At 42.0% G+C, this 72089-nt stretch overlaps 1 protein-coding gene across 1 annotated transcript; it reads left to right on the top strand.

The window, feature by feature from the left end:
- The first annotated feature begins 34666 nt into the window (after positions 1 to 34666).
- SLFN5 (schlafen family member 5) lies at positions 34667 to 59631 on the top strand. Its single transcript, XM_003281357.4, has 5 exons — positions 34667 to 34768; positions 48998 to 50049; positions 51328 to 51453; positions 54528 to 55248; positions 55417 to 59631. Exons 2-5 carry the CDS (start codon positions 49038 to 49040, stop codon positions 56231 to 56233), a joined length of 2676 nt encoding a protein of 891 aa, XP_003281405.2. The 5' UTR covers positions 34667 to 34768; positions 48998 to 49037; the 3' UTR covers positions 56234 to 59631.
- Positions 59632 to 72089: the final 12458 nt, after the last annotated feature.

Genomic DNA, 72089 nt, shown 5'->3' with positions numbered 1-72089 from the left:
TTAGAACCAATAATAGATACAAAGTCCATTTACAAAAATCAATTGTGTTTCTACATACCTATAACAGTTAGGAAATTAAGTTTTTAAAGATGGTGCCATTATAATATCATAAAACATCAATGCCTAGAGATAAATTATGAAAGATGTTTAAGAATCCCAACTACAAAATATTATTTACAAAAATAAAAGAAAACTCATATAAATAGAGAGATATTACTAAATTCCTGGATTGGATGACAACATTATAAAGCTATAAATTCTCCCCAAACTGATATATAGATTCCATGAAAGCCCAATATAACTTTGAGGCTTTTGGTGGGACAGAGATTGATAAGTTATTTGTAAAATGTTTATGAAAAGCCAAAGAGTCAAGAATAGCAATGACAATCTTGGAGGAGAATAAAGTTTGGCCAGGCATGGTGGCTTATGCCTGTAATCCCATCACTTTGGGAGGCTGAGGCAGGAGGTATTGCCTGAGGCCAGGAGTTTGAGACCAGCCTGGGAAACGTAGTGAATCTCCATTTCTACAAATTTTTTTTAATTAAAAAGAAAAGAAAACAAGAATAAGTTGGAAGACTAACAGTGAGTATCAATATAAGGTCATAGTTATTAAGATGGTGTGATGTCAGCAAAAGAATAGGAAAATAGACCAATGAAACAGAAGAGAGAATTCAGAAATAGACCCACACATATAGGTACACTTGACTTACGATGAAGATCACACTACAGAAGAGAGGGGAAGGGGTGCACTTTTCAACAAATGATATTGGGTCAACTAGCTATCCATATGGAAGAAAATTAAACTTAACCCCTCCCTCACAACACACTCAAACATCAGGTGGATTAGAGATCTAAATGTGAAAAGTAAAACTAGAAATATTCTTATGACATAGGGCTAGAGAGTTTAAAAAAATAAAAAGGAAATATTCTAGAAGATAACACTAGAGACTATCTTCATGAGTTGGGGTAGGCAGGTATTTCTTAAATGAGACATAGAAACACTAACCATAAAGGAAAATGTTGATAAATTGGACAACTTTATTAAATAGGAGCTTCAATTCATGAAAAGACACTATTAAGACTTCAATTCATCAGAAGACACTATTAAGACCGTAATAAAGTCAGCCACAGAGTGGAAAAAAGATTGCTAAACATTTAATCAATAACTTGTCCTAGCTGGGTCAACAAATCGAGACTCCATCTCTACAAAAAATAAAAAAATTAGCCAGGCATGGTGGCATGTGCCTGTGGTTCCCAGATACACAGGAGGCTGAGGCAGGAAAATTGCTTGATTTCAGGAGGTCGAGGCTGCAGTGAGCCAGATTTGCACCACTGTGCTCCAGCCTGGGCAACAAAGGGAGATCCTGTCTCAAAAAAAAAAAAAAAAAAAAAGCAAACTACTTGTACAGACACCTTATAAAAGGACCCAATAAGTATATGAAACTCAGTAGTCTTACTAGTCATCAGGGAAACGCAGAATAAAATTATGATGAGATGTCACCATAGACCTGTCAGAATGGCTAATATTAAAACCACACTGCATCCATCAACTGATGAGTGGACAAAGAAAATGTGTTGTGTATATACACATATACATATACACACATACACACACAAATACACACCATGGAATACAATGCAGCCATAAAAAGAAGAAAATAATGTATTTCGCGCAACTTGGATAGAACCAGAGGTCATTATCCTAAGCGAAGTAACTCAGGAACAGAAGATCAAATACTGCATGTTCTTACTTGTAAGTGGGAGCTAAGCTATGGGTACGCAAAGGTATGTAGATTGGTATAATGGACATTGGAGCCTCAGAAGGTGGGAAAGTTGAGAGGGGAACGTGGAATTTAAAAATCACCTACTGAGTACAATGTACACTATTCAGGTGATGGTCACACTAAAAGCCCAGGCGTTATTATCATATAATTCATCCATGTAACCAAAAACCACTTGTACCCCTATTGAATTTTTTTTTTAAAGCAAATTAAGCCAGGTGTGGTGGCTCATGCCTGTAATCCCAGCAGTTTGGGAGGCCAAGGCAAGAGGATTGCTTTAGGTCAGTAGTTTGAGACCAGGCTGGGCAACATGGCGAGACACCCGTCTCTACAAAGAGTACTTTAAAAATGTTAGCTGGGTGTGGTAGCACATGCCTGTAGTCCCAGCTGCTTGGGAGTTGGGGGGCTGAGGTGGGAGGATTGCTTGAGTCCTAGAGGTCGAGGCTGTAGTGAGCCATGATGGTGACATTGCACTCCAGCCTGGGTGACAGAGGAAGACCCTGTCTGAAAAAAAAAGCAAATTAAAAAAAAATTAAAACACTGACAAAACCAAGTGTTGGTGAGAATATGGAATAACTGGAACTCGTATACACTGCAGATGGGAATGTGAATTGCTACAAAAACTTAGGAAGATGTATTTGGCAGTATCCCCTAAAAGTGCTTGACATAAAATTGAACATATGCATAGCCAGCAACTCCAAGGTACACAGCCAACAAAAATATGTACTTGTATATGTCTGTCACAATGAGAGAGAACACTTTTCATCATGGCTCCCAAATGGAAATAACCCCAATGTCCATAGTAAACGGAAAAATTGTCTGATACGTATACAGGAGAAGATGATACACCAGTGTAAATGCCACATTACTGCTAAGTACAACAATACAGATGTGACTTACAAATATAATATTCAAGTGAAAGAAGCTGGACCTAATAGAATATACTGTATAGTGAATGATCCGTTTATACCAGTTCAAAACCAGGCAAGACTAGTAGGTGACGTTAAAAGTCAGGATGGTGGGTGGCTACTTGCAGGCAGAGCATAAGGATAGTGGTGGGGAGGGGCACCATGGCAGCTTTGAAGTTTTGGTCTGGGTGTGTTCACTTTCATCAAGCTTGAGATGTGTGCACTTTTCTGTGTAATGCTATGTTTCACTTTGTTAAAGCTTAGTTTAAAAAGTGAATAATACCTTTCTCTTAGAGTTGTTGTGAGGAATACATACAATAGCGGATCTGAAGCAACTGGTTCTTAGTTTAAGAATAGCATTGATTCTATAGTATATTGTTATTAGTATAAGACTAGTATTTATTCTATAGTATATTCTTAGTATAATAGCATAAGAATGACATTTATTCTATAGTATATTCATACCAGTATAAGAGTAGTATTTATCCTACAGTATATTCTGATTAGTATAAGAATAGCATTTATTCTATAGTATACTCTTATTAGAATAAGAATAGCATTTATGCTGTAGTATAATCTTATTAGTATAAGAATAGCATTTATTCTTGCACTAAGAAAAAGTTGCTTCAGATCTGCTATTTTATGTATTCCTCACAACAACTTTAAAAGTATTATTTACTTTTTTAAATTAAGCTTTTACAAAGTGAAACATAGCATTACACAGAAAAGTGCACACATTTCAAGCTTGATGAAAATAAACACACTCAGACCAAATTTTATTTTATTTTTTTTTGACAGGGTCTCATTCTGTCACCTAGGCTGGAGTGTAGTGGTGGTGATCACAGCTCACTGTAGCCTCCACCTCCTGGGCTCAAGCAATCCTCCCACTTCAGCCTCCTGAGTAGCTGGGACCACAGAGGCATGCCAGAATGCCCGGCTAATTTTTTTATTTTTGGTAAAGGAGGGTTTCATCATGTTGCCCAGGCTGCTCTTGAACTCCTGGGCTCAAGTGATCTTTCCACCTTGGCCTCCCAAAGTGCTGGGATTACAGGCGTGAGCCACTGCGCTCGGCCACACCTTTCTTTTCTATGCACTGTTGCCAATATACCATTCTGGCCCTGATCTTTGGGGTTCTGAGGTCTGTGGGCTGTTCACCTACTAGTATGGAAGTCCAAAACCCAATACACCTCAATAACAAGACAGTAGATTTCACTGCAGTTCATAACCATGAAAGATTTCATAGGAAACAGCCACACAATGAGCCATGTTTCTGGGTTCTGTGCAAGTAGGTGAGTATTGTATCTTGAGTGCAAACAGGTTCCTGAGATTATTTGCTAGGGGTTGCATTCCCCATGGTTGGCTGTGTATGAGCAAGTGTGTTGGAAATCTTTGTAGGGCAACAACATGGGATGGGGTTGGCTAGCCCATAGAGCCCAGCGTATCCCATCTCAAAGATAACTAGGTCTGGCGCAGTGGCTTGTGCCTGTAATCCCAGCATTTTGGAAGGTGGAGGTAGGAGGATCGTTTGAGCCTGGGAGGTTGAGGCTGCAGTGAGCCCTGATCACACCATTACACTTCAGCCTGGGTGACAGAGTGAGACCCTGTCTCAATCAATCAATCAACAATCAATAATCAATTAGACTCCTTTTGGGTACCAGTTCCCAGAGATTGAGGTCTGTGTGAAAAGAGATTTCCTTTCCCATCTATTGCTTAGGGATGTGGGAACTAGAAAGGAATCCTCTAGGGCAGGGTCTGGGGCAGGGGGCATGGAAGGTGGGCTGAGGATATTGGAAGCAGAGGGGTCTGGGAAGGGAAAGTGTTGGGACTGTTCCGGATTGGTTTTATTGTTCATATGGAGTTGCTTGGTAGCTGAAGTGCCTGGGATACAAATGCCAGGATACCTACCTGCCCACCCAACGAGTGGTAGTCTGCCTTCTTCCATTTGTACCTCTTGGAAACCCACCACCAAGCTTGGAGAATTCACCCTAACAAATTGTAAGTATTACCAGGTTTTCACGTAAGGCTTCGTGGTAGTGTGGATAGCTGTGATTGGCATGTGAGTCATAGCCAGTCACAGCTACCAATTACACTGAGGTTGGAACACCATTTTTACTTTCTGTACAACACGAGAAGCCTTGAAAATAAAATCTTAACATTAAAAAAATAGTAGGCTGGGCACAGTGGTTCACGTTTATAATCCCAGCACTTTAGAAGGCTGAGATGGGCAGATCGCTTGAACTCAGGAGTTCAAGATTAGCCTGGGCAACACAGCGAAACCCCGTTTCTATAAAAAAATACAAAAAATTAGCTGGACGTGATGGCATGCACCTGTGGTCCCAGCTACTTGGGAAGCTGAGGTGGTAGGATCTCTTGAGCCCAAGCAATTGAAGCTGCAGTGAGCTGTGAATGCACCACTGCACTCCAGCCTGGGCAACAGAAAAGACCCTGTCCAGAAAAGAAAAAAAAATGTAATAAGAGGCTGTAGGAAAGAACAGAGGAAAAACAGCTACTTGGTGGGGCTGGGGCTACCAGCAGGTGGCAGTTACTTGGTGTGTGTTGGGTGGGCCAAGGGTCTGATTTCTCATAATATCTAGGGATGGGGTGAAAATTCCTGCTGCCAGGCCAGAGGGGATGGTCAGCTCCAAGACAAGGAAGCAGTGTCCAGGTAAGAAATGTTCATTTCAATGGATCACAAACTCCTAAACTCTTAACAATTGAACAGAAGCATAGGTTTTATAATCTCCGTGCATGCGGGAAAACAGGAAAGAGCTCCTCCTCTCTCTTCTGGCTGGACAAAATAAATTCTTACGTGTATATCCCTTCCAGGAAAAAGCATTCATTTCAATGTTATCAGAACAACACATCTTAGAGTTAAACAAGCCTTCAGGATGACAGACTTGGTAGCAGTTAGTGATTACTTTCATAGGACACAATAATATTCTCTGAAGTCTAGATGTTTTATACAGTTTTCCTTTGCTAGACATAACATTTGGAAAGACAATTTCAAGAAGCGAAATCATACCTATTTTTCTGCAGCTATAAAGGGTGGGAGAGACATTGTCTACTTATCTTGCTGAGTTGGCTGTTTTCCCCACCAGATCTGTAATTGTCAGAGCTAAGCACTGAAGTTTCACTAGTTATTTTGGAGAGAACAAATGCCAGACCCCAGAGTTCAAAACTTAGAAGATGCAAGGAAGAGGTCAAGATAGGATTATTATTATGTGGACTATAGATCTTGTGTTTCAGATCCACAGGAGTGGCATGAATATGGGTCTATGAAATGCAGATTCTATCAGATAATCTGCAGGGGTTTTTTCCTCCAATTATATGGGGGAAAAAAAGCTGTGTAAGAGGAGACACATTGCCCACTACTTTCCAGATAGTTCTCAGATTTTTATAAATTTTAAAAATCTAAGTGGTACATGCATATAATACTGGAAGTGAAATAGTTCGACAGGGCTTAGTATAACATCAGCAGTCTCCTGCTCCTGCCCGCATCTTGTTCCTAGGGGCCATCACTTTGATGTTTCTTTTGGTACTTAGCTCTAAATGGTGCCATTTTGAGGTTTAACTAGATATTATCTATTTCCGGAAGATTTAGCTCAATTATACTCCCTCCCTATTTTGCTCTCCCCACATCCTGCCAAGATGATTTTATCACTATTTTGGGTTAGAACAATATTCGACGTTCACCTTGTTATGAGCCTCTCTAGTCACAGCTGTGCTAGGTGATGCACTACGGGTGCATTTTGTTTCTCATACAACTTTCTGCTTTCCTCAGGATTCATATCATCGTACTTTTTGTTTGTTTCATAACTTTTTTTTTTGGTTAATCAAGTACATGAAGTCTACCATCAACTTTGTATCCTCAGGAGAAGGTCCCCCTGGGCCTTCTGCCCTTGGATCCTGACTGGGGGCTCTCTGGGACCACCCTCAGCTGTCATCCTGGGCTCCCCTTCACATGTATCCAGAGGGCTCTTTTCCCAGTGTGGATCCTTGTTTCCTTGATGGAGCTGCTTGCAGGATATAGCATGGGAACAGGGCCAGAGCAGGGCTTGGGGGTGCCGAAGCCTCCCTGATTCACAGAAAAGTTGCATAGGGTACAGGGTTTTATAACTGTTTTGACGATTGGTGCGGGTTTCCTCTTTTCACAGACTAGATATTAGTCAGGGCTGCTTGTCACTCACAGATGTTTTTCTGATTTCAAAGACGATGTGTCCTTTGCCAATCCTGTGATTAACACAAGGGTAAGGAAACTCTAAGCTGCCTCTGCCCTTCAGTCTGGTACTTCAAACAAGTAGTCATTGAATTTTCTGCCCAGGGTCTACAAGCCACCCAACACAGACAGCCCTGTGTTCTGCTGACTGTACCCAACATCTGTAGTGGTAGGTTTTCCCTCCTGGTGTCCTTGACCTCCACTGCATGGGGCAGCCTTAGCCCTTCTTCCCACATAATGAGGGCTGAGGTTTAGGTGTCTCATTTTTTATCTTTTATTTGGGGTATTGCAAAAAAGGGAACAGAGATGTCTTTGCTGTGACATCTTAAAAGTCTCCTATTACTTCTATAATAAATGTAATGTAAAAAATGATTCAGTAAAAATAAGTGTAAAAAAAGGTCCACTATTGTTTAATTACTGCTCTGCCAAAAAAAATTCTAGGGGAAAAAAAGTCCAGATGAAACACGTCACAATGCTAACAGTCTTTGGACAATAAATAAATGTATGTCCTTCCCTGCCCCTATTTCTAAAGATTTTTTCCCAGATTTCCCAAAATGTCAAGATTGACAGTGTATGTTAACCAATGGGAGAAAATAAAACAAACTTGAAAATTGTAAGGAGCTCTGAGTTTTTAAAACCTTTCATTTTGAAGCAATTTAGACTTGCAGAAAAGTTATAAAAATAGTACAGTTCCAAACACCTAGGCTTAAGCCATCCTCCTGCCTCAGCCTCCCAGGTAGCTGGGAATACAGGTATGTACCACTGTGTCCGGCATCTCTGGACTTCCTTGATGCCACTTTTATGTCTCACAGGTGCTTGATTTTCTTTTACTCTTACCATTCTAGCCATTCACTCAGTCTTCTTTGCAGACTACTTTGCAGTGTACACTTAATTTACCTCTTCCTTGATGGGGGCATTCCTCAGCCTTTGTTCTGAATGGGATGTTTTCAGATTCTTCTACAGTCTCTCTGGGTGATCTCTTCCATCCTGTTGCTCCAAGCTGATTGTGCCTGGATTTGTATCTCCATCCTAGGCCTGTTTGTTGAACTCTAGACTTATATTATTTAAGTCTCCATGTTCCTCGTCTACCAAATCCAGTTGATCATAGTGTACTGCTCATTTTATTTCCTAAATCTCTCCCAAATTTACCCAAGCCTCTCCTTCCCCACTGCCACTGCTCTAGTCCAGACCATCTCTCAACTGCATGGCTGCAACGATCCTCTAATGGTCTCTCTGCCTTTAGTCTTCCCTCCCCACATCCTTCCTCTATCCTGAGTTAATAATACACCATCTAAAAGTGTAGACTGGACCATGTCTCTTTCTTACCTAAAAACTTTCATAAAGGCATAAACATGACCTTGGGAACCTGTTGTTCAGAAAAATAACTCGATTTAAACCAAGGAAAGAGAACTTCATCTTGAAGCAGTGAGTTGTTTTTACATTTGTGTTCTCTGGATATTGTTAGGTCTTTGAGGACAGAGTCATGCTTGGCATACAGTGGCTAGTCAATAAATTGCTGTTGAATGAATTAATGAGTGAATGAGAAAATGGTTGTTTAATATCTCCTAAGATTATTGCCATTAAGTTAATAATTATTTGCCAAATAATTATGATATACAGGGCTCTATGGTGGGTTCTTCAGGGAATACAAAGTTTCTCTTTTCATGAACCTTACAGTTCATTGAGCACCTGTTATATGCCAGATAATGTGGTAATGATGGGGATACAGTGTTATACAATATATACAGGATCCCTGACCTCATGAAGTTTTTTATTCAGTAGTGGAGACACCCACAAAAACTACATAATTAATTAGAGTTTTTATAACTGTTATTAATGAAAAGCACAGAAATCTTTAAGAACACTTTATAGTGGGGCCCTAATCTAGCATGAGGGTTGGGGATAGTGGAGATGGAGAAGGGCAGGATAGGGGTATAAGATATATACACATAAGTATAGCAAAAGAACATGCTAAGTTCCATAAGAGAACCACAGCAAAGCAATAATGAGATTTAGAGAAGGGAGAATCATGCTGAACAAATAATGTGTCCAAGACCCAAAGAAACTATTCTTTAATGATGAATCTCTGGGTATGCAGCAAAGGTATGCAGCAAAGGCACAGTGAAAGTTGATTATACAAATTGGGTAATTCTTGTCACACTCAACTAAAACAGAGTCGAGAGGCCAGGGAATAAAAGCACTCAGGGCATATAGCATTGCACCAAGGATATAATCCTCTGCTAGCTTGGCTTCTGTAATCTGAAACCCATGTTACTGAATAGCTACTGAAACAATCTGCTACGACTCTAAGAGCAGTTTTAGTTATCGCTGTCACCCACCAATCTCTGAGCTTGCTGGCTCCCCAAAACTTTACTAGTGTCAATAAACTTACTTTTGAAACAATTTGTAACATTTCTCCTTTTTATAAAACTTCTGAAGTTTTTGTTCTTCTGGCATACTGAAGACCACCTGGTCTCTCTGCATGCCCCACATTACAGTTCTTGCTTCTCAAATAAAATGGTTTTTAAAAATATATTTATACATATATATTTAAACCCACCTCCTGCACAGATTAAAATGTTTTAAATTCAGAGATTTGTCTCTCTCTCTCTCTCTCTCTCTCTCTATATATATATATATATATATATATTTTTTTTTTTTTTTTTTTTTTTTTTTGAGACAGAGTCTCGCTCTATCGCCCAGGCTGGAGTGCAGTGGCGCAATCTCGGCTCACTGCAAGCTCCGCCTCCCGGGTTCACGCCATTCTCCTGCCTCAGCCTCTCCGAGTAGCTGGGACTACAGGCGCCCGCCACCACGCCCGGCTAATTTTTTTGTATTTTTAGTAGAGACGGGGTTTCACGGTGGTCTGGATCTCCTGACCTCGTGATCCACTCGCCTCGGCCTCCCAAAGTGCTGGGTTTACAAGCGTGAGCCACCGCTCCCGGCCTTGTCTCTATATTTTATTTGACTTCAGCAGCAGTAATTTAGGTGAGGAAGGGAATGCATGTTTGCCCAGTGTCCTCTAAATTCTTCAAGCATCACTTGGGAGTTGGTTAAAAATGCAAAATCTCAGACCCAATGGCAAAACTACTGAATTATACTTGCATATTTTTTCTTTTCTTTTCTTTCTTTTTTTTTTTTTTTTTTTTTAGGCAGAGCCTCATTCTGTTGCCCAGGCTAGAGTACAGTGGCACAATCTCGGTTGACTGCAACCTCCGCCTCCCAGGTTCAAGAGATTCTCCTGCCTCAGCCTCCCAAGTAGCTGGGATTACAGGCGCACGCCAGCTAATTTTTGTATTTTTAGTAGGGATGGGGTTTGGCCATGTTCGAGACAGGCTGATCTCGAACTCCTGATCTCAGGTGATCCACCCACCTCGGCCTCCCAAAGTGCTGGGATTGCAGGCGTCAGCCACCATGCCCGGCCACTTGCATTTTTTTTTTTTTTTTTTGAGACAGAGCCTTGCTCTGTTACCCAGGCTGGAGTACAGTGGCGTGATCTCGGCTCATTGCAACCTCTACCTCTCAGGTTCAAGTAATCCTCTTGCCTCAGCCTCCTGAGTAGCTGTGACTACAAGCGCGTGCAACCACGCCGGGCCGATTTTTGTATTTTTAGTAGAGATGGGGTTTTGCCATGTTGGCCAGGCTGGTCTCGAATTCCTGACTTCAAGTGATCCACCCGCCTTGGACTCCCAAAGTGCTGGGATTACAGGCATGAGTCACCATGCCCGGCCTATACTTGCATTTTTTAACAACATCTCTGAGTGATTCATATAGACCTTGCAGATACCATAATAAATGGTGACATCATGACGTCTTTTGCAACCCCACCAACAAACGTCAGGACACTCTGTAATTGAGCGCTGTACCACTGAGGTGGTTTCTTGATCTTTAACAGATGCAGCTCACACAGGAAGTACATTGGTTAGGTAAAGTCAATTTCCTCTCCTGGAGGTAGGTTTCTCACTTTCATTACTTGTTTATTTGTTGATTTTTAAATTAACACACTTCATTTTGTAAAGCAGTTTTAAGTTTACAGCAAATTTGAACAGAACCTACAGAGGGTTTCCATATACCCACTGTCTCCACATGAGCACAACTTCCCCACTATTGATATCATGTGTCACAGCGATACATTAATTACTACAGATGGACCTATATTGACACCTTGTAGTCACCCAAAGTGCATAATTTACATTCAGGCTCAGTCTTGGTGTTGTACAGTTTACAGATTTTGACAAATGTATAATGACATGTATCCATCCTTGTAGCATCATACGGAATAATTTCACTGCTCTAAAACTCCTCTGAGCACAGTATCACCAAGGTCATTTCTTAATTTTTAATAGGTGTGGCACATGCAGGAAGTGCATTGCTTAAGTCAAGTCAGCTTCCTTTCTAGAGAGCTTTGGAAAGTTTCTTCAGTTGTTGCACGGCCTATGAGTTGTTTTTGTTTCAGAACCTCAGAATGGAAGGAAGTATAAGAATAAAAAACAAGAGGGCCAGGTAAGGGAGAGGCTATTTCTAAACCAACTTCTCGTGCCTCATAAACTTGGTTCCTTTTGTTCATAGCTCCCAACTATTGCTGTTTCAAATTCCATACTATCTTAGAATTATATTATTTTCCCTGAAGTAGTTCATAAGTTAAAGCCTCAGTCACCTTTAATCCTGCCACATCCAATTAAATTCATTTGTTTTGGCTTTATGAAACTCATTTTTAAAATGCATACTTCACTGCTAAGTGAATTTCTTCATACTTAACGTTGTACAAGTGGAATTGTCTTCTAGAGTATTTTCTACAAATGTTCGTATTATATATTTTAGCTGAGTTTCTATTTTTATCTTACTAAAAATCATTTCTTAAAGTTTAATTCTTTCTTTTTTTTTTTTTTTTTACTTTGAGACAAGGTCTTGCTCCATAGCCCAGCCTGGAGTGCAGTGGCGTGAACGCAGCTCACTGCAGCCTCAATTCCTGGGCTCAAGTGATCCTCCCACCTCGGCCTCCCGAGTAGCTGGGACTGCAGGCATGCACCACCATGCCTGGCTAATTTTTTAAAATAGTTTTTGTAGAGACAGGGTCTCATCATATTGTCCAGGCTGGTTAAAGTTTAATTAAGAATTCAAAGTATAGGAGGCACTAACGCATGAATCCTTGACATGTTCCAGTGTATTCACTGCTAACTCATTAAATCTTTACAATGACTCTGAGAGATGGGTCTGTATTGCTTACAATTGAAGAAAGTGAGGTTCAAAGAAGTCAAATAATTTACCCGAGGCTTCATAGGGCCCAAGTCAGTCCAACCCCAGAGACTATGCACTTTCACTACACTAAGCTTTTTAGTACCTACAAATCCCATTTTAAGGAGTTCCTAGATAACCCTGTAAATTATATGTTGGCTGAAGACACTTCCTGCTTTAACATGTATTCTTGCCCCTGCCTAAAGAATTATGTGGTAGACAACCGCTCAGCCTCAAAGGCTACCTATCCATTATGTCAAAAGCAACTGTGGTGATTTGTAACAAAGTACATTTAAGAGGAATAAAAATGATAAACAACTCAAGGCTTCAAAAAGGAAATGGTAGGCGGTGTGGTGGCTCATGCCTGTCATCCCAGCACTTTGGGAGGCTGAGGCAGGAGGATCACTTGAAGCCAAGAGTATGAGACCAGCCTTGTCAACATAGTGAAACCCTGTCTCTACCAAAAAATACAAAAATTAGCCGGGCATGGTGGCATGTGCCTATAGTTCCAGCTACTTGGGAGGCTGAAGTGAGAGAATCACTTGAGCCTGGGAGGTGGAGGCTGCAGTGAGTCAAGATCATGCCACTACACTCCAGCCCGTGGGAGAGCCTTTCTCAAAAAAAAAAAAAAAAAAAAAGAAACTGTAATATACATTGTTCATGTTGATTAATAATATTCTGAATTAATTTTCCACTAAAACCTCTAGTGTCAAAGACCATTCAAACTTACTAAGTTTTTACCACAGCTGAATTTAACCCAAAAGCAACTGTTCTTAAAGTTTTAACATGAAGATAAGCTCACAAAATGCCGAAAAGTCTTTAAGTTTATACGCAATACTAAGGTGCCCAAAAGTCTAGGGAGTGTTTACTTCACAACACTCCATGACAACAGTGACAGGTATTTTTTTTCTCACTAAAAAAGTCGTAATATTGATGTTGTAGTCCCAATTTGAAGTATCTTTGCACTTACATGGAAAGACACAGTGATGATAAAACATATTTTTCTACATGAGAACTGTGGTGACCAGCCACGGTGGCTCATGCCTGTAATCCCAGGGCTTTGGGAGGCTGAGGCAGACAGAATGCTTGGGCCCAATAGTTCGATGACCAGTCTGGGCAACATGGCAAGACCCTGTCTCTACAAAAAATACCAAAAAATTAGCTGTGAGCTGTGGCGTGTGCCTGTAGTCCCAGCTACTAGAAAGGCTGAGGTGGGAGGATTGCTTGAGCCCAGGAGCTCAAGGCTGCAGTGGGACAAGATCACGCCACTGCACTCCAGCCTGGATGACAGAACGAGATCTTGTCTTAAACAACAACAACAGCAAAAACCCTGATGTGTGTGTATGTGTGTGTAAATTAACTGAGATATATCACCATCTCCTTTAAAATATGTGTTTTCATGACTTTGTGGAAGGTAGGAGTTTTAAAATCCATATTTAATCTAAGAATTTGTTTTCTCAATTGCTTGGCGAATGTGAACCTACAACAAATTTAAATTTGAGAATGACTTTAAAATCTGTTAGTACAACATACTGATAAAAAATGACAAAATGAAGATGTAAAATGGTGAACCGAAATTGAAAAAAATAATAAAAATAACATGCCTCCTTAGTTTATGGGAAGTGTGTTACATTAGCTGCTTCATGCCTCCTTAGTTTATGGGAAATGTGTTACATTAGCCGCTTGTCTCTGCATTGAGGGCAAGATGTCTCAGTAATTAATAAAATAGCAACAACAATGGCAATTTTAGCAATATAGCAACAGCTATCACCTGCTGAACACCTACTTTGTGCAAGTTTCTTGGACCCATTATCTCTCTTAAACTCCACCATCACCCTGTGAAGGACACATCTATAGATGAGCTACATATGTGGCTCAGGGAGATTAGCTTGGTCATATCACAGAGCTACTAAAGTGGCCGAGCTGGGACTCTAAGTCATGTGACTCACGTGTGTATTCATAAGTACTGCTGTGTGGTCTCATGTATAGCTAGGCTTTTAAATGCTTTTTTGAAAACTTGCGAAAATAAAATCTGTATTACACAGTAGTCTGTTACATCAGCAGCTCCCAAGAGCCATGCATTCTGGTATCCATGCTTTTGCATGGTTTCCTCCTCTTAAATCTGGGCTGGATCCATGACTGGCTTTAACCAGTAGAATAAGGTGGAAGTGATACTGTGTCAGGTCTGGTCCTCAGCCTGAAAAAGTCTGGCAACTTCTACTGCTTGCTCTTGAAAATCTTGAGCTGCCAAATAACAAGTATGGGGCTGGGTGTGGTGGCTCACTCCTGTAATTCCAGCACTTTGGGAGGCCGAGCTGAGTGGATCACCTGAGGTCAGGGGTTCTAGACCAGCCTGGCCAACATGGTGAAACCCTGTCTCTACTAATAAATAAATAAATAAAAATAAATTAGCCAGGCATGGTGGTGCACTTCTGTAATCCCAGTTACTCAGGAGGCTGAGGAAGGAGAATCGCTTGAACCTGGGAGGCAGAAGTTGCAGGTTGCAGTAAGCCAAGATCGAGCCACTGCATTCCAGCCTGGATGATAAGAGGGAAACTCTGTCCAAAAAAAAAAAAAAGGAAGTATGGATCCCCACCTGCAGAGGCCACATGGAGGAGAGAAAATCCCAAACAAATCATGTCTCAGCCCAGTCCAGCCCCTGGCATCACCTCCAAAGTGCTAGCGATATGGGTGAAGCATTGTCTTGGAGGTTCCAGCCCCAGCTACCCGCTGACTGCAACTGCATGAGATACCAAGCAGAGCCAGCAGAAGAACTGTCCAGCTGAGCCCTGCCCAACCCACAGAAGTATGAGGACACAAAATGGCTTTGGTTGAATCCACTAAGTTTTGGGGTGGTTTGTTATGAAACAATAACTGAAATAAAAATGCATACCTGGAACTGGAGTGCTTATGTAACAAAAATCTAAAACATGTATCATTGGCTTTGAGACTGGCTGGGGCTCAAGGTGGTCAAATGACTTGGAGGCAGTCACAAAACCCGGAAACAGCAGAGTCAGGGTTTAAATCTAAGTCTATCTCTTCACTATACCTCACTCACTATCTTAAGCCAAAATCACCACATCTCCCCAACAGTGAGCAGTTCCAACTGTAGCCCTTGATGTTGGTGTCTTATGTAATTCACATCATCATTTACTTTTTTTTCTTTGATTGTACAATGGTACATTTTCCAAAAGGAAAATATTCCTTGAGAGCAGAAAGTGCTTCTTTGATGTCATTTGTATTTCACATAGTAGTTAGCAAATTTGAGGGCATGAAATTCCCCTACCTCCTATATATTTTGCATCAGCTACATAAGGCTATTCACCACTCCCCACATAGTTCACACACACACACACACACACACACTTACATATAACTTTTTGTTATATAAATTTTCAGATAAACACAAATGTTGAGATAATAGTATATTGAACTCCCATATACTCATAGCTTAGCTTCAACAATTACCAACACTTTTCTAATAATCTAACTTCTACCCAGCTTCTTTTCCTAGGGTATTTTTTTTTTTTTTTTTTTTGAGACAGAGTTTCGCTCATTGCACTCCAGCGAGTTTCGCTCATTGCACTCCAGCATGCCCAGGCTGGAGTGCAATGGTGCAATTCCCTAGGGTATTTTAAAGCAAATCCCAGACAACATATGACTTTACTTATAAATGTTTTAGCATATATCCCTAATAGATAAAGACTTTAAAAAATGGATAACTACGATTCATGCCATTATCAGATTTAAACAAAAGATTTTCTTTCAGAGACAGGGTCTCATTCTGTCTCTCCACCCAGGCTAGAGTGCAGTGGCACCATCATGGCTTACTATAGCCTTGAACTCCTGGACTCAAGCCATTTTCCTGCATTAGCCTCCAGGGCAGCTGGAACTACAGGCAAGTGCCACCATGCCCAGCTAGTATTTTTTTTAAATTTTTTGTAGAGATGGGGTCTCACTCTGTTGCCCAGGCTGGAGGGCAGTGGCACAATCATAGCTTACTGTAACCTCAAACTCCCTGGCTGAAGTAATCCTCCTGCCTCAGCCTCCCAAGTAGCTGGGACCACAGGTGTGCACCAGCCATGCCTGGCTAATATTTGCATTTTTTTTGTAGAAATGGGGTCTCCTTATGTTTCCTAGGCTGATGTCGAACTCCTGGGCTTAAGCAATCTTTCTGCCTCAGCCTCCCGAAGTGCTGGGATTATAGGCACGAGACAAGCCACCAAACCTGGCTCCCCAACTAATTTTTAAAAACTTTTTTTTAGAGATGGGGTCTTGCTATGTTGCCCAGGCTGGTCCTGAACTCCTGGCCTCAAGTGATCCCTCCCTCTTTGGCCTTCAAAAGCATTGAGATTACAAATATGAGCCACCACGTCCAGCCACACACTTCACAAAATTAATAATCATTTTTTATTGTAATCTAATACCAAGTCACAACTTCCTGATTGTCACAAGTTTTTTCTTCTTTCTTTCTTCCTTTCTTTTTTAAAAACATTTTGTTTGTTTAAATCAGACTCCTTCTTTCAAGGTGAATTCATTTTTTAAAAATCAGCTGCCAAAAATGGCTCACACATTGCATTTAGTTGATAGGGCATTTAAGTCTCTTTTAACTTATAACATTAGCCCTCTGCCTTTCCTCCTCAGTTATTTGTGGAAAAATTCAATTCACTTATCCCGTTGAATCTCTCACATTCATGACTCAGCTGATTACTTCTTCATGGTGCCATTTAACTTCTTCTATGTCTGTGTTTCATCTAAAGTGGAAAATTAGACCCAAGGACTGTCTATATGTAGGTTCAATTATGTGTGTAAGGGGGTAAGGGGTAAGAGAGAAGCCTTTTGCTAGAACACCTCCTAGGTAGTGCTGTGTATTAGACGTTGTGCTAATGTACACAGTGTCTGGCTGTCCCACTCATACCAGCGTTAGAATCGGTGAGTAGGTTGAAGTGTTTTCAGTCTGATCCATCTGTTATAAACTTCCCCATGCACCTTTCTTCAGTCTGATCCATCTGTTATAAACTTCCCCATGCACCTTTCATCTAGTGAGTGATCCTCAATCTTGGCTGCACACTGGAATCACCTGGGGAGCATTACAATCGCCCCAGATGTTCTGATTCACTTGGTCTGGAGTGCAGCCTGCACACTGAGGCTTGTAACAGCTCTTGGGGGCAGGTGAGGTTGAAAACCACCATCCTGGTAGTTTCAGCATCAGTTGATGATTGTTACCTAGATCCATGATTTCATTAGGTCTTGCAAAATGATGATTTTTCTAACTCCATAATTCCATCTGAATTTATTACTGGGAATGTTTCTGTGAAGGACTTTCCTCACCATCTCTTTGGTGGCCCCAAAATAGAATGCATACCAGAAAGGAGTACAAATGCTTGATTGCTTCCCTTCATCAGTTTTCAAAACAATGAGCTGATGTCCTAGCATGAATTTACGAAGGTGAACCATGAAGTTTTTAAAAACAAGTATCATTATGAACTCATGGGTTTTTATATATGAAAGTCAATTTGAAATTATAGAGGAAATGGGTATCTCCCATTTCCAATTGAATATGCCAGTTGAAAACTCAAAATTTTTATTATAGAATCAAATTATAATTTGAGACTCATATGAAGATATAAATGATCTTTACATTTGTATTCTTCAAAACAAATAATTATTAAAATGAAATTCAAACCATAAAGACCAGGTTTAGTCTCAGTTAAGCATCTTGCGCCCCTGTGACACTTGGGGAAATTTTGTTACCAGTGGAGCTACTGAGTACCCTGTGAGGGTGTGAAGCAAGGGCCTTGCCACCAGCTGGTTAGCTCAGGGTCTAAGGGGCACTCGTTCTTGGGCAGCGTGGAGTTCCATACCAATTAGGGTGCTGTGTGCCTTGTCACTTCCGCATACAGGGCATGAAATGAGCACTTAATTCCTGGGTAGGTTTCTTCATCCCCAATTAATGGGAACTTTTCAGGGAACTGTTTGAGGTTCAATTACACTGAATGAAGGAGGGGGCGGAATGAAGTTAATGTTTATTGAGCACATACTATATGCCAGGTATTTCATATATACCATGACATATACTCCTCAAAGGAGCCCTAGAAGCCTTAATATTTTAATTTTTGTTTTATAGACAAATTCATACTGAAAGTTATGAATTTATTTCCTGCATTACTTTACAAAACTTACATTGAATTTTAACCCTTTTCTCAACTCATAATTATAATTCCTTTTTACTTATTACTTGGTGAGTCATGTGATTATTTCTCTAACTGAAAACCTTGATTCTTAATACTGCTAGTGGAAGTACTTGTTTATCAGCAAATACAAAATTAGTAAAAAATTGATAAAATTGATATTAACCATAAAACATTTGGATGACAAATATAAGTAGCAAATATCATATATTTTATAATCCATTTTAACATAAGACTCTTCTGCTTCTTTCTTATATTATTTTTTGAATTTTGAAGTTATTTGAAGTTTTGAGTAGGCGTTTATTTGAAAGACTACTTTTTGTTCCTCTTTGAGTGCTAATTATTGAAATTCCAGTCTTTAGCCTGGAAACTCTAAACTCTTCTACTTCTGCTGAAAGAAAACTCAGCAAGACAAGCAAGCAAGCAAGCAAGAAACAACAGACAGTTTCCTTTTTCTTGCACCTGCAGAGAATGAGATGCTTTTCCATGTCACCAAACTGTATTTGCCATTAGCTCCTATCAAATTAGTTTGGTAAGACACTCAGATTTATGAGTTATTGTATTTTGGGAAAGTAACTTCCAAAAAAAGTTGAATTTTGCTTGATTGTTTATGTAATGATTTTTTTGCTCAGGTAATAATATTTAAATTGACATAGCCTCCTTTTTAAAATAAAGGTATAAATATTTGTGTATTTCTTTCTCTATCTTTCTTTCTTTCTTTTTTTTTGAGATGGAGTCTCGCTCTGTTGCCCAGGCTGGAGTGCAGTGGTGTGATCTCAGCTCACTGCAACTTCTGCCTCCCGGGTTCAAGCAATTCTCCTTGCATCAGCCTCCCAAGTAGCTGGGATTACAGGTGCCCACCACCACGGCTGGCTAATTTTTGTATTTTTTAGTAGAGATGAGGTTTTGCCATGTTGGTCAGGCTGGTCTTGAACTCTTGACCTCAGGTGATCCGCCCGCCTCAGCCTCCCAAAGTGCTGAGATTATAGGCGTCAGCCACTGTGCCCGGCCATGCATTTATTAACCCAGAAGATGACAGTTGATATTTCCCATTTGTTAATATGCATGGAAATAAAACCTACAAATGTGAGACCATGAAATAAATGATTCAAGAAAACTGGGAAGGATGATATTATGGTTTAAACTGTGCTCTCCCAAAAGATAAGTTGAATCCTAACACTTTAGTACCCCAGAATGTGACCTTATTTAGAAATGGGGTCATTGTAGAAGTAATTAGTTAAGATGAGGTCACACTGGAGTAGAGTGAGCTCTTAATCCAATATGACTGATGTCCTTATAAGAAGGGAGATGGTGTGAAGAGAGACACACACGGAGAAGGCCACATAGTGATGGAGGCAGAGATTGGAGTGACACAGCTGCAAGCCAAGGAACATGGAGGATTGATGACCACCACAAGGCAGAGGTAAGAGAGAATTCTACTGAGAGTCTCAGGGAGAAGGGCCCTACTGACAACTTGATTTCAAACTTCTAGCTTCCAGAATAAATAAAATAAATTTCTGTTGTTTTAAGCCACCGAATTTATGGTATGCTGTTATGGTAGGCTTAGGAAATGAATACAGGCGGTAACTCCAATTGGAGCCTAAATCTGAATAAGTAAAAATAGCGGTGCTGGGGTGGGGAGGTAGGAGGGTTACCTGTGACTGCTGTCTAGTGCTGGCCAGCTTTGAACTCTGTTGCTAAAGGATTAGTTTTGCTTAAAATCGGGGTCACTGGAAAATTAAAACATTGATTTTTGTTTCGTTTTTGTCTGTTGTCTTATGGCTTTTGACAGATGTCAGTTTGTCCTGGGTCCATAGGAGAGGTGGAGGCTGCTCTCACTTATTATTATTTTTTTTTCAAGACAGGGTCTCACTCTGTCACCCAGGCTGGAGTACAGTGGCACAATCTCAGCTCACTACAACCTCTGCCTCCCAGGTTCAAGTGATTCTCTCATCTCGGCCTCCCAAGTAGCTGGGACCACAGGTGCACACTACCACGCCTGGCTAATTTTTTGTGGAGACAGGGTTTTGCCATGTTGCCCAGGCTGGTCTTGAACTCTTGGCCTCAAGCAATCTGCCTGCCTCCGCCTCCAAAGTACTGGGATTACAGGTGTGAGCCACTGTGCCCAGACCCTCCTCTCCCTTAAATTAGAGATAGAACTATTGCAATTCTGTCTTCTGAAATAAAGCTTTCTAAGCTTGAGAGTGGATCAAGTTAGATTTTTATTGTGGTAAGAGATGAGCGAAGTTTCTTTCTTTGTAAGGCTTGAGACCTGTTAAAGTACAATAGAAATTAGAATGTGAAGATTCTTAAACTGGCCCCAAAGAGGCTTCAACCTTTTTGATTGAAACCATTTATGTCTAGAGTCTATGTGTTCCTGGAGGATTCATATGAACATATAAAGAGTGACAAAGGAAAGAAGCACCTTTCAAATTAGATGAGATAATACACCTTCAGACGTAATTAGAAAGTAAAGTCCATATAGTTCCTTAAATTGTATAGATCTCCTATTTTCAGTAGCTTCAAGAGGCTATTAAGTACATAATAATCGAACATAAGAAAGCTCAAAACCCTCCCAGAAAAAAAGGAAGGAAATCTAGCCAAAATTTTATTTTCTTCTTATTATTTTTTGAGATGGGGTCTTACTCTGTCACCTGGGCTGGAGGGCAGTGGCATGATCACAGCTCACTGCAGTCTCGACCTCCCAGGCTCAAGTGATCCTCCCACTTCAGCCTCCTGAGTAGCTGAGACTACAAGTGCCCCACCAAGGCCAGCTAATTTTTGTATTTTTAATAGATATGAAGTTTTGCCATGTCTGGTGCCATGGCTGGTCTCAAAATCCTTAGCTCAAATGATCTGCCCGCCTCAGTCTCCCAAAGTGCTGCTGGGATTGCCAGCCTGAGCCACCATGCCCGGCCAAAAATCTAGGCAAAACTTTAAATGTATGAACCCTTTAAGAAAAGCCATTCAGGTCGGAAGAAAATGAAAATAAAATTATAGACTTAACATTAACCAGATTTTCAAAACAGGAGATTTACATTATTCTTCAGAGGACTGAATCTTAGAGTGGTTTTCTTTTAGAAAAAGTTGCCTTCTGGTGTATGTGTGGGGGTGGTGGTGATATAAGCAGCCTTTAATTAAAGGGAGAATGGTACACTCTATGTTATAGGATGAATTGTGTTTCCCCAAAATTTGTATGTTGAATCCCTAACCCTCACTACCTCAAAATGTGAATACATTTAGAGATGGAAACTTTAAAGAGGTAATTAAAGCTAATTAAGTCATAAGAGTGGGGCCCTAATTCAATACAATCAGTGTTCTCCTAAGAAGAAGAACAGACACCAGGGAGGCACAAGTATACAGAGTGGAGACCATGTGAGGGCACAGTGAGAAAGCAGCAACTACAAGCCAAAAAGAGAGGCCTCAGAAGAAACAACATCTGCTGACACCTTGATCTTGGACTTCCAGCCTCCAGAACTATGAGAAAATGAATTCATGTTGTTTAAGCCACCTAGTCTTCATATTTTGTTATGGCAGCCCTAGCAAACTAATTCTGCAAGAATTTTAAAATGTATAATTATATGAACAAAACTAAGCAATCAATAAAAGTGTAAACAGACTTCCATCTTCCTACTATAAATCACTTAGGAAGATAAAAGGGAAACTTTTAATTTGGGTGGAATGGCCTTGGTGTCCTTGATGAGTTTCAAGATAAAGAAGAAGGCTATTGTATTAGTCTGTTCTCACATTGCTATAAAGAACTACCTAAGACTAGGTAATTTATAAAGAAAAGAGGTTTAATTGGCTCATGGTACCACAGGCTGCACAGGAAGCATGGCTGGGGAGACCTCAGGAAACTTACAATCATGGCAGAAGGTGTAAGGGAAACCAGCACACCCTATATGGCTGGAGCAGGATGAAGAGAGGGAAGGGGGAGGTGTTACACATTTTTAAACAACTAGATCTCAGGACAACTCACCCATTATAATGAGAACAGCATGGGGGAAATCCACCCCCTTGATCTAATCACCTCCCACGAGGTCCGTTCTCCGACACTAGGGATTAAAATTTGACATGAGGTTTGTGTGGGGACACAGACCCAAACCATAGTAGTTATGCAAGCCCTTTTGCACTAAGACTTTTAATCAAGATTCTGAGCGTTGTTTAAGATTTTAAAAAAACCTTTTAAGTTCATGGGTATAAATGCATGTTTGTTATATAGGTAAACTTGTGTCATGGGGGTTCGTTGTACAGATTATTTCATCACCCAGGTATTAAGCCTAGTACCCATTAGTTATTTTTCCTGATCCTCTCCTTCCTCCTACCCTCCCACCCTCCAAAAGGCCCCAGTGTGTGTTGTTCCACTCTATGTGTCCATGTGTTCTCATCATTTAGCTCCCACTTATGAGAACATGTGGTATTTGGTTTTCTATTACTGTGTTAGTTTCCTAAGGATAATGGCCTCCAGCTCCATCCATGTCCCTGCAAAGGACATGAGCTCATTCATTGTTATGGCTGCATAGTATTCCATGATATGTACCACATTTTCTTTATCCAGTCTGTTACTGATGAGCATTTAGGTTGATTCCATGTCTTCGCTATTGTGAGTGGTGCTGCAATGAACATATGTGTGTGTGTCTTTATAATAGAATGATCTACATTCCTCTGGGTATATACCTAGTAATAGGATTGCTGGGTTGAATGGTATTTCTGTTTTTAGGTCTTTGAGGAATCACCACACTGTCTTCCACAATGGCTGAATTTACACTACCACCAACAGTGTGTAAGTGTTCCTTTTTCTCCACAACCTCACCAGCATCTGTTATTTTTTTACTTTTTAATAATGCACATTCTGACTGGTGTTAGATGATAGCTCATTGTGGTTTTGATTTGCATTTCTCTAACGATCAGTGATGTAGAGCTTTTTTTCATATGATTGTTGGCTGAATGTATGTCTTCAGAATGTTTTAAATATTTTTTATTTTTGATAATTTCAAACTTATGGAAAAGTCGTAAGAATACTACAAAAAACTCCTATTCATCCTCCCCACAAAACATTATATACATTTGTTTTATCATTCTCACTTTCTTTCTCACTCTGCCTGCCTGTCTGTCTATCTATCTATCTATCTACCTATCTATCTATCTAGAATTTTTGGGGAACCGTTTGAAAGTAAGTTGCCCCATTATCCTAAACATTTCACTGTGTAATTCCCAAACACCAAGGACACACTCCTATATAATCACAGTGCTGTCATCACCACCAGGAAATTAACATGGATTTATATGATACTGCCATTTAATCTACACACCCCCAGTGACAGTTTGTCAACTGTTCCAATAGTGGTCCCAATAATTGTCCCAATAATCCCTCAAATTGGGATTAAACATGCAAGAATTTTCTCAGGAGAAACACCTGTGAGAGGAAAGGAGCAAGAGCCAAAATGCTGGAGGAACTGTCAGATCACATTATAAGTCTGACCCCGAGTGAAGGAGAGAGGAAGGAAGGTCGGGTAGAAGCTTCCTAGACCAAAGTGCTGTATCCAAAAGGCTTGGCAAGGCCATCAGGGAATCCCCAAGTCAAAGCTGGCCATCACAGGAGTCCCACGTCTCCCAGAATGGGCCTGTCTTAGTGTCCATTGCTGTGCTTGGTCACTGGCTGGAGGAGCCTGTAGGAAGTGTGGCCTCGGCACAAAAGCAGGATGAGTTTCAGAGAGCAGCAGTTGGGGCCCTTGGCTGTGTAAGCTCTCCATAACTGGAGGTCTGTCAGGTACGTTCTCACACCACAGCAATCCACTTCTTATTTATTTATTTATTTATTTATTTATTTATTTGAGACAAAGTCTCACTCTGTCACCCAGGCTGGAGTGTAGTGGCACTATCTTGGCTCACTGCAACCTCCACCTCAAGCGATTCTCCTGCCTCAGCCTCCCAAGTAGCTGGGATTACAGGCACATGCCACCATGCCCAGCTAGTTTTTGTATTTTTAGTAGACGCAGAGTTTTGTCATGTTGTCCTGACTGGTCTCGAACTCCTGGGTTCAGGCGATCCACCCACCTCAGCTTCCCAAATGCTGGGATTACAGGTGTGAGCCACTGTGCCTGGCCCACTGCCTGGCCCACTTCTGTGTGTACTGACCAATTCCTCCATGCAGCCCCTGCATGGCCCCTGTAGGCCATTCCTCCCAAGTGGAAGTCAGAAGTGAGAGGTTAGTGGGATGAACTGCAGACCCTGTCACTACAATGGATCTCAGGGCTGCAACTGGTTCTCATCTCCCCTCCTCCACTATCCATTCTAAACACCTCTCACCCTCCGCTCTCACCTCTGCAGGTCTTGGTGGCTTGCTTACCCAGGGGTATGGCCAGAACCCTCATTCCTAAGTGGTTTGAACCTTTGGCAATTATACCTTTATTGGTTTGGGGTTACTGCATGTATCTGTTCACCCTTACAGTAGGGCATCAGAGTATCAGAAGGCACTCAAGTAGATCACTTGGGATTCACACATATTCCTTCCTGCCCCCATTGTGTGAAAACGGCCCTGCCCTCTTCTGCTGAGCAGGATCCATGATCCCTGCCAGTGACTTTTTACACATGAAGAGATCAAAGTGCCCCTTCAGCAGCTAGCACTTATAGCTCAGTGGGACGCTCGCTGTGTCCCCTGGCAAGTGTGCATCCCTTTTGGGGTTCAGGACCTACAGGGACAGGAAGCACAAAATACCCCAGTGGGTCCTTGGAAGTGATGGTAAGTGGGGCCACTCCTGTTCCTCCCCTTTGGCTTCTTGACCTTGCATCCTTCCTCGTGGGGATATGGCATCATCGAGGAGCCTATGATTTAATAACTATACTGTTTCCTGAAGGATGGCACCCCATCTTTTTAGAGTGTGTTCTTTGAGCTGCCATTCAGTTGTACACTTAGAAGGCGGTTCCAGGATTCTACGAGGCTGTCTGCCTTGGGTGGTATGGTATGTGACACAGACAGTGATCTCATGATCGCAGGCCTACCCCCTTTGCTGTGAAGAGAGTCTCCTGGTTGGGTGCTGTGACATGTGGGATTCCATGCCTATGGATTAGACATTCCACAAACTCCCAGAGGGTGGTGCCAGCTGAGGCTCTGTGGGAAGGAAAGGCAAGCCATTTCTGGAATAGATATCTGTCTCTGTGAGTTCAGACTGCTGGCCCTTCCAGCAGGTGGAAGGGGGTTGATGCAGTTAACTTGCCACCATGTGGCTGTTTGGTCTCTTTGAAGACTAGTGCCACTTTGGGAGTTCAGTGTTGGTCTCTGTTCCTGACAAGTTGGACATTCAGAGGCAGCAGTGGCTACACTGGCTTTGGAAAGTAGGAGTCCATTCTATTGGCCCCATATGTAGCCATCTCTGCCACCATGGCCACTCTGTTCATGTGCCTATTGTGCCAGCTCTGCAGTAGCTGATGATAAAGGCTGGCTGATGTTAACTGGCTGAGTCATTTTGTCTACTTGGCTGCTCAGTGCCTCTTACATGGTAGATACCCTCTGTTGAGCATTAACATGTGATACAAAATGTTCATACATTATATCCACTTCCATGTGTCCATCTACATGCTTCTAGAGTCTACCCAGACCTCCTTGTCTCTGATTTTCCAGTTGTTTTCTTTAAAGGCTCTGACCAGGCAGCCAGACCATTGGCCACTTCCCAAGCATATATATTTCTTTTTTTTCTATTTGTGACTCTTAGGGATGTAGTGTTTTTATTTTTTTTTATTATACTTTAAGTTCTGGGGTACATGTGCAGAACGTGCAGTTTGTTACATAGGTATACATATGCCATGATGGTTTGCTGCACCCATCAACTGGTCACCTACATTAGGTATTTTTCCTAATGCTATCCCTCCCCTAGCCCCCAACCCCCTGACAGGCCCAGGTGTGTGATGCTCCCCTCCCTGTGTCCATGTGTTCTCATTGTTCAACTCCCACTTATGAGTGAGAACATGCGGTGTTTGGTTTTGTGTCCTTGTGATAGTTTACTGAGAATGATGGTTTCCAGCTTCATCCATGTCCCTGCAAAAGACATGAAATCATCCTTTTTTATGGCTGCATAGTATTCCATGGCATATAGGTGCCACATTTTCTTAATCCAGTCTATCATTGATGGACATTGGGTTGGTTCCAGGTCTTTGCTATTGTGAATAGTGCTGCAATAAACATATGTGTGCATGTGTCTTTATAGTAGAATGATTTATAATCCTTTGGGTATATACCCAGTAATGGGATTGCTGGATCAAATAGCATTTCTAGTTCTAGATCCTTCGGGAATTGCCACACTGTCTTCCATAATGTTTGAACTATTTTACACTCCCACTAACAGTGTAAAAGCATTCCTATTTCTCCACATCCTCTCCAGCATCTGTTGTTTCCTGACTTTTTAATGATCACCATTCTAACTGGCGTGATATGGTGTCTCATTGTGGTTTTGATTTGCGTTTCTCTAATGACCAGTGATGATAAGCATTTTTTCATGTTTGTTGGCTGCATAAATATCTTCTTTTGAGAAATGTCTGTTCATATCCTTTGCCCACTTTTTGATGGGGTTGTTTGTTTTTTTTTCTTGTAAATTTGTTTAAGTTCTTTGTAGATTCTGGATATTAGCCTTTTGTCAGATGGGTAGATTACAAAAATTTTCTCCCATTCTCTAGGTTGCCTGTTCCCTCTGATGATAGTTTCTTTTGTGTACCCCAAGGATATACATTTCTTCTCTTTCCCCTTCTTCTTTTTAAAAAAGAGACAGTGTCTTGCTGTGTCACCTAGGCTGGAGTGCAGCGGTGCCATCATAGTTCACTGTAGCTTCAAACTCCCAGGCTCAGGTGATCCTTCTGCCTCAGTCTCCAAAGAAGCTGTGACTACAGGCGCACACCCTACACTCAGCTTATTTATTCTTACTTCAGGCCACTTTTCCTTCCACACAAAGTGAATAATCAGGTGCATGATTCAGAGCTCTGCCTACTGAGAAAATCTTCCCTCTTCACTGTCTTTCAGGACTACTCCCTACAGCATGTGGCTATAACACAGTCACAGTTCATTTCTGGTCTGTACACACATACTAAGCTAACCCATCTGTAAGCTATGCTTGAGGTTTTTTTTTTCTCTTTCACTCAGTTGTATGGGCACCTCTCTAGCTCCTGTAGAGAAATAGGTGCAAAATGGTGCAAGTGTGGTGAGTGACACAGGGGAGTATAGGAGAGTCTGGACTACCTGCTCATGCAGCTTAATTGTGTCCTTTGCTCCTGCTCAAGCTCCATCCTGGATTTCCACATTAGCATGTTCTGCTGCTGGGCCCATCCAACTTGGGGACTTGTTAGGTCCAACAGAATCCAGCTTATCATGGACAGTTTCAGATGCATTGTTAGCTGGTGTCCCAAGGATAAGTGTTCAGGATCCACCAACACGCAAGTGCTATTTCTCAAATGGCATATAATTCTCTATTGTGGATGTCACGGCCTTGTTCCAGAATCCCAGGTGCCTGCCTTGGGATTCTCCCTCTGAGGCTTGCCATGATCCCCATACTGCATTGTCCAACTATTGCCAGATAGAATGCCACAGGCTGTCCGATTGTAAGGCCCAAGTTGCAGGGTGTGACTGCACCATGTACTGCAGTACTGCTGCAGTACTTCTTGCTCTAGGCCCCTTGAAGCTTGCAGCTCTACGTGTCACCTGATTTATGGTCCAGAGTAGTATTTTTGGTACGGAATATGTTGCCTGTAGAAGTTAACTAGGCCTGCCAGATGCTATGCTTTCTTCTTTGTGGTAGGGGATACAAGATACAGAAATCTGTCCTTCACTATGGAGGGGACACCTAGCGCAACTCTTACTGCTGAATCCCTTAAAAAATTCCCTGGAGTGGCTGGTTCCTGAAATCTTAGCATGGTTTATCTCCAGTCCTCTGGAATGCATATGTCTTACCAAGGCCCCCAGAGCCACCACTTGTTCATTTGTTCAGAAGCATGATGTCAAAGTAATGGGTCCATGTGGTGTTCTCTGGGCTGTCCAGATGGTGCAGATTTCTTTGTACTATATTATGACTGAAAGCAAGAGTTAAAATAATCCTGGAGCAAAATGTAACTGAATATTTTTGTCTGTTCCACATGAATGTGAACTGTTTCTGATCTTCTTTTCAATCGAAATGGAAGAGAATGCATTCGCCAAATCAGTGCTCACATACTTTTCACCTGAAGGCTTACTAACGTTGATCTAGATGATACCAAATAGCAGCCGGAATCAGGGCTACTCCTTGGTTAAGCCTGTGGTAGTCTGTAGTCATTCTTCAGGATCTTGCCAATTTCTTCAGGGGCTAGGCTAACAAATTAAATGAAAATATAATGGAAACTACCTTCCCTGTATCCTTTAGTTCTTTAACGGTGGCACGAATCTCTTACACTATGAAACTGATTTTGATTTATCATCTTGGCTGAGTTGTGGGCAGCTTCAGAGGTTTTCATTTGGCCGTCCCCACCATAATTATGCTTTACAGACCAGGGCCTAATGTTGGGGATATTCCAACTATGCACTTGGCTGCTTGGGAAATCATCCACAGACCAAATGAACCACTGTGAGTCAGATTTCAGACAGAACTCCATTTATTACTCTGTCTCATTGTAACAGGCACTATGATGATATTTCGGGTTTCTGGATATCGGTGTTAACTCAGACACCATATTCAACAGCCCTTGAAATGTCTGGTTATTTCCTTCCCCCAGCATATGGTCACATGAGTAAATGCCCATAGGTACCTTTGGGGAAGAGCTGGAGGAATTGTCATGGTATATATTTGCCATGGCATTGTAAGATTCTTCCTCCTGGGGACCCACCACTTCAGCCAGTGGGTTCCAGATCTGCAAATTGACAAATTAAACAAGAAGTTGTGGCTTTTTATTGGGGGCAATCACCCATAGCTTCCTGCTCCTTTATCCTTGCTCTTTGTGGGTTATGGATGTTAAGTAACATTCTTATTGGCTGCCTGTCTATTTTGCCTCTAAGGACATCATTCTCCATTAACCATCTCCACAACTCCATGTGGCTCTAGTCCCGGTGGCTGTCTGACTAACCATGCCAGTCACTGTGGTAATTGTGACCTCCTAGCTTCTGTTATTTGAGGGCTCGCATCATGCATTCCCATGGGTGTTAATGAGCCCAGCTTTGAGACTGCCTCACCTACCATCCTCTTTGGCATGCAATGGACAGCCATCACTGGACTTCTTTGATGCTGGTGCCCCTCTCGCCAGTGCTTTCTGGTAGTCTTGGTGAGTGGTGTGTAATCTGGGACATGTCATAGAACAAAATCCTCTAGCCGGATTACTTCTGGTCTTACCTAATATATCCATTCCTTCTTGCTCATTTCCCTCAAACTCTTTATTTCTTCCTCTACCATATGTCAGGGGAATTTAGGCATTTCCATGTTGCTGAGAGTTGGGAGTCAATGAAAGATGAGAGAGCTGTCAGAAAATGATGCAAGTCTGATTCTGTGTGGAGGAGAGGGGGGGAAAGATTGGGTGGAAGTATGCCAGATATTCACTCAAAGTCAAGCAAAAGTTGGCCATTATAGGCATCCTTTGTCTCCCAGGAGAACGCCTGCCCTCCAGTCCTTGCTATACTCAGTCATCAGCTGGGATCAGCTCATGAAAGCATGGCCTTCACACAAATGTGCAGTGGATTTCAGAGTGAGGCAACTGGGGTCCTTTGTGAATTAAGCTCAAGTTGAGGTCTTTGAAGTGAATTCTCACAATTGCCAGAGTGTCCTTTATAGCAAAAAGAAATTTTTTTCTAGTCCGAGTTCCAGCCTAGAATTACATGGTGACTTTGTAATTACATGGTGTCTTTTTTGTGTTCTTCAATATAGAAGTCTTTCAATTTGGGTTTGGGTTTGTTTAATGTTTTCTTTTCTTTTTCCTTTGAGACAGGGTCTTGCTATATTGCCCAGGCTGGTCTTCAACTCCTGGCCTCAAGCAATCCTCCTGCCTCAAACTCCCAAGTAGCTGGGACTACAGGTGGGCGCCATTGAACCCTCTAATGTTTCCTTATAGTTATATTCTCATTGTGCTGTTTTGTTTTGTTTTATTGGGTCAGGAATACATAAGAAATAAAAATTGTTCTTTTTAGTGGCATGCAATTTAATTTTGCCTGTTACTAATGATGTTAACTTTGATCACTTGGTTAAGGTGATATGTTACAGGATTCTCTGGAAAATTAGTGGTTTTCTTCCTTTGTAATAGATAAAGCATCCTGTGGGAATATGCTTTGAGACTCTGTAATTACCCTCAGTGTGCTCAAGATCTGAAGGGATATAGAGAGAAAATTCTGAGTCACACTTTCATTTCATGTAGCTGAAAAAGCAAATTAAACATTGGACTTGACTGAAATTAAGCTTGGACTTAACTGAGCTCCTTCAGGAAAAGCTTAATTACTTACTGAGATAGGAAAATCATCAGGACACTCTTGGATCTCAATGTGGATTGAGACACTGGGAGTGCCAGAGAACCAGGATTCTCCCTCCCACTCTCTCTGATGTGTGTGATTCATATAAACATTGATAAAGGATGTCTCATCCCTCCTTCAAGTAAACTTGTTCTGACAAAATTTCACCACACTTTGTCAAATGGCAAACATTGTTCCTAAGAAACATCATATATGTGTTTATGCAAATTTTATTTTTTAAACTTTTTATCAAGAAAAGAAAAAAAAGTGGAAAATATGTTTTTGCCTGAAAAGTGAACATTATAAACAAGTAGCTTGAGTTTGAAAGATAGTCTGTGGAAACACACATAAGGCTGTATGCTATGATGGCTTGCTGCTATAATCCTCAGTCCCCTAGTAAAAGTTTCTGCAAAAAAACTTGGCCAGCCACAATGCCATTGAGAATTGACCCCCATAATCAATTTCCCTGTGACTTTCACCCAGAATGCTGAAGCAAGTTTTCTGTAGTGAGGGATCTGTAGACCATGGCATGCAGCCTCCAGTCTCACTGTGCAGACTGGGGACAGTGACAGAGGTCATTGACACACGGGTGACCTAGGCGGTGATTCTCCCTACACTAATACAGTGATTCTTTCTGTGAGAGACTGCCCGCCCTTAATAAGATAACATGCCCCTTTAACCTACCACCTCTCTTCTCCTATTTAGTTTGTTGAAGCAAAAACAATGTAAATATTGCATTAACCAAGTGTGTGTGTGTGTGTGTGTGAGAGAGAGAGAAAGAGAGAGAGAGAGAGAGAAAGAGAGAGAGAGAGAAAGAGAGAGAGAGAGAAAAGACAGACAGAGAGAGAAGAGAGAGACAGAATGAGCAGTTATGGCTCTTGGCATTTTTTACTGGACAAGGCAAACCTAAAGATTTTACTTTTAAACCTGAATTAATACTCAGAATAAGTCACGTCTGCCCTCACTTCCCTCCCACTCCACACAAACAAACACGCAAACCACTGGAAAGGCAACATTTTATCAAAGGCATTTGGCATTTTTCCTCTCTCATAACCCTCTAGAAGCTTGAGAATGTGAGAGAGGAGGGCTGGAACCAGAAATGGAGAAGTAGTGCTGGAACAATTATGACCTGAAAGCCAATGGAGCTGAGGTCTCCTGCAGGAACTTTTGGGGAGGCCTGGATACTTTGGAGACCAATGGGTATGGATGGAAAGAAGAGCGGAAATGATTCAGCGCATACAGCAGTGAAAAGGAATGATCTAAACACATGAACAAATCCTTAAAGCAAAACGTTAAAGTGTGGGAGCAAGTTCTACAGAACACATACAATATACCTTTTTTTTTTTTAGAGAGACAGGGTCTCACTCTATTGCCCGTGCAGGGGTGCAGTGGCACAATCAGAACTCACAGCATCCTTCAACTCCTGGGCTCAAGCCATCTTCCCGCTTTAGCCTCCTGAATAGCTGGGACTTTCCAGGCAGGCACCACCACACCCAGCTAATTTAAAACAATTTTTTTTGGCTGGGCGCAGGGGCTCACACCTGTAATCCCAGCACTTTGGGAAGCTGAGACAGGCAGATCATGAGGTCAAGAGTTCGTAGACCAGCATGGCCAATATGGTGAAACCTCGTCTCTACTAAAAATACAAAAATTAGCTGGGCATGGTGGCACGTGCCTGTAGTCCCAGCTACTTGGGAGGCGGAAGCAGGAGAATTGCTTGAACCCCAGAGGCCGACATTGCAGCAAGCCGAGATTGCACCACTGCACTCCAGCCTGAGTGACAGAGCGAGACTCCATCTCAAACAAACAAATTTTTTTTTTGTAGAGATAGGGTCTTGCTATGTTGCCCAGGCTGGTCTCAAACTCTGGGCCTCAAGCCAGCCTTCCTCTAAGCCTCCCAAAGTGCTGGAATTACACTCGTGAGTAACTGCACCTGGCCAATATGATGCCATTTACATGCAGCTTAAATGCATATAAATGTGTTGAAACAGTGTTATGTGCTGATGAGAGACATATACACATATACTAAAAGTATAAACAGGTGCATGGGAATTAGTAACTTAAAATTCATAAAGTTGTACTGGTTATCAGGTGAGTAGGGGACAAGTGGAATGAGGGAATGAGACCAGCTGGGTACACAAATATTGCTAATGTTATTGCTTAAGCTATGTGGTGAATACACAGGTGTTCAATTTACTATTATTTTGTACTTTCCGTGTACTTTAGCTATTTGACAATACATTTAAAAATCAAAAAGCTATCCCATAATCCCAGGCTCCAGAGGTGACAGTAGGTGGTGTTTTCCAGACCGTTCCCTCTGCCTTGATTTTCTGTTAACTGGCCACCATCCTTGTCTCCTCGTGCTGCTGGTCGCTGCAGAATCCCTGCGCCAAGGGACTACCAATTCCCAGGAAGGTGCAGGACTGCTGGAGCCTCTTCTTCTCTGGACAGGGATTTAAATGTTCTTGGGTAGCCTCGCCACAGACCTGTGCGGCCCTGCAGTGACCTTCTTTCCAGCCACTTTCCCATGAGCTCAAAGCTTTGGATTCTGTCACTTGCAAAGGGTCAGGCCTGATCCCTTGCCGGTTCTTGAGAAGTGAGTAAGACTTCCAGCGCCCCGGGCCAGACTGCGACGACGCAGTCTGCGCCTGGGCGCAGGCTCCACAGACGGCCTTTCCTCAGCTCGGTCCATTGAGACCTCGAGCTCTTGAGCAGAAGATGGGAGAGAGAGGGTCTTGCTGGGCGGGCTCCAGGAGTCCTCCTGGCTCTGGGCGCAGGAGTTGGAAGAGAAGAGGTAGAGAAACATCTACTTACCAGAATTGTAAAACGGAAGAAGGGTAGAGGGAAGGTGCCTAGAGAGGGCAGTTGGAATCACGATTCGGCTGAATAGGAGTCCCCAAGTGCTACTTCTATCAGCCGGGAGCACGGGTTCGAATCTGCCCCCAGGCAGCCCGCTCCTGATTCTCTCGTCCCCCTGTGCTGCGGTGGGGCCCACTTCGGCCCTCGAGTTCCCCGCACAGGCCACACAGGGCAGCAGCGCGCGCCGCACGCACGGGCAGTTCGAGAGGGTAGCGCTTGGCGGAGCCAGGCCCTTCGCCAGCGACCAGTACAAATTTAGTACTAAAATTAAGAGAAACACACTGAAATCTGACAGCCCCGCCTCATACCCGGGCGTGATGAAGTCTGCGGTGGGTGATGAATACAAGGAACAGTTTCTCTTTCCTGTTAGCAAAACGCTCTTTCCAGAGCCTGCCAGGTTTCGCCCCAGTGGCCACACCTACGCCTGGCAGGCGCTGGTCCAAGCCCTTAGCGCCAGCAAAAGAAAGGAGGCGGACGCAACATTCTCGAATTACTGGGAGAAGGAGGGAGGCGAAAACAGAGGCTTAATTTTCTGCTTTCCCTTCCTCCCAGTGCCCCATGTACCAACGCGTCTCGCCAGACCCCTTGCCCCCGTTCCAGCACAGAGCTGGAGCAGCTGACGGAGTAATTCGAGTAGGAATCGAAAGATTTGGAGGCGCGGGGGGAGAAACCTTCGGAGCGCTCTCCGAGCCTGTGGTGTCTCAGGGAGACTCCGGGCCGGGCCAGGGAGGTTTCTGGAGGACATGGGGGTGGATACCCAGGTTTCCTTCCCTGGGTGAAATAAGAACTGAAAATCTAAAAATAAATAAAATAAAATAAAATAAAATAAAATAAAATAAAATACAATAAATCACAGAGAAGCAACAAAGAAGTGCTTCCGCTCCTCAGTTCTCCCCAGTCCACCCAAGGTTTACCAAGGCTGTTGTCTTTGCAGGAGTGGGCTTCCCGCTCCACGTAACGATGCGATTGGGCTGTCCCTCTGTCAGTTTCCTGCGCGATGCCCCGCCCCGGGAGATGTCACGGAGCTCAGCTGATATAAGCCCGGGACCCCGCGGGATTAAGTTCTCTGCTCTGGACTTGGGAGGCTCCGTTGCCTGCTCCTGGAGGGAGACGCGCTGCAGAGGAGAACACGGCGGGTAATGAATCCCCCGCGCTTCTTTGCCCAGGCCTTCCCCAAACCTCCCCCGGTCTGCGCGGGTTCTCCTATGGGGCTGTGGTGAAGGCAAGGTGCAGCGACTGCGGCTCCCCAGGTCTGGGCGCTGCCGGGAGAGTGTCTTTCCCGCTGGGGAGATTTAGTTTGTTGACTCAGGAGCACCTCCAACGACAGCTAGCGGCCGAGGACCCGGGAGCTGGGAGGCTTCGGAACGCGGGGCGAGCTGGGGAGGAGGGAGAGGCGCTGACCCAGCGCAGCCTAAATCTTAGCAAACCAAGCCTGGCAACATTTCCCCACGGTTCAGGAGCACGAAGGACTTAAGGGAAAACGACGAAATCGGGGCTCCCGAGGATGAAGTTAAATGGGTTGTGGCCTGGGGACAAATAGGGCCAATGTCCAGTCTATTACAAGAGGCTTTGTTCCAGAGGCTTGCCTATAAGCCCCTGGCTTGGAACGTCAGTTCAAACTGTAACAACGGGGGCAGGCTACTAGGGTAGCCCACGAAGCCCTGTATCACTCATCCAGTGACTAACTAGAGCCCCTGTTGGTTCTATCCGCAGTGGCTGAGACTGCGGTGTGATTCCGTTTCCCTCTTGCATGTGTCCCGGGAGCCAGAGTCGAATCCCAAATTCAGGCTCGGGAACCAGATGTGCTGTTGATGCCAAACACTGACACACAGGTGCTTGGAGACAGAGGAAGATTTATTCCATTTGGCCAAAGCGAGAAGGCAAGAGGGCAAGATCTCTCAAATCCATCCTAACAAAAATAAGGAGTGGGGAGTTTTTATGCAACCAGGAAGTAAGGGAGGAGGGATTTCAGGGAACCTAGGGGGAAAGTCTGTTTCTTCGTCTCAGATTACACCTTGAACCACCAGACTTCTGGGCGTCAGCAGCTGGTCACAATGCCGTTAAAGGCATTCATTCCTTCCGCAAAATTTTTTCTTGACTCTGAAGCTATATCCGCCTGCTTGACAAAGAAATGGTGCATCAGTAGTTTGTAATTATATTGCTAGAAAAAGGAATATTGGGCAAAAAGTGGGTAGTTAACATATGCAAATAAGCAAGGGCCTCATCAGAATTTTCATGATTTCATCACTAAAAATGTTGGGGTGCTGAAATCTCGAGGGGCTCGGTTGCACCAGAAGGGGATCCTTTGGCACTAGTGCAGGCAGGAGGGGATGCTTGAGGGAGGATGGGAGGAACTTTTCAACAGTTCATCCCCGTCCCCTACCAACAGCGGGTGGGAGGGTGGTGGTTTAGAGCCAAGCCTCTAGGAGAAGATGAGAGCAGTGGCTAAAGTTTGTCTGGCCTTGCCCTATGAGGGGGCGGAGGCTGTGCCTGCCTTTGTGGGGGAAAAAGAAACCGATTCCTAATCTGTCTGATGGGAGGTGAGAGTTCCTGTGGCAGGATTACAGACAAGCAATTCAGTATGATAACATCCTGTGTCGAAAGTGTTCATTTAAATGTCACAAGAGTCCGGGCGCAGTGGCTTATGCCTGTAATCTCAGCACTTTGGGAGGCTGAGGCTGGCGGATCACGTGAGGTGGGCGGATCACTTGAGGTCAGGAGTTCGAGACCAGCCTGGCCAACATGGTGAAACCCCATCTTTACAAAAAATACAAAAATTAGCTGGGTGTGATGGCACACGCCTGTAATTCCAGTTACTCGGAGTCTGAGGCAGGAGAATTGCTTGAACAACACCCCCCACCACCACCATAAAAAAAGTCACAAGACTTAAACTCTTTTGTTTAAGAAAATAAGCAGTTTTGTTATTTCCATGTAAGAGGAAGAAGAGGAAAATGCTGTGATCCACTCCTGGCCTGATTATGAAAATTCACAGGTGTTTATAGCAGTCCCACTTTAACCATGGGATATGTCCCAAGACCCTAAGTTGATGCCTGAAACCAGATGCCTGAAACCATGGGTAGCACCAAACCCTATATCTACCATGTTTTTTCCCTATACTTTCACAGTTTTGCTTAAAGAAAGCACTTAAAGAAAGGCTTTTCTTTGGCATATCTGAATTGCCAGCATCACTACTCTGGAAATTTGGGGCCATTAAATAAAATAAGAGTTACTTGAACACAAGCAGTATTAGAGTTGATCTGATAAATAAGAAGGCTACCAAGTGACTAAGGGCTAGTAGCATATATGGGGTGAGTACACCAAACAAAGGAATGATTCACTTCCCGGGGTGAGAGGGAGTGGATGGCATGAGATTTCATCAGGCTACTCAGAATGAAATTTGAAACTTATGAATTATTTATTTCTGGAATTTTTTATTTAATATTTTTGGACCAGAGCTGACTGTGGTAACTAAAGCATGGAAAGCCACTGGATAAGGTAGGACTACTATATACTATCAGAAAATAGAAATTGTTTCCAGTATTATTGTCATGGCAAATCGAATCATATGATATACACTCTTTTATGTCTGGCTTCTGTCACTCAGCATCATTGTTTTCAGATTCATCTATGTCATTGTGGGTACCAATAGTTCTTTTTATTATGGTTGAGTAGTCTTCTATTATACGGATAATCAATATTGGCTTCTTCATTCATCTACTGATGGGCATTTGGATTGTTTCCAGTCTATGGCTTTCACAAATAAAAATGTTATGAACATGCATGTACAAGTCTTTGAATGGACATATGCTTTTTTTTTTTCCACTTGGGTAAATACTTTGGTGTGGAATGGCTGGGTCATGTGGCAAGCCTATGCAGAACTTCTTAAGAAACTGCCAAATTCTTTTCCAAAATGGTCGTACCCCTTTATATCCCTACCAGGAGTATATGAGGATGCCCATTCCTTCACATCTTCACCAACAACTAGAATGGTTAGTCATTTTAGCCATTCTAATAGATGTGTATCTCACTGAAGTTTTAATAGGCATTTCCCTAATGACTAACGATGTTGAGCATAATTCAATGTGCTGATTTGCATCCATATATCTTCTAGCGGCGGAGGACCTGGGAGCTGGGAGCCTCGGAAAGCGAGCTGGGGAGGAGTGAGAGACTTGAATAGACAATTGGCAAATTGTCTATTCAAATCTTTTATTCATTTTTAAATTGGGTTTCTTTTTACCATTACTTTTTGAATGTTCTATATATAATCTACCTACAAGTTCTTTATCGGTTATGTAATTTGCAAATACCTTCTTCCAGTCAGGGGCTTGTATTTTCTTTTTTTCTTAAACTTTTATTTTAAGTTCAGGGGCACTTGTGCCTGACGTGCAGGTTTGTTACATAGGTAAACGTGTTGCCATGGTGGTTTGCTGCACAGATCATCCCATCACCTAGATATTAAGCCCAGCATCCATTAGCACCATCCTGATGTTCTCGCTCCTCCTATTGCCCCCTCCTCTGACAGGCTGGGGCTTATATTTTCCTTCTCTTAATAGTGTCTTTCAGAAGGAGAAGTTCTTAAAGTCCAATATATCATTTAAAAAAATTTATTGTGCATCTAGGCCAGGTGCAGTGGCTCATGCCTGTGAACCCAGCACTTTGGGAGGCCGAGGCAGGGAGATCACTTGAGGTCAGGAGTTTGAGACCAGCCTGGTCAACATGGTGAAATGCCATCTCTACTAAAATTACAAAATTTACCCAGGCGTGATGGCGGGCACCTGTAATCCCAGCTACTAGAGAGGCTGAGGCAGGAGAATCGCTTGAACCCAAGGGGTGGAGGTTCCAGTGACCGAAATAGTGCCACTGCACTCCAGCCTGGGCAGCAGAGGGAGACTCCATCTCAAAAAAAAAAAAAAAAAAAAATTCTTTTGTTCATTTACTGTCATCTGTAAGAAAGAAATGTTTGCCTAACCCAAGGCAAAAATATTATCTCATATTTTTCTCTGGAAATTTTATGTTTGACAGGCTAAATATACATACAAACTCTGGCCAGGACTTACACAAAAATAGAAATCTGACCCACAACTGCTGCAGTAACCAGCTTGGGAAGCCAAAACACAACTTCTGCAGCAGTTGACTGGTAGTGGTCAGGACCTGGTCAATAACTGACAGCATCCTTAATTTTTGCTCCTGATTCCAATTTAGGACCAGTCAGAGAGAGCCAAATATGTTCCCCAAACTAATCATACAGGATGTTCATTTCTAGTTAGCCTGCTTCCAGCTTCCCTATGACAACACCCTTGAATCATATCATACCTGAGCATTCCCTTTTTGTCACTATCAATCTTTCCTCTGCCTGTCTTTGAGGCTTTGACAAATGCGAGTGATGATGGCGGCTGACTCCCTCGTTATAGTGAGCTCTGAATAAACAGCCTCTGCTTGTTCTCATCCAGGCAGACTTCATTAATGTCTTTAGTTTCCTTGTGGGTTCCACCAAGATACCATCTTCCCACTGTGTGGACTCCCATTTTCAAATAGGATGGCTGCTACAGAGGCACCTTGCACCTTGCAGAGAGTGGTTTGTTGAGTTTGCACTGATAGGATAAGTCAGCATTGATTGAATGTCTCCTTTTTTGAGTTCCTCAGCTACTGATTCTTGTTTGATACCTGGGTTTTGTTATTGGCTCCCATTTATTTGGCACCCTAGGCAGAATCAGGCCATTCTCTTTCACCTCTTTTGGCTCTCCTTTGTGTGTGTTTGTGTTGTGCTGTTTAAAAGTGGTTTGTCCGAAGAAGGAGAATGACAGGGTCGGACACAGGCATAGGTCCTACAAGCCTGTTCAAGCTCGCTTCACAGTCCAGTGAGTTTGTGGTTCTCCCTGAACCCATGTCCATGTGGACAAACTTTGTTGTGGGTCACCAATAAAACCAGCTGAGGTTCTCCTTCCGTCTTGCGTTTTTGTCCTGAGAGCTTCACTTTGGTCCACAGGGAGTGCTCTCTCTGGTTTTCTGCCTACTGAGGGGCACAGATTGTCTGGTCTGTGTTAGGAGGTGGCCAACTGTATGGTTGGGGACCTGAGACACAAAGTGCACAAGAATTATACTCCTACTGATGGTCAGCAGCTCTCATGGGGTCTTCTAAGTCTAAATACCCTCCTCATCTAGGAGAAACTGCTTCTTATTTGTACAACACTAGCTCATGCACCTACCTTCCTACCTTCCTAATGGCATAACTCCAAGGATGATTTGGGCCTTTACTGGCTACTTTGGGGTACATTTGACTTGAACAAAATTGTTCATTTGACATGCACCTTAGAAAAGTAGGAATAAGATTTCTCAGGATGAATGGGGCTCCCATTTTTTGTTGGTAGGCAGAGGCCTCCAAATGAAATTCTGATCAAAAATTGCTTCATTAAAAGATTCTTTGCCCAAAACCAATGGGAAATTTGACACACTTAAGCAACAACAAACTAGACTCATTTCCCTAGTAAATGCTTCTTTTTCTTGTCTTCCAGATGCCTCCCTGTATCCAGCTCTCTCTTTTCCCCCTTATCCTTCTATTAGGTTGGTGCAAGAGTAATTGCAAATTTTGCCATTACTTTCAATAATCTCTCTCCTATACTTCAGTCAACTGCTCACTTCTCTCCCTCTTTTTCAGACCCCCTCCCTTTGCCCAATAACTCTCCTAAACTCCAAAATTCCAGTTGCCTCTGAATATCTATCCCTCTCATTAAGCCAGGTATGTGGACATCTGTAGAATTTAAACCTTGGATCTGAGCTGAATTAAGAGTTATACTTAAAGGTTTCCCTAAACCCAGACAAGACCAGCAAAAATTCATAAAAGAATTTAGAATTCTTCTAGGTACATATGACCCAAGGTTACCTAACGTCTATCAACTTGTACACATGTTGGTCAGAAACTCAGGTGCTAAATCCTAGAGGGCAAAAGCTGATTGGACAGACTCAGAAAGGGACCCACAGTATCCCTCTTTCCACAGTAAATCTGAGGGTTTCATAAAAAAGGATCCAAAAAGTAAGGCAAAGTCTCCTAAAAGCCATACCCAAAACATTTCTAATAAAAATCCATTGGACCATGCAAACAAAAAAATAAAATTGTTGGACTTTTTCAGGATATAGACTAGGAAATACCTTCCAACACATCAGTTAAAGAAGGTGGTAAAAAGCAGCCCTTTCATCTCATTTTGTCAGTGGAGTTAAACATGAAATTGGAGACTTAATTCTAAAACAGAAATTAGAATGGAAAACAACCCCTTTATCTGAATCGTAACACCTAGCAGAACATTTTGAAAGAGCTTTAGAACTAAAATGAGACAGGACTCAAAATAAACTTGTGGCCCACTTCCCAATCAACCACCTATTGACAAAGACACTACAGATATTGTAAACAGAACCAAGACAAATAAAAATCCATCAGTTCAGATCAATGAGGGCGCTCAGAGGAAGGAGAAACTACCCAATAGTCTGCCTTTCCCTAAACACTCAAGATGATTTAACTATAAATACAGGTGGTCAACCTCATCAATTTCTGGTAAACATGGTGCTACTCTTTCTATGTTAAACACTGTCCCTTTTGCTCAATCTCTTCCTCTGAGTAAACATACCACACAGGTGGTAGGTATTTCAAGTAACCCACATATAAGCCACATATTTATTCCATCTCCCAGCCCTTAACTGTAGCCCATGGTCCCTGACTGAAAAACATTCCTTCCTGCTCTTTGATACCATGCCTACGAGTTTAATAGAGACTTAATTTGCAAATGGAACTGTAATATGTATTGATGTTCCAGAGACTTCTCTATTCATAATCAAGTTGCACCTGCTTTGAATATACCTTTGCTTTCTCTATTATATTTGATGCATACTCCAAATAAATATCTTGACACCAAACCTGACAGTGTAAGGGGCTAAAAATTCCACTCACATAGGATGAATAATTGGAGCAGCAAAATAATAAGCAGAACTTACTAAGTTCAGACAGATCCTGTCAAACCATTACCCAAACTTACCCAATATCCATTGAAGTCAGAAGCAAAGGAAGGGCTCAAACCTACAGTTGAAGGCCTTATATGCAAAGGTCCTCTCATATCCCCTAGTGACACTCCTGTCCTGCCAGCAAAGAAACCAACTGGATGAAGATATTGATTTAAGACTTCAGAACCATCAACAAAATTGTCATTTCTTTTTTCCCAGTAGTACCTAACCCACACACCATCTGTCATTAATTCTACTTGAAGTCACTTGCTTTACTGTAGTAGAAATTTTCTCTGCCTTTTTCAGTGCACCTTTAGACAAAGACAGTCAATACTTTTCTGCCTTTGCCTTGGGAAGGACAATGTTATAACTGGACAGTCATGCTCCAAAGATTCACTGAAGCCCCTGTTTTTGTCCAGATGCTCAAGTAAGAGTTAAAAGATGGCCGGGCACGGTGGCTCACGCCTGTAATCCCAGCACTTTGGGAGGCCGAGGCAGGCGGATCACGAGGTCAGATCAAGACCATCCTGGCTAACACAGTGAAACCCCGTCTCTACTAAAAAAAAAAAAAAAAAATACCAAAAATTAGCCAGGCGTGGTGGCGGGCGCCTGTAGTACCAGCTACTCGGGAGGCTGAGGCAGGAGAATGGCGTGAACCCAGGAGGCGGAGCTTGCAGTGAGCCGAGATTGAGCCACTGCACTCCAGCCTGGGTGAAAAAGTGAGACTCCGTCTCAAAAAAAAAAAAAAAGAAAAGTTAAAAGATATAAATTTCCCTTGTGACCTTGTGATTCAGTTCTGATACAATATAAAACTGATCTCCTACTTTGTTCAGAGAACAAGGAAGCCTGTTAAAAGGATTCCATTTACTTGCTCTCAGCCTTAGTAGAAAAGGGACATAAAATTTTTAAGGCTAAATTACAATTTTACCAAAACACGATTCATTATTTGAAGTAAACCTGTTTAAGGAGGGATAAATATGCTCTCCTGATAAAGATTATCTGAAGTTACTGTAAATCCCTCACAAAATGACAGATGAAAGGATTTCTAGGTTAACTGGATATTGCAGACAATAGGTGCCAAAGTTTTCTGAAATTGGAGCACCTCTTTATGGATTGACTGTCTTCAGTGAGGGATTCTCTCCTTTGAAAGTCCAAACATAAAGACCTCCTGGAACCTGAAATCAGTTCTTCAACAGCCTCCTTCCCAAAGCACCCCAACTGTAGAAAGCCATTTTGTCTATTTGTGCGAGAGCAACCTAGACAAGACCTTCCGCCTTTAACTTCATGGAAACCATGAAAACCCCATTATTTACTATAGCCTCACTCTAGACCTGTTTAAAAGGCTTATTTCTCTTGGTTTAGGGCATTAGCTGTCACTGCAAAACTTGATGCTTCCGCCAAACTAGCTCTAGGCTCGCTCCCCGCCTGACCTCATGGTTTCTCATGCAGCACAGACATTACTAATTTTTTTTTTTTTTTTTTTTTTGAGACAGAGTCTCGCTTTGTTGCCCAGGCTGGAGTGCAGTGGTACGACCTCGGCTCACTGCAAGCTCCGCCTCCCGGGTTCACGCCATTCTCCTGCCTCAGCCTCCCGAGTAGATGGGACTACAGGCGCCCGCCACCACGCCCGGCTAATTTTTTGTATTTTTAGTAGAGACGGGGTTTCACCCTGTTAGCCAGGATGGTCTCGATCTCCTGACCTCGTGATCCGCCCGCCTCGGCCTCCCAAAGTGGTGGGATTACAGGCATGAGCCACGGCGCCCGGCCTTTTTTTTTTTTTTTTTTAGACAGAGTCTTGTTCTGTCGCCCACGCTGGAGTGCAGTGGCATGATCTCGGCTCACTGCAACCTCTGCCTCCCAGGTTCAAGCGATTCTCCTGCCTCAACCTCCCTAGTAGCTGGGATTACAGGCACACACCACCACGCCCTGCTAATTTTTGTATTTTTAGTAGAAACAGGGTTTCACCACGTTGGCCAGGCTGGTCTCAAACTCCTGCCCCCAGGTGATCCGCCCATGAAAAAATCTGGTTGAATCTTTACTCTGATAATCTCTGGTGCTCTCAAAATGGCCACTTGCTGGCACCAAATTATTTAAAATGGATATTAGCTAAATTTCTCCATGAAATTACTCATTATGATATAGACAAATTGGTCACTATCTTAAATCAACATCCGCGGGAAAACTAAAAAGACAGCTGAGCGGTGGGGCATGGTGGCTCATACCTGTAATCCCAGCACTTTAAGAGGCTGAGGCAGGAGGATTGCTTGAGGTTATGAGTTTGAGACCAGCCTAGGCAACATTGTAAGACCCTATCTGTACAAAAAATTTAAAAAATTAGCTGTGCATCATGGCACGTTCCTGTAGTCCTAGCTACTTGGGAGGCTAAGGCAGGAGGATAGCTTGAGCCTAAGAGTTCAAGGCTACAGTGAGCCATGACTGCACTCCAGCCTGGGGGACAGAGTGAAAAGCCCTGTCTCTATAAAAACAAAAACCAAAAAGGACAGCTGAGGACATTTTCAGGTTATATGTCACCTGTCAACAACATAATCCTGGAAAAATTCTAATGTCATCTTTTTTTCCTCTATACATAATGTGCCTTTTTCCTCTGGATGCTTTTAAGATTTTTTTCTGTATCACTGGTTTTGAACAATTTAATTATGATGTTCCTCAGTATTTTTTTTCACATTTCTTGTGCCTAAGGTTTGTGTAACGTCTTAGATTTTAGATCTTGATTTTTTCTAGTGTTCATCAAATTTTCTTCAAAAATATTTTAGTTGTTTCAGACAGGAGAGTAGCCTAGTCCCTAGTACTCTATTCTGACTGGAAGTGAAAGTCTCATGAATATAGTTTTGAAAATCATAGTTCCTTAGAAACAGTGAGGAAATGAATGGCCTCATCCTCTCCCACTTCTCCTGCTTGCCAGGAGCCTCTTGTCTCTCAGGCTTTTTCTTCTGGCATGTGTTTCTATATTTCTAAACAGCATGCTTATTTTCTCCTTTCTCCCTCCCACCACCTCTTATTTTAGATATTGTCTTAGTCCATTTGGGCTGCTGTAACAAAATACCATGGACTGGGTGGCTTATAAACAACAAAAATTTATTGCTCACAGTTCTGGTGGCTGGGAAGTCCAAGGTGCTGAGAGATTTGGTATCTGGAGAGGGCCCTCATAGATGGTGCCTTCTCACTGGGTCCTTGCATGGCAGAGGGGGCATATATGCTCCCTTGGACCTCTTTCATAAGGGCACTAATCTCACTTATGAGGGTACATCCTCATGACCTAATCACCTTCCAATGGCCCTACCTCCTAATACCATCACCTTAGGGGTTAGGATTTGAACAATGAACTTTAGAGAGTTGCAAACATTCAGACCATAGAAGATACTGTTTATTTCTGGAAGATGACTGTATAGCACTCTCTCTCTCTCTCTTTTAAATCTTTGGAGACAGGGTCTCACTCTGTTGCCCAGGCTGGAGTGCAGTGGTATGATCTTGGCTCACTGCAGCCTCAATCCACTGGGCTCAGGAGATCCTCTCAACTCAGCTTCCCAAGTAGGTAGGACTACAGGTGCATACCACCATGCTTGGTGTTTTGGTTTTTGAAGAGATGGGGACCCATTATCCCATTGTGTTGCCCAGGCTGGTCTTAAGCTCCTGGCCTCAAGCAATCCTCCCACCTTGGCCTCCCAAAATGGGGGAATTACAGATGTGAGCTGCTGTGCCTGGCCTGAGTATAGCTAACACTTTTTTTTTTTTTTTTTTTGAGATGGAGTCTCACTCTGTCACCCAGGCTGGAGTGCAGTGGCATGATCTCAGCTCACTGCAATCTCCAGCTCCTGGGCTCAAGTGATTCTCGTGCCTCAGCCTTCTGAGTAGCTGGGACTGCAGCCGCATGCCACCATGCCTGGCTAATTTTTGTATTTTTAGTAGAGATGGGATTTCACCGTGTTGGCCAGGCTGGTCTCGAACTCCTAACCTCAGGTGATCCACCCACCTTGTCTTCCCAAAGTGCTGGGATTACAAGCATGAGCCACTGTGCCTGGCCAACACATCTTATCCTATGCCTTCCTTCTCCACATCCTGCCAATACAACTATATCTTATATCATCATTTTTTATCAGAACAATATTCAGAGTTTATATTATCATGACTAGGACTTTATTTACGACGGTGCCAAATAATGCCTTACGGTCTCTTTTATTTACTATACTACTTTTTATTTTAACTTAGAATTATTGTCTTATATTTGTATTGGTCTATCTTCCTAAGTGCCTATGACCAATTCATCCCCTACTCTCCACCCTCTCAGTTTACTAAGTGATCTGTCAATTGCATGGTCTTAGGCGCGGTCCACCGAAGCCTGCTGCTCTGTTGTGCAGTTTTGCCTGGTGATCTGTAGGCCTGCTGTACAGCTGTTATTCCCGGACCTCCTTTCACAAACATCCAGGGGATTTTAAAACTTCTTTCCTTGTTGAATCTCTTGTTTCCTGCATCCACTTTTTTGAGGGAAGAAATGCAGGGGGCAGGGCAAGGACACTGTCCAGATAGCATGAAATCTGAAATCTCAGTTCACGGTGCCAACTCTTATGACAGAAGGTTCTGTAATCATGCATGAGTCATTGTTTTTCTTCCTACTTCAGAGAACTTCAAATTTTGCCGGCAATGCCCAGCATCCATCACTGCAGGCATTCTATTTTGGTGTCATCAACTTCACTGCTCAAGTTTTCACTGCACTTGGCATTCCTTCTGCATACATGTTGAGGTTTAAATTTCTGGATTTCGACCAGGCGTGGTGGCTCACGCCTGTAATCCCAGCAATTTGGGAGGTTGAAGTGGGTGGATCACCTGAGGTCAGCAGTTCAAGACCAGCCTGGCTAACGTGGCGAAACCCTGTCTCTACTAAAAATACAAAAATTAGCTGGGGCATGGTGGCTTGCGCCTGTAGTCCCAGCTACTCAGAAGGCTGAGGAAGGAGAATCACTTGAACCCAGGAGGCAGAGGTTGCAGTGAGTCGAGAATGCGCCACTGCACTCCAGCCCAGGCAGCAAGAGCTAGACTCCGTCTCAAAAAACAAAACAAAATAGTGCATGTAATAGTGAAAGTGAATGTCATTTTCCATACTGAGAATGACTTTCTTACTGTGTATTTCCAATTTTTTGCTATTTTGAACAGGAATGCTTTGAAAATTCTTGTTCATCTCTCCAGGATATCTGCTTTTTTTTTTTTTTTCTGTTTTAATCTCACAAAACACTACCAGGTTGGTTCTTTTACACCTGTTTCAGAGTATATGCAAATAGGTTAAAACAATTTTCCTAAAGACACAAAGCTGGCAAATACCGGGGGTTTGAACTCAGGTTCTCCTCATTCCACAGCCCAAGCGATTTACTATTACACGATGCCACCTTCCTTTTAGTGATTGCCTTGTGGCACAGCTGCATGAAATTGTGGATACTGAGGTCAATCAGGTTATAAAGAGCCTCTTTTGATCTGATTTCATGCTTATCAAGGAGCCTTCTGAAATCTGGCTTCACATACTCTACACCAGGGGTCCCCAACCCCCCGGCCGTGGACCAGTACCTGTCTGTGGCCTGTTAGGAACCAGGCTGAACAGCAGGAGGTGAGTGTAAGTGAGCATTACTGCCCGAGCTTTGCCTCGTCTCATATCAGCGGTGGCATTAGATCCTCATAGGAGCATGAACCCTATTGTGGACTGTGCATGAGAGAGATCTAGGCTGCGCGCTCCTTATGAGAATCTAACTAATGCCTGGTGATCTGAGGTAGAACAGTGCCATCCTGAAACCATCCCCTCACCAACCCCCAACCCCCGTCCGTGAAAAAATTGTCTTCCATGAAACTGATCCTGGGGACCACTGCTCTACATCTACAGGAAGGAATGAGATGCTTTGAAATAAACGCCTGAGCTCCCCGATAGATACATTTCCCACTGAACAGTAATCGAGTATCACTGTGGCTCAGCTATTTCTATTTTGAGTTTGGGGTACGAAATCACCTTCCCTCAGAAGGGAACTTTGGGGTCCTAAAAAGATTAATTTTATGGTCCTGACATGTCGAAGACTAGGTCTTGGATACAATTAATTTCACCAAGGACCTGCCATTCCAGTGGCAATTCTTGGCAGCTAGACAGGTGGCTTTTCCTGGCAACACCCCAACAAAAACTTGAGCTCTTTTGCCAATGTTTACATTATGTACTCATGATTTATTATCTACCGGATCTCAGATCCTTTGCTCCCGCTGGAGTAAAGCAATTTTTTTTTTTTTTTTTTTTTTTTGCAGCAGCAGTGCTTGATGTCTTGTAGAGTTACTATGGAGCAAGCTGAATAACTGCATCCTGGTGCTGAGATGTTGGGCTCAGTCTTGCCTACACCCCTTCTCACTGAAAGTGCCCCTGCTCACAGAAACACAGCTAGGATGTATATATATGATTTTTTTTGACAAGATGGAAACCGTTTGGATTAGGGGAAGCTAACATCGTTGCTATGTGTCTGTTCCATAGCAACAATGACAGGTTGCCACCTCAATCATATGTGTCCCCTCCCAATATTAGGCTATAAAATAATCTGAAAATTGCCCAGGTCTCAGGGAGAGGAGAAAGACAAAGAATCAAGAAAAACAATAAATATTAGCACACTCCAGAGATACTTCTGACCACGAAAGCTTTCTCATTGCTTTCCAGCTCCAGTCCACAAATATCAATGTAAAATTTTCTGTTTTCTGCAGGTGACCTGTGAGACTCTGCCACTTTGAGAACTTGGCAGATAGTTACTAAATACACAGCATAAAGATAACCTGTTGGTCATTTCTGTGGTGGTGGTGGTGTGCTTCCAGCAGACTCAGCTCCTCAACTCGCCTTACAAGCTTAATTCGTGTATAAATATGACCTCAAGCTATGTGGGAATTGCATTCATCCACTTTCACACTGCTGTTAAAGACATACCTGAGATTAATTTATAAAGAAAAAGAGGTTTAATGGACTCACAGTTCCACATGGCTGGGGAGTCCTGACAATCATGGCGGAAGGTGAAAGGCACGTCTTACATGGAAGCAGGCAAGATAGAAATGAAAGCCAAGTGAAAGGGGAAACCCTTTATGAAATTATCAGATCTCGTGAGACTTATTCACTACCATGAGAACAAAATGGGGGAAACTGCCCCCCATGACTCAATTATCTCCCACCAGCTTCCTCCTACAACACGTGGGAATTATGGGAGCTATAATTCCAGATGAGATTTGGGTGGGGACACAGTCAAATCCTATCAGGAATAAATGAAGGGACCAACCTCAGCAGGATGGCCTTAATCTGTTGATTTTCCTGCCTCTCCTATTCTTGTCCTATTCTAATGGTTCTTTCTGTTTTTCAGGAGAACATTTCAGGATAGGAATAGGCCAAGTGCTGAGAAGATGAGTCTTAGGATTGATGTGGATACAAACTTTCCTGAGTGTGTTATAGATGCAGGAAAAGTCATCCTTGGGACTCAGCAGAGGCAGGAGATGGACCCTCGCCTGCGGGAGAAACAGAATGAAATCATCCTGCAAGCAGTATGTGCACTGCTGAATTCTGGTGGGGGCATAATCAAGGCTGAGATTGAGAACAAAGGCTACAATTATGAATGTCATGGAGTAGGATTGGATGTGCCTCCAATTTTCAGAAGCCATTTAGATGAGATGCAGCAGGAAAACCACTTTTTGATTTTTGTGAAATCATGGAACACAGAGGCTGGTGTGCCACTTGCTACTTTATGCTCCAATTTGTACCACAGACAGAGAACATCCACTGATGTCATGGATTCTCAGGAAGCTCTGGCATTCCTCAAATGGAGGACTCAGACTCCTATGAATATTAATGTTTCCAATTCATTAAGTCCACAGGCAGCTCAGGGTAGTGTACAATATGAAGGTAACATAAATGCGTCAGCTGCTGCTTTATTTGATAGAAAGCGGCTTCAGTATCTGGAAAAACTCAACTTTCCTGAGTCCACACATGTTGAATTTGCAATGTTCTCGACAGACGTGTCACACTGTGTTAAAGACAGACTTCCGAAGTGTGTTTCTGCATTTGCAAATACTGAAGGAGGATATGTGTTTTTCGGTGTGCACGATGAGACTCGTCAAGTGATTGGATGTGCAAAAGAGAAAACAGACCTTACGAGCTTGAGGGCTTCTATTGATGGCTGTATTAAGAAGCTACCTGTCCATCATTTCTGCACACAGAGGCCTGAGATAAAATATGTCCTTAATGTCCTTGAAGTGCATGATAAGGGGGCCCTCCGTGGATATGTCTGTGCAATCAAGGTGGAGCAATTCTGCTGTGCGGTGTTTGCCAAAGTGCCTAGTTCCTGGCAGGTGAAGGACAACCGTGTGAGACAATTGCCCACAAGAGAATGGACTGCTTGGATGATGGAAGCTGACCCAGGTTAGGGAGCAATATCCACAAAGGTTGTAATGTTTGCTGACAGCAAGGCAGCGTGGGTCACAGAGGAAAGAGAGATATGGTATTCCTTGGAATCTGGGGAAAGAGATTTACTCTCTGAGTTGCAATTGTCTGACTTATTAATCCCTGTAGATGCAGTTCGTGGATTATTGCCCTTCCTTTCTTCTGCCATCTTAAATAGTCTTCATTCAACAGATGCCCTGGCTAGTAGCCCTATTAAAGGCTGGTGCAGGAGGCTGTTTGACCTAGTTATTTCAATTTTCACATCCTTTCTTATGTTCATAGTCAAGCCTCTTATTTTTCAATTATGAGCTTGCATTTAATTATTTAGGAAATTTCTTTTTTTCACATGTACAGATGTGTCCACTTTAATTTACTGCCACTTTCCTCTGACTCTCCCTTCTTAAATATTTGCCCTTTCTCACTGCCCACTTCCATTTTTTGAACCAAAACATGACCAAATCATGGCTTTCGCTCTGCTTTCCTTCCCATTTTTCCTTTGGGGAGCCGGAGCCAGTACGTGATAAGCCAGAGGATGGTTGGTGACATGCATCTACCCTGGAAAAGGAAAGCCTGAGATAAAATTAGACAAGATAAAACCAATAGCAACTTCTTCAAAAGTCCAGAAAAAACAAAGTCCACTTCAGAATCTGCTCAGATGTCTATATCCATTGGCCTTTGCATCTTCTCATCATTTTCTTTAAAAAATAGCATTCTAAAAATATGAAAACAGGCTGGGCACGCTGTCTCATGCCTGTAATCCCAGCACTTTGGGAGGCCGAGGGGGGCAGATCACCTGAGGTCAGGAGTTCCAGACCAGCCTGGCCAACATGGTGAAACTCTGTCTCTACCAAAAATACAAAAAATTAGCTGGATGTGGTGACATACGCCTGTAATCCCAGCTGCTCAGGAGGATTGCTTGAACCTGAGAGACGGAGGTTGCAGTGAGCTGAGATCATGCCACTGCTCTCCAGCCTGGGCAACAGAGTGAGACTGTTTCAAAAAATAAATAAATACATAATAGAAATAAAAATAGTTTCCTTTTGACATAATACAATTAAAAAGTGTTGCTTTATGCTAGGTTATTTTTTCCTTCAAAAACCTCAGTAGGCTTTCCTGAGCTGACTTGAGGTGTAAAGGCAAGTATCTGTGGGCTGTGGCTTGAGTTGTAAGACTAGGTGAAAGACTTTGCAGCACAGCTCAGCTATAAGTTGGGGTCTGCCTTTTTGCATATTGAATCCTTGGTTCTTGTTTCCTAAGACCTTTCCAGGTGTCCTGAGATGGTCCTCGCGTTGAGTTTGTCATCTGCCACACCCCGCAGCAGGACTGTGTGCATTCATAAGAATTTGGAATGTCTGAAAGAGCAGCAGAAACGCTACTTTCCAGGTAATTGGCCATCTCTGGTTGCTTTGGAATATGTTGATTGTTCATTCATGTAAAAAATTGACTCCTACTTTATATTATATACAGAATCAATTCCAGAGGTTTAAGGACTTAAATATGAAAGCCAAACCTTTAAAACTTTTAGTAGAAAATGTATATGAATAATTACATCATTGGGGTAGGAAAGGATTTCCTAAACCAGACACAAAGGGACGAAACTTAAAAAGATTGGTAAATTTTACTACATTAAAATTAAGAACTGTTCCTCAAAATATACCTTAAAGAAAGTGAAAATACTGGGCACAGTGGCTCATACCTGTAATTCCAGCACTTTGGGTGGGTGAGGTGTGGAATTGCTTAAGTCCAGGAGTTTGAGACCAGCCTGGGCAACATAGCAAGACCCCATCTCTACAAGTAGCAGCACTCTACTATGCTCAGCTAATTTTTTAACTTTGGTAGAGACGGAGTCTCCTTGTGTTGCCCAGGTTGGTTTCAAACTCCTGGACTGAAGCGATCCTTCCACCTGAGCTTCCCAAAGTGCTGGGATTACAGGCATGAGTCACCATGCCCAGCCACCAGTCTTTTTTTTTTTTTTTTTTTTTTTTGAGATGAAGTTTTGCTCTTGTTGCCCAGGCTGGAGTGCAACGGTGAAACCTTGGCTCACTGCAACCTTCACCTCCCGGGTTCAAGCAGTTCTTCCGCCTCAGCTTCCCAGGTAGCTGGAATTAGAGGCACATGCCACCACACCCAGCTAATTTTTTTGCATTTTTCATAGAGATGGGGTTTCACCATGTTGGCCAGGCTGGTCTTAAACTTCTGACGCCAGGTAATACACCCACCTCGGCCTCTCAAAGTGCTGGGATTATAGGCATGAGCCACCTTGCCCAGCCCAGTCATTTTTTTGATGGACTTTTATATGATGTCTAATTTTTTCATTTTTTAAACAATGCTACAATATACATTTTACCATAATATACCTGAGGTGTTCTTTAAGGATAAATTCCAAGTAGTGGCCGGGTGCAGTGGCTCAGGCTGGTAATCCCAGCACTTTGGGAGGCCAATGCAGGCAGATCACAAAGTCAAGAGATTGAGACCATCCTGGCTAACACAGTGAAACCCTGTCTCTACTAAAAATTAAAAAATTAGCTGGATGTGGTGGCATGCGCCTGTGGTCCCAGCTCCTCGGGAGGCTGAGACAGGAGAATCACTTGAACCCGGGAGGCGGAGGTTGCAGTGAGCCAAGATGGCACCACTGCACTCCAGCCTGGGCAACAGAGGGAGACTCCATCTCAAAAAAAAAAAAAAAAAAAGAAAAAGAAAAAAAAATTCCAAGTAGTAATAATTACTTGTAACTTTAGGTGCCAGATTGTAATCCAAAACATATACCCAAATACACTTTCACCAACATGGTATTATCATGGCATTTCTCTTCTGGAAGAAGCTTAGAATCATTTTATCCTATCTAAAAGAAAAAAAGATGGCCGGGTGAGGTGGCTCACACCTGTAATCCTGGCACTTTAGGAGACCAAGGTGGGAGGATCGCTTGAGCCCAGGAGTTCAAGACCAGCCTAGGCAACATGGTGAAACTCTGTCTCTACAAAGAAATACAAAAATTAGCTGGATGTGGTGGCATGCACTTGTAGTCCCAGCTACCTGGAAAGCTGAGGTGGGAGAATCACCTGAGCTCAGGAAGTAGAGGCTGCAGTGAGCCATGATCATACCATTGTACCCCAGTTTAGGTGACAGAACAAGACCCCGTCCCCTCCCAAAAAAAGTCTCCATGCTGTCCCTTTTTAGTCAAACTCTCCCCAAATCCCTAACCTCTAGCATCCATTGATCTGTTGCCTGTACCTATAGTTGTGCTTTACAGAATGTCAGGTAAGTGAAACCATACAGTACGTAATCTTGCCAGGTGTTAAGATGGCACACTAATGCCTTCCTCCCCATCCTTGTTTCCACCTCTTTGCCTCGCACTTTGGATGTCAGCAACACAAACTGCTTGAAGTGACCTGAATGGACCTTGCTTTTTATTTATTTATTTTTTTTGAGACAGGGTCTTACTCTGTTGCGCAGGCTGGAGTGCAGTGGCGTGACCTCAGCTCGCTACAACCTTCGCCTCCTGGGTTCAAGCAATTCTCGTGCCTCAGCCCCCCGAGTGGGTGGGATTACAGGCACGCACCACCACGCCCGGCTAATTTTTGTATTTTTTGTAGAGATGGGGTTTTACCATGTTGGCTAGGCTGGTGTTGAACTCCTGGGCCAAGTGATCCAACTGCCTCGGCCTCCCATAGTGCTGGGATTATAGGCATGAGTCACCCCGCCCGGCTTCCTTGCTGTTTCTTGTCCCTGAGCGTTAGTCATGTGCCCTCTTTTGACCATCTCTCTATTCTCCTCTTCAACTCACTAACTCCAAGTCATCCTTTAATAATCAGCTCAGGGCTGGGCGTGGCAACGCACGCCTGTAATCCCAGCACTTTGGGAGGCCCAGGCGGGCAGATCACTTGAGCCCAGGAGTTTGAGACCAGCCTGGCCAACATGGTGAAACCCCATCTCTACTAAAAATACAAAAATTAGCCAAGCTTGCTGGCACATGCCTTTGGTCCCAGCTACTTGGGAGGCTGAGGCAGGAGAATCACTTGAACCCAGGAGACGGAGGTTGCAGTGAGCTGAGATCGCGCCACTGGTGCGACAGAGCAAGACTCCATCTCAAAAAAAAAAAAAAAAAAAAAAAAAAAAAAAAAAGAAAAAAGAAAAAAAGAATCAGCTCAGGTGTTTCCTTCTTCATAAAGACTTTCATATTTTCTTCTTTCCTAAATTGTACCTTTCCTTGGTATTCACATAATACTTTCTGTCCTTCTCTCTGGTTGTATTGACCACTTTGTACTATAATTATTATTGTCTGTTTATACCAGCAAATTAGCACTCCATCAAAATAAGAATTATCTTTTTATTCCTAATGTATAACCTATTGTAGATACACAGTAGAGTCCCAGTGTTGATTAATTCTTCTACGTATAATGATGATTACTAGCTTGTCTGAGGCTTTTCTAATTTCTTCCCATTCTTTCCCTGTCTAGTATTTTCAGACAGAGTGGTATATACTCCAGAAAGCCTCTACAAGGAACTCTTCTCAAAACATAAAGGACTCAGAGACTTAATAAATACAGAAATGCGCCCTTTCTCTCAAGGAGTATTGATTTTTTCTCAAAGCTGGGCTGTGGACTTAGGTCTGCAAGAGAAGCAGGGAGTCATCTGTGATGCTCTTCTAATTTCCCAGAACAACACCCCTATTCTCTACACCATCTTCAGCAAGTGGGATGCGGGGTGCAAGGGCTACTCTATGATAGTTGCCTATTCTTTGAAGCAGAAGCTGGTGAACAAAGGCGGCTACACTGGGAGGTTATGCATCACCCCCTTGGTCTGTGTGCTGAATTCTGATAGAAAAGCACAGAGCGTTTACGGTTCAGATTTACAAATTTACCCTGAATCCTATAACGTCATGACCCCCCAGAACATGGAAGCCCTGTTACAGTCCCTCGTGATAGTCTTGCTTGGGTTCAAATCCTTCTTAAGCAAAGAGCTGGGCTCTGAGGTTTTGAACCTACTGACAAATAAACAGTATGAGTTGCTTTCAAAGAACCTTCACAAGACCAAAGAGTTGTTTGTTCATGGCTTACCTGGATCAGGGAAGACTATCTTGGCTCTTAAGATCATGGAGAAGATCAGGAATGTGTTTCACTGTGAACCGGCTAACATTCTCTACATCTGTGAAAACCAGCCCCTGAAGAAGTTGGTGAGGTATGCTGCTTGTCTGTATGCACTTTATTTTCTTGAGTGACTGTGGCTGGTGTGGCTTTCAGTTTACTTGCTAACATTCATATTGTATTTACCATGACCAGAGGAGTTTAAGAGTAGAATCTGCTTTGTTTGTTTCATTGGGGAAAAACCTGACTGTGTTTCTTACAGTTTCAGCAAGAAAAACATCTGCCAGCCAGTGACCCGGAAAACCTTCATGAAAAACAACTTTGAACAGATCCAGCACATTATCATCGATGACGCTCAGAATTTCCGCACTGAAGATGGGGACTGGTATGGGAAAGCAAAGTTCATCACTCAGACAGCAAGGGATGGCCCAGGAGTTCTCTGGATCTTTCTGGACTACTTTCAGACCAATCACTTAAGTTGCAGTGGCCTCCCCCCTCCCTCAGACCAGTATCCAAGAGAAGAGATCAACAGAGTGGTCCGCAATGCAGATCCAATAGCTAATTACCTACAACAAGTAATGCAGGAAGCCCGACAAAATCCTCCACCTAACCTCCCCCCTGGGTCCCTGGTGATGCCCTATGAACCTAAATGGGCTCACGGTGTCCCAGGCAACTTGGAGATTATTGAAGACTTGAACTTGGAGGAGATACTGATCTATGTAGCGAATAAATGCCGTTTTCTCTTGCGGAATGGTTATTCTCCGAAGGATATTGCTGTGCTTTTCACCAAAGCAAGTGAAGTGGAAAAATATAAAGACAGGCTTCTAACAGCAATGAGGAAGAGAAAAATGTCTCAGCTCGATGAGGAATCTGATCTGTTACTACAGATCGGTGATGCGTCGGATGTTCTGACCGATCACATTGTGTTGGACAGTGTCTGTCGATTTTCAGGCCTGGAAAGAAATATCGTGTTTGGAATCAATCCAGGAGTAGCCCCACCGGCTGGGGTCTACAATCTTTTGCTCTGTTTGGCTTCTAGGGCAAAAAGACATCTGTATATTCTGAAGCCTTCTGTGTGACAGGAAACCCAAGCCTAAGAAACAATTAAGTGGTTCTCATCTCTAATTAACTGTGAAACCATTTAATCCAAACATGTAAGCACACACTCACTTATTAAGTCACATACTTTTCTAGGTGCTGGGGATTGAGGACGAATCGATGTAAGATTCCTCCTTTAGGGCAGAGACAGACCACTGACAAATACACAGATAGACAAGGAATTTCCCATGGTAATAAGGGATATCAGTAATTAGAGGACCGTGAGACTCAGAGATTTGTGTGTGTGTGTGTGTGTGTGTGTGTGTGTGTGTGCGCATGTGTGTAGGTAGATGGAGGGAGGGGGTGGTTATTTTGGGTGGTCAGGGAAGTGCTCAGTGAGGGAAGAACTTGTCATGAGAATCTCTGAGCATGCCAGGCAGACTCAGATATTTTTATAAATTTTTAACATGGCCACGTGCAGAAAAGCTTGAATGGGACGTGCAGGGAGAATGTGAAGGATGGAGCAGGTAGCTCACCTGGCCTTGTAGGTGCCAGGAACGGGCAAGACATGTTTTGAAATGTAAGATCACAGGCTGTTTTTTGCCAGACCACATTATATTACTTTATTATTTTCTGCTTTTTCTTTTAACGGCATTAGTGGTTTTGATCACTATATTTTAAAATGCTTTTTGTGAGCCTTTTGGTTATTTGGAATCTGTTCCTTAGCTCTGATTTTTTATTCTTACGGAGTGTCTTAGGTTACTACATGAAGGTAAGACTGCCACAGTCCCCCAGGGAGGCACACTGTGTTTTACTGATTGATTTGAAGATGATAGCCTAGGGGGATGAGTCTATTGGACTCAAAGGTTACATTTTATTTTTCCATTTAATTTAATAATCAACAAAACGACAAAGTCAGTTTAATATCTTTCTTCTGCTGAGTCTTCAGGATTTTAGCTAGTCTTTCAAAAGCCATTGCTACAAAAGTTACAGGACGATCACTTGAGCTCAGAAGTCTGAGGTTACGGTGAGCTATGATCATCGCAGTGCACTCCAGTCTGGGTGACAGAACAAGACCCAGTCTCTAAAGAATAAATAAATAAAACAAAAAGTAGAATGTAAAAGTTGTATACAAAGGCATTTCTGCTATCTCATCTGCCCAGTGTAGTCATGAATAGATGTCACATAAAGAAAAGAAAATCAGAATTCTTGTTAATATGGCCAATTTGAAGGGTGGTGGAGGTATTGAGCAGGCAGCTCAGGGAAATGCCAGGGAAACCCTTGAGCACAGAAACTCCTGATTGTCCCCAAGGACTTTCCGTGGACACAGGAGGGATTTTCCAGGATTTCACATGAATTCAGTGAAGGGGGCTGTGTCTTATTCCTGGATGCTTTGCCTCCTTCGTGGAATTCAGTGGATTTAATGGAATTTCCTAGGCAACAATAAAGAGTAGAAACCAGGTTAACAGTGAGGGCCTCATCTCACACCAGATCAGATCAGGCTACACAAAAGTAGATGGAAGACACCACCCAGGCCTCCAGCTATACACTGGAGAAGAAGCCAAACAAGTCTACTTCATCTAAGAAAGTTGTCAAAGAAAGCCCTTCAATACCATCTTAAGGTAAAAAGAAAGACTCTACCCAGCTGCCCTGATTAAGCATTAGAAAGATAAGTGTTCTGATCATTAGGCAGAAAGACAATGGGGAAAATTGTAGAAAAGAAATATGACATGAGCCAGATGAAGAACCCATCCTGAAAGGATATATAACTCGGGACAAAAGACAACTCACCATAGGTTGGGCTCAGTGGATCACGCCTGTAATCTCAGCATTTTGGGAGGCCAAGGCAGGTGGATCACCTGAGGTCAAGAGTTCAAGACCAGCCTGGCCAACGTGGTGAAATCCTGTCTTTACTAAAAATACAAAAATTAGCTGGATGTGGTGGTGCACACCTGTAATAACCAGCTACTCAGAAGGCTGAGGCAAGAGAATTGCTCGAATCAAGGAGGCAGAGGTTACAGTGAGCCAAGATCACGCCATTGTACTTCAGCCTGGGCAACAAAGTGAGACCCTGTCTCAAAAAACAAACAAACCCTCCCCATAGATGTCTCATGCCATAGAAGAATTTGAGAAGTTCATAAATTCAATGAAACAAGAGTTGAAAGCCTGTCCCACTGTACCCAAGTTCTCCCTCTCTGAACTGCAGCCTAGAAACTCTCTACAGGGAGTAAGCTGGGGCAGTCACAGAGGTGACCTCATCTGTTTCCCACATCCTGCATTAGGACAGTGATCAGGGATCAGTATCCTTCATTGACTGATTTCCAATATCTTGAGACCTGTTGTTTCATACATTTTGTCTTATTTTGTAATTGTTTCAGGAGGGAGGATAAATATGGTCCCTGTTCCTCTATCTTGACCAGAAGCATCTAAGAGGGCAGTGAAGCAACATGTGTATAGTTCTTAGGGAAATAAATTTTGACCTAAAAATATTAAACCTAGTCAAAATATTATTCTAGTACAAAGGCAGCACATGGCTATTTTTGAAGATAAAAGAGTTCTAGAAATACAGGACCCATGAATCATTCTTGAAGAAAAGTTACTCAGTAAGGAAATCTAGATAAGCAAGCAATATGTGCAAATAAAAGATTATCGTAATTGGACCAAAGTTAAGTTTAAATCCATTCACATGTATATAATTAAGATATGTAGGAATTATAATTATAGAAAAGAATGTTACAAACCTTCACAAAGTAAAAATATTTTTATATCAGATAGATTCTTCTGTTTCAATCCATAAAACCAGGGTTTGGATCATTTAAAAAAAAACAAACAAAAATAATTTATTGGAATCATTAGGGAGCACCTGATAGAATAAAACGACAAGCTGACCTGACCAAATAGGCCTTAGAGGGGAGAGGTGCCTGGGCAGTTACAAGGACCTAAGTGGCAGGGGTGACTTGGCCACAGTCATTTTCTTTACTTGATTTAAGAAGGTTAAATTACAGTGAGAGAGCTGCACTTATCTAGTTTGCACACCGCACTCAACTCTTAGCAGCACAGGGCAGGTTCCTTGGTTGAAAAATTTCCACAAAACATGATGTAAAGTGGAAAGATCAGTTCCCCCAAAGAATATCAGTTACCAAAGTAGGATGAAAGGATGTTGGGTAGATCAAAACAACAAATGTCCATTATAGCAATTAACAAAAGTTAGGGAGTGGGGAAGTTTGAGTGCTAATATGTATTTCAAAACAACTTTAAAAATGGCTCCAAACATTTTATGCTTTTTGTAATTTAGTCACTTTAATATTAGATAAATCTTCCTGGAACTGAAAGTTCTTGAGTTAAAGAAAAATATTCTGTAGTTCAGCTCTTCCTTCAATTTTATTAGTTGCTTTTTCTTTTGTTTGAGTGAAATAAATGTAAAAATAATTTTAAAACAGTATGTATCATATCATTCGATTTAACATAATTCTATCTAGCTGTTCTTATATTTTCTCTGATATATTTTTAAAAGCTTTCTGGAATATTATTAACCTTGAATATTTCTACTTGATGAGTTTATGAGTGATTTGTTGCTTCCTTTTCTCTTTCAGTATTGCTAGAATTAATTTTATTGACTTTGCACCTTTGTATAAAGACCTTGAAGGTCACACGCTGTAATCACCCTCTACTAAAACAAACTCATAGAAATAACGGGGAAGATATTTTAAAGCATTGCCATATGCATAGCCATCCTCACAAACAAGAAAAGCACCTCTCCATGGACTAAAACCTATGAGGCATTCGTACAGGTAGGGAAGAGCTAGGTAAACCACAGTAATACACTGAGGCTGGCACCACTATAGGCCAGGACAACCGTTGTCACAAAGCCAGGACAGAATCTCCCAGCCAGAAAGTGTTGCCCTGAGGCTGAGGCCAAATTCATTTTGCCCCTAGTTGGCCAGACCAAAGCCTAGCACTAAAAAACCCATATCTCATGGTTTGTCAGCATTGGCACTGTTGGCCTTTTGGGCTGGACAACCCTTTATTGTGAGAGGCTTCTCTACGCACTGTAGGATGTTTAGCAGCATCCTTGGCCCTACTCCCTAGATGCCAGTAGCAAATCCACCACCCTCCCTCCCCTACCCCAGGGTTGGTTGTCAGTTGTGACAACCAAAAATGTCTCCAGACATTGCCAAATGTCCCTTGGGGGGTAAAATCACCACCACCGTACCTCTTTTGACCAAAAGAGTTTCCAGAATAGTGGCAGAATATATAGATCAAGCATAACACATTACAGTCAAGATTCAGAACATCAAAGATTCTTTTTTAATCCTAAAAGAAAAAGTTTAGAAAATCTACAAAAAGAAGAGTGAATTTGACAATAACGATTTCCCAGCAAGAGTAGATGTAAGCAGAATACAGGTAGCATATTCAAACTGCTGTGGAAAAACAATATCGAACCTAGACTTCTCTCCCCAAACTATCACTCAGAGTCAAGGGCAAAATGAATAGATTTTCTGAATTGGAACAAGTAGGAATAATGTACTTATATTATTCATCTTCATATAGGGATGGGCTATAAGTGATTTTTTAAAAACTTCCTACTTGTTCCAAGTCAGAAAAACTATTCATATAGGGATGGGCTATTAGCAAGAGTACATGAATAATGTACTCTAACAAAAAAATGAATTGAGAAGAAAGTAGTGGTTTTAAGAAGGAAAGGAGAACAAGTAAATTAGTGAAACATAAGGTTAAGTCTATACATGTTATTTTCTAATTGCCTATTATGTCAGACTACATGTAGTTAGAAAATACGATGAAAGAAAAAGCCATATTATAATTCCAACAAAAAGATAAAATAACTAAGAATAACTGCAACAAAAAAGTATAAGCTCTGCAAGAATAAAACTATACAATGAAACTAAAGAGCACAAAAAAGAACTTAAACAGATAAAAAGCAGACCACGTTTTTGGATAAGAAGATTAAAAATTATAAATATATCCATTTTCACTGTTAATCTATAAATTCAGTGTAATCCCAATAAAAATGCCAACAGGTTTTCCCCAATAGCATTGAAATAATTTTAAAATTTAATGAAGGCCAAGCATGGTGGCTAACGCCTGTAATCCCAGCACTTTGAGAGGCCAAGGCAGGTGGATTGCACAAAAAATTAGCCAGGTATGGTGGTGCATGCCTGTAGTCTATTGCTCGAACCTGGGAGGCAGAGGTTGCAGTAAGCTGAGATGGCACCACTGTACTTCAGCCTGGGCAACAGAGCTACACTCTGTTTCAAAACAAATAGCAATCACACATTCCTGGCGGGAGTTTCAGAGATTAATCCTACCACCAACAACCTAATAGATGCGAAGTAGTGATTCCTATCACATCCTCACTTAACCCATCTCTTTGACTGGTGAAAAAGCAGATGGACATGAAGAATGCCAGTGATTTTCACAAACAGGCTGTGATACCAATATCACCTGCTCTTCTGGGTTGTAGTGTCTTCACTGGAGCAAGTTAATACAGTCCCTGGCACCTGGTTTGCAGCTATTGCCAGCTTCTCTGCTCCTCCACACAATTTCTACAAGACAAGGAAATGAGAAGAAGTTTGATCTAAGTAGTGGGGCAAGAGGATAGTTTGCCATCTTGCTTCATGACTACCTCAACTCAAATGCACTCTGTCATGATGTAATCAGGATAATTCTTGATTATTTTGTTATCCCATAGGGATGACATTATGCTAATTGGACTTGATGAGGAAGTATATCAAGTGTGCCTTGGATACATGCCTGCCAGAGGGTAGGTGACAAACTTCACAGGTTCCAGAGCCTGTCACATCAGTGGTGTTTCTGGAGTTTGGTACCTTGGGGCATGTTGAAACAACATCTCTAAAAGAAAGAATAACCTATGAAGCTCCATGCTTGCTTGGTTTATCTGGATTTTGGACAGGCTAATCCATTTTCTGGCAAGCAGTAAGACTGCCAGAGAAGGAAAGTTCTCTCCAGCAGGTCCAAGTTGTGGTGTACATGTCCCAATATTTGCACACAATGACCCAGCCGACCTAATGATAATGGGACACTCTGCAGAAGTCAGAGATCTACCAAAATCTCCAATAACAGAATCCCTAGGGTTTTAGAGGAAGGCTGTGCCCTCTTCTGCCAACAAGTACTGTCCATATGAAATCAGTATCTCACTTCCCATGGGACCCTGTTGAGACTGAATATCTGACCTTGGGTACCAAGTATCTGTGTGACCTGAGCTCTTATCAAATCCAAAGGGGTCATCTCTTCCACTAAATCATGCACAGCAGAATTCTTCATAAAATGGAACTCATATATGTAAGACTGGGGCCTCATATATGTAAGACTGGGGCCTCATAGGTCTGCAAGAAATGAATAAGCTGTAACAGCAGGTGGCTCAGACTTGCATAGGATCAATGTCCACTGCTTCACTGCCTTTCTCTCCACTTACAGCAATGACCTTTAGGGGCACATGACCAGCTAAAGGAGGACAAAAAGTTGTGGGCTTTGTTTGCAAATGAAGCTTCATGATCCATAGGTCTCAACAAGAGTGGATGGCTTTTACTCTACAGCTCCACTCAGGGGTAACGCTGCAAGACAATGATGAAGGGAAGTCATCTAATTGGGTATACATGTTTGTGTATTTTGGGTGAAATGATAGCCATCCCCATGGACTTAGAACCCACAGGGGAATGAAAGTTTAAGTAACCCCACCCAGAAAGAATCCCATCCAACCGAGGTGGGCAAGCAGAACTTAGAGAGGGTTGTGGGAGAAGGCTGCTATAACTACCAACCAAGGCCTTGTGACTAGCTTCAGAAGTAGGTACAACTACAGATAGGTTTTATTTTACCAAAAGAAAAACTTCAGACAAATTAAGTTTAGCAGAGTTTACTTGAGCAAAGGACAATTCATGAATTAGGCAGCATTCAGAACCAGGAGACGTCCAGAGAGCACTCCCTAGCAACATGGGCAGGCAGTATTTATAGAAAGAAAAGGGAAGTGACGTACAGAAACAGCTTGATTGGTTGCAGCTTGGCATTTACCTTCTGTGGACTTGGTCTGATCAGTTGGCAGCCTGTGATTGGCTGAAGTTTGGCTGCTGCGGATGGGATTGGATGGGACTTGGCTATATGTTACAAGACTATACTCTTAAGTCATGTTGCAGTTTGTTTACATACTACATTAGGTTACAGTTTGCTATGTATGGAGGCAGCTTTAGGCCAAATTTAGTTTAATCTAAAATTGCTAACTATTGATGTTTCTTTCTTCTCTTTCCCCTGTGGCCTTATAAAAAGAAGATTGGCCATGGCTAACATTTTTGGTTTCAAATGAACATTTGACTGAATTGATACCATGGTAGCTTAACACACTTCATTGTGATGGGGACATTAACTCTTCACCCAGAGGAATGATGAGATTGGGGTAGGAGGAGAATGGGGAGTTGGTGTGCAGGACATCCTCCATTTATTCCTTTGGCATCTATTCTCCATCCTTCTCCAGCCTGCCCTGGGCTGCAAGAGGCTGCCTGGATAATATCGGTAGGGCTCCCTTGCCATCTGAATTTTGGTTGCTTGGTCAATGGGGACAATGGCTGAAGATGAGAGGGAGGGAGGAGAGTGAGGTGAGACTACTTTTTTTCTTCTGGTTCTCCTCTTGCAAGTAATGCACGCTGGCTGTGTCCCACAGCTAAAGTTCCTATGATGCAGCCTCTTGACAGGTCTTTTTGATCTCCTGGTTCCAGTAACAACTTCTTCCCCTCAACAGAGCTGCCTGCCCCTCACCAATAGCCCCAAACTATACACTAACTCCTGTGGCCTCCCTCTTCTCTGTCCACACTTTTGTAAATAGTCCTTTTTGAACTCTTCTCTAATTATACCTTTGAATGTACCTTGTGTTTGTTAAAGGAAGACTAGATGAATTAAATTTAACATAATTTAATAAGAAAAGAAGGACTTGTGAAGAGATTCAGAGAGCTCTGAGCCTAAATGTGGGCAGGCAGCATTTATAGACAGAAAACAGAAGTGAGGTATAGAAACAGCTTGCTTGGTTACAGCATGGTGTTTGCCTTATTTGGACATAGTCTGATCAGTTGGCAGCCTGTGATTGGCTGCTGTGATTGGCTGAGACTCAGCTAGTTGCTACAAAAAAGATGATAAAACTCCTAAGTTAGGCTTTCAGTTTGTTTGCATAGTAAGTTTGGTGCATGTATGTTACATATGGACTCAGGTATTGAGGTATCCTCAGGTCAAATTTAGTTTAATTTAACATGTGTCCTGCCAGGCCTCCTGGGATACGCCAGGTTAATAATGTGGACCCAGGAAAGATAGCATCTAGCCAGCACTTCTAAAAGGTGCATATGAGGCACCTGGGGGATCTTGTTACAACACAGATTCTGAGTCAGTAGATCTGGGATTCATCTATTTCTAGTGGAAAGGAAATATTCCAGACCCTTGCTACTCAAAGTGAAGTCTTTGGTCTAGCAGCTCCTACATCCCCTGGAATCTTGTTAGAAACAACGTCAAGCCTCACCCAGAAAGAACTTCCCAATCAGCAGCTGGTAGGTGCCTAGCTCTGCAGAGCTCCTTTGGGAAAAACCAGAGGCCCCAATTCTTCAGGATTTTCCTGGCTGTTTCCCAGAACTGCCCACTCACTTTTTTAAAAAAATTTTTTATTTCCATGGGTTTTGGGAAACAGGTGGTGTCTGGTTACATGAGTAAGTTCTTTAGTGGTGATTTGTGAGATTTTGGTGCACCCATCACCCAAGCAGTGTACACTGAATCCAATTTGTAGTCTTTATCCCTCACCCCCTTCCCACCCTTTCCTCCCCGAGTGCCCAAAGTTCATTGTATCATTCTTATGCCTTTGCATCCTCATAGCTTAGCGATGTTTGGTTTTCCATTGCTGAGTTACTTCACTTAGAATAATAGTCTCCAATCTCATCCAGGTTGCTGCAAATGCCATTAATTCATTACTTTTTATGGTTGAGTCATATTCCATTGTGTGTGTGTGTGTGTGTATGTGTATATACATATATATGTATGTACACATATGTATATATACATGTATATACATGTACACACATATACACGCATATATACACATATATGCACACACATATATACACACATATAATACACACATATATACACGCATATGTATACACATATATACACACACACACCACAGTTTCTTTATCTGCTCATTGATTGATGGGCATTTGGGCTGGTTCCTCATTTTTGCAATTGTGAATTGCCACTCATCCTTTTAGCTGCTTCTCTTTCAATTCATGCTTTCATAAAAAGTCAATAGCTTTTGTTGATTCAGTCTTCTTTTTCAGTTCTGCTTCTAAGGCATGGATAGAGACAAGAGTCATATAATGAGGCCAGAATTTTCTGTTTCTTTTCTTGACTACTTTTTTATTAGGTTGGTGCAAAAGTAATTGCAGTTTGTGCCATTAAAAGTAATGAAGAAAAGAAACAAAACTTTGCTTGTTTCTCTGCATCTCACCATTGCTGGCTAATTTTTGGCTATATCTTTACAGTTTTCATCCATTTTATAAAATATTGGGGGAGAAGGCTGGGCATGGTGGTTCACGCCTGTAATCCCAGCACTTTGGGAGGCCGAAGCAGGCAGATCACGAGGTCAGGAGTTCGGGACCAGCCTGGCCAATATAGTGAAACCCTGTCTCTACTAAAAATACAAAAATTAGCTGCACATGGTGGCGTGCGCCTGTAGTGCCAGCTACTCGAGAGACTGAGGCAGGAGAACCACTTGAACCTGGGAGGCAGAGGTTGCAGTGAGCCAAGATTGTGCCACTGCACTCCAGCCTGTGCAACAGAGCAAGACTGTGTCTCTAAATAAATAAATAAATATTAAAAAAAATATATATATATATAGAGAGAGAGAGACATTTTGTTGTCTGGACTTACTCTGACATTTACTAGCCAGAGTTCTAAACTTTATATGAGGTATTATACTTAGACATCAGCACATACAGCTCTAGGATACAAAACAATTACGAGTTTTTTTTTTTTTTTTTTTTTGAGATGGAGTCTCACTCTGTCACCCAGGCTGGAGTGCAGTGGTATGATCTCTGCTCACTGCAACCTCCGCTTCCCGGGTTCAAGCAATTCTCCTGCGTCAGCCTCCCCAGTAGCTGGGACTACAGGTGCCTGCCACCACGCCTGGCTAATTTTTGTATTTTTAGTAGAGATGAGGCTTCACCATATTAGCCAGGCTGGTCTCGAACTCCTGACCTTGTGATCTGCCCGCCTCAGCCTCCCAAAGTGCTTGGATTACAGGCGTGAGCCACCGCACCCAGCCCAATTATGAGATTTCGAATGTCATTCTACAATAGGCAAATCTTGCATTTTTCTGTGACCATGTCTTGTATTTAAGATTATAAAGCAAATTTCTCAATCCCATACATAATTACCAGAGCTGGTTCTCATGTGTGATAAACATGTCTACCCAAGCATGCACTTCTTGAATGAAAAGTAAAAGTCTATCTTCTAGGCAGATAATGGGGCTACTTTTATACATATAACTGAAAAAATAACTTATTTAAATAATCATTTTCTAGTTTCCTTTTCTTAGAAAATCTAGGTCTTTTTGGCTTGTGAGTCTTTAGGCCTTGTTGTATTTTAGAGGAAGCAGTGACGAATCACAGATTTTGTTTCTAAGCAGGGATGGTCCGAGAAGGCCTGGCTGGACTTCTACAGACTCAGCAGAACCCAAAACACTTGGGGGTGGCTGGCTCCTCCTATTGGCTCTCTCTGAGGTTAAGTCAAGGGGAAAATATTTCTCCCAGGAACATTGAGGCAATGAGAGACATAAGAAAATATTCTTCAAAGGGGATAATATTAAGTAGTAATAAACATCAGAATTTCACAATAATACAAAGGGAAAAATGTGTTTTGACAACATATTGACTAATCCTGCTAAGGAAAGGAAAAAAGAGAAGCATAAAATAATAACATAAAAATTCAATCCAGTGTTGCAGAAATGGCACCTTGTAACTGACAGTGTTTACTTTGATTCTGTTTGTCTACCCTTTCCCTGCCTCTGCCTCTCTTGGCCTCTCCAAGGCCTGACACACTGCCCCTCTCTGTCCTTCATACCCACCCTACCCCAGAGACTCAGGCATTTCTGCTTCCTCATGGTGGGGGATATTAAGACTGAGAAGTACCTGCCCTCAGGTTTCACATGGCAGCTCTTTCCTCAGTGGGACCTCCCTGACTTCCCAGTCTAATTTACCAACCCCTCTTACCAAGCAGACAGACCAAACAGAGACACTTATAGATACTGAGAGCCCTTCTGTTGTACTGCCTTGCTTTACAATCTTTTTTTTATCTATTATTCCTTGTACTTGTATTTGTTCACGTATTCCAGGACTTTCATGTCGTGTCTGCCTCTGGACTCCCAACAACTTAGACCTGCTAGTTTCACACACAGGCAAGGGCAGGAGCTGCCTCTTTCTTCTTAGAGGGGAGGCCTTCCAATCAGTTATCAGCCTTCAGAATATAAAGCTGTGTTTTCACCCTGGAGGCTGGAGAGAGTGGAAGATCTTGTACAACAGTTGTTTCAACCCATTCTATGGAAATCTTTATTCAACATGAAAGAATGAGGAGTTAATGAATATGGGAATACAATAAGAGACAAATAACTTATGGACTGAATTGCGTTCCCCCAAAATTCACATGTTGAAGGTTTTAGGGAAGTAGTTAAGGTTAAATGAGGTCCTAAGAGTGGGCCCCTAATCTGATAAAACTGGGGCTTTTATAAGAATAGGAAAAGATATCAGAGATCAGAGATTCCGCACCCCCAACCCCAAAGTGCACAGAGAAAAGGCCATGTGAGGAAACAGTGAGAAGGTGACCATCTACTAGCCAGGAGGACAGCCCTCACCAGAAACCAAATTTGTCAGCATCTTGATCATGGACTTCTTGCCTCCCTAGCTGTGAGAAAATAAATGTCTATTGTTTAAGCCAGCCAGCCTGTGGTATTTGATGACAGCTCAAGTGACCTACTACAATAACCAAGGATCAAAGAAGAAATTACAAAGGAAACTAGAAAATTCTTTGAGATGAATAAAAACTAAAACACAATGTACTAACATTAATGGGATGCAGCTAAAGCAATGCTTATAGGGAAATTTGTAGCTGTAAATGTCTATATTTAAAAAGAAGGTCTCAAATCAATAACCTAACCATCCACCTTAAGAAACTAGGAAAATAAGGCACACTAAACCTAGAGCAAGCAGAAGGAAGAAATAAGAGACCAGTGCAGAAATAAGTGAAACTGAGAACAGGAATAGAGAAAATTAATGAAACTGAAAGTTGTTTCTTTGAAAAGATCAAGGAAATTGACAGACTTTTAGCTAGACTGACCAAGAAAAGAGATGACACTCAAATTACTAAAATCAGGAATAAAAGGGGGACATCATGAATGACATTATGGAAATAAAAAAGAATATGAGGGAATATTATGAACACTTGTGTAGCAAAAAAATCAGATAATATAGATGAAACCGACAAATTCCTAGGAAGATACAAACTATTGAAACTCACTCAAGAAGAAATAAAAATCTGAATAGACCTATAACAAGTAGAGAGATTGAATTATTAATAATTAGGGGAAAAGGCCCAACAAACTTCCTACAAAGAAAAGCACAGATGGCTTCCTTGGTGAATTTCATCAGAACTTAAAAAAGAATTAACACCAATTATTCATAAACTGTTCTTAAAAACAGAAGAAAATGGAATACTTTCCAACTCATTCTATGTAGCCAATATTACTCTGATACTAAAGACAGACAAAGATATCACAAGAAAATAAAATTACAGACCAATATACCTTGTGAATATAGATGCAAAAATCCTGAACAAAATACTATCAGACCAAAGACAGCAACATATAAAAAGGAGTATAAGTCACGACCAATTGAGATTTATCCCAGGAATGTAAGGTTGGCTTGAAAAACAAAATCAATGTAATACATCATATTAATAGAATAAAAGACAAAAACCACTTGATCACATCAATATACACAGAAAAAAACTTGAGAAAATACAATGTCCTTTCATGATAAAAACACTAAACAACCAGGAATAGAAGAACATCTCCTCAACCTGATAAAGGCCATCTACTAAAACTCCACAACCACACCAAACTTAATGGTGAAAAACTGAATACTTTCCCTGTGAGATCAAGAACAAGACTATAATTTCTGCTCTCATCACTTCCATTCAACATTGTACTGGAAGTTCTAGCCAGGATAATTTGGCAAGAAAAGAAAATTAAAGACACCTAGAGTGAAATAAAAGAAGTAAAACTATCTCTATTTGCATATGATATGATATAAAAACTAAGGTATCCAGTTGGAAACTTATAATGAATACATGAGTTCAGTAAGGTGCAAGATGCAAGATCTGGTTACAAAAATGAGTTGTATTTCTGTGTAATAGCAATACAAAATTTGAAAATAAAATTTAGAAAACAATTCCATTTATGAAAGCATCAAAGATAATAAAATACTTAGGAATAAGAGAAATTTAAGATTTGTCCATCAGCCGAGCATGGTGACTCATCCCTGTGTTCCCAGAACTTTGGGAGGCCAAGATGGGTGGATTGTTTGAGCCCAGGAATTGGAAATCAGCTTGGGCAATATTACAAAATTTCATCTCTGCGGAAAATACAAAAAAATTAGCCAGGCATGGTGGTGCATGCCTGTAGTACCAGCTACTTGGGAGGCTGAGATGGAAGGATTGCTTGACCCTAGGAGGTTGAGGCTGTGGTGAGCCATGATCACATCACTACACTCCAGTCTGGGCAACAGAGTGAGACCCTGTCTCAAAAAAAAAATTGTCCATTGAAAACTATGAGATATCATTTAAAGGAATTAAGCAAATGGAAAAATATTCCATGTTCATAAATTGGAAGGCTTAATTTTGTTATGATGGCAATACTCTACAAATGGATCTATAGATTCAATGTAATCTCTATCAAAATTCCAGCTTCTCTTTTTGCAGAAATTGATAACATTATCCTAAAATTCATATGGAAATCAGAGGATCTATAATACTCAAAATAATCTTGAAAGAGAAGAAATTTAGAGGATTCACTCTTCTTTATTCAAAAATTTAAAGCAGTATGGTATTGCATGAGGGTAGACATATAAATCAATGGAATAGAACTGAAAGTCCAGACATAAATACATTTATGATCAACTGATTGTTGACAAGAGCGTCAGGTTAATTTCATGGGAAAAAGACTAGTCTTATCAACAAATAGTGCTGAGACAACTGGATATCCACCGGCAAAAGAATCAAGTTAGACCCATACCTCATATTGTACACAAGAAAATAACTCAAAATGACTCATAGGCTTACCTGCAAGAGCAAAAACTATAAAGCTCTTAGAATAAAACACAGGAGCAAATCTTTGTTAGCTTGGACGAGGCAATGATTTGTTAGATATGACAGGAAAAGCACAAGGAGGGAAAAAAGATGAACTTTACTGCATTAAAATTAAAATTTTTTGTGTGTTTCAAGGGACATCATTAAGAAAGTGAAAAGATAGCCAGGTGCGGTGACTCACGTGCGTAATCCCAACACTTTGGAAGGCTGAGGTGGAAAGATTGCTTGAAGCCAGGAATTTAAGACCAGCGTGGGCAACAAAGAAAGACCTTGTCTCCATAAAAAATAAAAATAAAAAATTATCTGGATGTGGCTGTGCACACCTGAAGTCCTAGCTACTCAGGAGGCTGAGGTAGGAAGATCTTGCGGAGTTGGAGGCTGCAGTGAGATATGATTGCACCATTGCACTCCAACTTGGGTGATAGAGACCCTGTCTCTAAGAAAACAAAATGAAACAAAGAACCAGTCTGGCAGTGCTTCAAAAAGTTATATGACTCAGCAAGGAAAGCAAAACCATATGTCCTCAGAAAAATTTGTACACAAAAGTTCATAGCAGCATTATTCATAATAGTCTGAAGTGGAAACAATCCAAACATCAATCAACTGATAAATAGATGAGCACAATGTGGTACACAATGAAATTCACCCATACAAAAAGATGAAGTACTGATACGTGCTACAACAGATGAACTGTGAAAACATTATGCTAAGTAAGTGAAAGAGGCCAGACACATATTGTATGTATTTATTTACATAAAACATCCAGAAAAGGCAAATCGATAGGAACAGAAGGTAGATTAGTGGTTGCCAGGGACTGAAGACAGGGAAGGGGAGATTGAGGAGTGACTGCTCTGGGTATGGGGGTTTCTTGTTGGGGTGATGAACATGTTGTGGAATTAGATAGTGAAGATGGATGCACGACTCTATGAAAATACTAAAAATCCCAGAGTTGTATACTTTAGAAGAGTGAACTTAATAGTATGTAAATTGTATCTCAATACAGCTATTATTATAAATAAATAAATATGCTTTGTTTCTAAAAAAGCATTGTTTTGTTGTTGTTGTTGTTTGTTTATTTTTTTTTTTAGCAGTGGGGCTGTGGACCTGGGTCCAGAGTATGGAATGATGCAGGGTGGAGGGGCCATCCCATGCACGCTAGTAAAGCTAGTGAACATGAATGAAACATGGAAGCGTACGTGTCTTGATTATGGTCTTCACTCTGGGATCTGAGAGAAACACACAGCTCCTCAGCGGTTCAGGCTTGCAAATAATTTATCTTGAGTCTTATCAGCTTACAGCCACCTAAAACATGAAGCTATGCTAATGTTCCTTGTGATAGCCTTGTTTGGGTTTAGAAAATTCTTATGTGGCCAGTTGGGATCTGAGGTATAAATCTACTCAAATAAACAGCATGAATTGCCTTTAAAGACTTGCTTCAAGACAAATGAAGAATTTGTGGCTTACCTGATGTAGTTG

This window comes from Nomascus leucogenys, unplaced genomic scaffold (genome assembly GCF_006542625.1).
Source record: "Nomascus leucogenys isolate Asia unplaced genomic scaffold, Asia_NLE_v1 Super-Scaffold_391, whole genome shotgun sequence".
NCBI classification, from domain to species: domain Eukaryota; kingdom Metazoa; phylum Chordata; class Mammalia; order Primates; family Hylobatidae; genus Nomascus; species Nomascus leucogenys.
This window is presented reverse-complemented; position numbering and strand designations above follow the sequence as displayed.

What these genes read in the sequence shown, in the direction of transcription:
- SLFN5 (XM_003281357.4), top strand. Translation starts at nt 49,038, where the DNA reads ATGAGTCTTAGGATTGATGTGGATACAAACTTTCCTGAGTGTGTTATA. An exon ending in GATGATGGAAGCTGACCCAG is followed by an intron (nt 50,050 to 51,327) that starts GTTAGGGAGCAA and finishes TTGTTTCCTAAG; the next exon opens with ACCTTTCCAGGTGTCCTGAG. An exon ending in CCCCTGAAGAAGTTGGTGAG is followed by an intron (nt 55,249 to 55,416) that starts GTATGCTGCTTG and finishes TGTTTCTTACAG; the next exon opens with TTTCAGCAAGAAAAACATCT.